This window comes from Parasteatoda tepidariorum, chromosome 1 (assembly GCF_982258835.1).
Source record: "Parasteatoda tepidariorum strain Cologne lab strain chromosome 1, Ptep-v5.0, whole genome shotgun sequence".
Taxonomy (NCBI): Eukaryota; Metazoa; Arthropoda; class Arachnida; order Araneae; family Theridiidae; genus Parasteatoda; species Parasteatoda tepidariorum.
The window spans coordinates 130913764-130985852 of record NC_141755.1 but is presented as its reverse complement, the minus strand read 5'-3'; the positions used below and the strand labels follow the sequence as shown (position 1 = coordinate 130985852).

General features: G+C 30.2%; 1 protein-coding gene across 1 annotated transcript; it reads left to right on the top strand.

Moving 5' to 3' along the window:
* The first annotated feature begins 20247 nt into the window (after positions 1-20247).
* LOC107442445 (serine protease 33) lies at positions 20248-66760 on the top strand. The gene is made up of 8 exons (XM_071178169.2): positions 20248-20267; positions 31743-31884; positions 42906-43190; positions 49183-49259; positions 54223-54308; positions 59183-59463; positions 65067-65224; positions 66167-66760. Exons 2-8 carry the CDS (start codon positions 31779-31781, stop codon positions 66320-66322), a joined length of 1149 nt encoding a protein of 382 aa, XP_071034270.1. The 5' UTR covers positions 20248-20267; positions 31743-31778; the 3' UTR covers positions 66323-66760.
* The last annotated feature ends 5329 nt before the right edge of the window (positions 66761-72089 follow it).

Genomic DNA, 72089 nt, shown 5'->3' with positions numbered 1-72089 from the left:
TAAATGTATGGCCCGATACTCCAAACACTGATGTTTCTTCTGATCTATCGTCAGTAAGTATTAAAATATCGAATAAATGTAATTATATCCACGAATAAATTCACATCAAATCGAATGTAATAAATATTTCGGACATACACCAAGCGACTGCGTGAATGTTGACATTCACCGATGAATGTCGACATTCTCCAGATTTCGGTGTTTCACCGTAACATATACATTTCATACGATTGTGACTGGAAATTTAGTATAACTATAACTGATCGCTTAACTCAAAAAATTTAATGTGCTGTACTATATTCTAAAACAAAAATTTTCAAAAGAAGATGATTCCAAAAACTCCGCTATTTCAGAAATATTTATTTAAAAAAGTTCTTTTTCCATATTGACTTAGTCGAGTGTTTTCTTTTTTTGACACAGCATATTTTTTTAAATATTCCTCAAAATATTTGCTCAAATTGTGTTTGGGACCAAAATAAAATTTAAAAAAAAAGCTGAATTATTCTTTGAAGAATTATGGCATAATAAATGTTTTTAATTATGTGCAACGAAAACAGTTTATAATGAGCCACACTTCAGTACCTTTTCTTTCTGCACTTCATGTAAGATATCTTAGTACAATTACAGGTGGCGCATAAAAAATTTATTCCCTATAAGTTGCTTTTTGAGGTTGCTAAATAATGGTGCTCCAAAATTTTAATTTGTATGTTAATTGCAACATACTGTTTAAACTACAGTAGTCATTTAAAATGCTTCTAAAAATAACACGAAGATAACAGATTGAAATGTTTAAAATTGTTATCTAAAGGTTGAGATAACATACTTTAAATACAGGGGTCTGTTAACGGACCCTTCACAAAATATCTTTTCATAAAAACGGAACCTTCACAAAATATTTAAACTGAAAAACGGACCCTTCACAAAATAATTTATCTTTTAATCGGACCCTTCAAAAAATTTTTTTACCTTCATTATTGTTCTGTTAATCGAAAAAATCCGTCCCGGGGGAGGGGGGCGGGAGAAAGACAGATGTAAACGAACTAAGTTTTGTCTTCGACAGACGCTTCTTCTTTTATTCGCCCGAAATGAATATTCTGTGTTGTGCAGTATAGGCTAAATACCAAATATTTGTATGTTGCATCTCTAATTTAGTAGCAGCAGAAGCTGTTTATTTTTGAAAATCTAATTTTTTTTAATTATAATTTTACAGTGTTGAGCATAATCTTGTATCAAAATGACTGATAACTAAAAAACTAATCCAAATTTTTGAAAAAGAAAAAAAGTACTTCTTCATTATGTCAAAACACAATTATGTGCCTGGGCGAGGCTGCTGGGGCGATATATTGTGATTACAGACACACACTATTATTATGCATAGATAATCGGATATTTTTGTTTGTTTATTCATTTTTTTACTGTCAAGTCAATCAACAAAGTACGAAAAGGATTTTCGTTTGAGAAAGGGTGCTCCATCCACCCTCTACAGAAAAGATTTTCTTTCATTTGTGACTCATGATCAGCTTTCAACATGAAGGAAATCAGATAGGAATCTGTGAGAGATAAGGGAGGCAATCTGTAAGAATCGAAGGTCTTGGGGGTGGTCAGCAGTGAGTCGTCTCTTGTCAGAAAAAATGACAAAAGATAATAAAATAAGATTTTTTTCATTATTTGAACACCGTTAATAAATGGAGAAAATAAGGTAGAAATTTGGGGGAAAAAATCGTTTTACTGGGGTTCATTGCGTCAGAGAATATCGTAATATTGAGAGGAGAGTAACATTAATTCATATGAAAGTGGGTCGGGACCACGAAACATTATCGTAATAGCGGGAGTTCTTGTTGTATCGGATATCGTAGTAGCGAGAGTTCACTGTATGACTTATTCATGTTCATTCGTTGCTCAATTAGTATGGCGATTTAATTCGTCCCATCGTGGTTCAGTCGGTCCAAAGAAGATAAGTTTCAAAATGTTCTCGAATATGTACAGGGCTTATGAAAACTTTTTTTGGAAAAGGTCCTTTTTTTGAAAACATAGTTTTTTTAAAAAAATCTAAAATTAGATTATGTTTCTAAGGTAAAATATTTGTGTCCGTTAACGGATCCCAAACAGACCCCTTTATTATTGGATTACATATTTTTGTGCCAATTCCACTTTTGTATAAAAGAAATTCTTTCAGATTTTATATCTTTCATTCAGAAGAAGAAAAAAATTTCTAACATAAATTAAAACATAATTGGCTCAATTCTTTTGATTATTTTTTTTAACATTTGTTAATTGTCATGGGAGCGAGTTAACTGGAAGAGGTCACACATGGTTGAAAGCAAACTATATTATTAGAAGCTTATTCAGAAAATGACTTTCTCTTTAGTAATCTTTCCATTGTCCTGAAAAGGCAGTAAAGCGGAGAAAATAACTCTTTTAGAATGACTCCATCCCCTACTCGCTAAACTCACCAACCCCCTTAACTGCTTCTCATTGTTTTTTATTCTTTCGCGGTCATTATTTTCCACAAAACGTTTTACAGTCAAACCCCGTTATAGCGAACTCCCGGATAGAGTGAACGAAATGCACGTATAATGTAATTTTTTTGTGTATAGAGTGAACCAAAAGAAGAGAGGAACTTTTTTCTGTATTCGACTGATTTTTTTTCTTTCTTCATTTTTTTTTTTAATTTTGAAATTTCTACATAAAATAGATATACCGATTTTTTAAGACCATCTATTGAGGGGAATGTAGCATTTTTTCTTGTTTGCTTCTTCTATCTCAGTTTTCCCATCCCTAAATTATTTGTATGCTAAACGAAGAGTCGTAAAAATTAACACGTTCTTTTTTGTTACTGCATATTGTTTTTAATCATTTTTGTGTTTCTTTTTAATGTGTCATAAAAGGGAACAGTTGGGAAAAATTGTTTGTAGAGTGAACTCCCGGTTATAGTGAACCGGCAGGGCCGTTTTATCCATTAGGCACTGTAGGCAACTGCCTAGGGGCCCCACCACGTTCAGGGACCCTGTGCTACAGAGAAAAAAATTGACAATGTTTCTTAAACAGTAAAAATTTAATTCGAAATTTCAATGACGATTGTCTTGCTCTGTACATTACATCGACGCTATTTTAGTACATTTCTGAACGCATTCTAAATTAGATATTTATATTACGGTGGTTAGTTCATATATAACGCAGTAATATAATCGCAAGCAATTTTATCGCGGCAATTTTAACGCCGACTCATCAGATGACTATACAGCAAGAGCAGCTTTTTTAACACAACACGCTTGAAAAACGAAACTTTTCCAAATTGAAATGAATTAAAAACTGTCTTCGTACGACTATGTCTCAAAACCGTTTAAATTCATTGGCCTTAATGGCAATTGAAAATGATGTATTGGAAAAGGTTAACTTTCAGGATGTCTTGAACGATTTTGTAACAAAAAAAGTTAATATTTAAGCTCATTGTATGATTTTTTTTAAATGCATATATTAATTAATATTCTTTTCGTTTGATTCAATATTTTGATTGAATAATGTGATAATATACCTATGTAGTAAAAAACAACTTAATTATGAATAAAGTGTTGTGTTAGCGAAAAAATATATTAGGAAGTTAGAAGACGATGGGGGGGGGGCGCCCGAGACGAGCATTGCCTAGGGGCCGCGACATGCATAAGCCGGCCCTGTGAACCGGTCCCTTGAAGGTTCGCTATAGCGGGCTGTATTAACATAATATACAATTATTGGAAATGAACTATCATACAAAGACTTAACTATTATCAGACTTAACTATTTAACTTTTTTCATTTGCCCGAAATAAGTCGGGATAGTAAACTGATTTTAAATTAAATGTTATTTACTCCTAAAAAAAATTCAAGTCTCAACTGAAAACTTGCGCATTATGCTTTGTTTCGGTTCCTTGTATTTGTGAATAAAATAAAAAAAATATATTGATTTTTTTTTTCAAAATAATTGATAAGGGTTTTAAACAGCAGTTTTTGACTTAAGGCAATTTTCGGTACACTTAAAATTGTTTTGATTGGTTTTATATTTAATGAACTCAAATTTTTTACCATTTATTGAATGTTTTGAAATTAATTCATTATAATTTACAAGGTTTTCCTTTGCATTTGGTTTTCTTCTTTTAAATATGAGCTTATGACTAATAAGTTCTTACAATATCATAAAATTGATTCTTAACTTTGAACTTAATCCAATTAATTTAAGTGAAATATACGAAAGGAGAAAAAATGTTACGAGATAGTAAACATATACTATAGCACAATCCAGAGAAGGCTGGATTTGAATCCTGATTAAAATCGCGATTTAAATCACTTGATTTTGTTTTTTAAAAAAAAATCATTGATTTAATTCAAGTGTGGTTGCTGTGGGGAGAGTAGGTATCAAAAATATCAACTTTCATCTATGAAAAGGTACCCCACCGTAGATTCGAGTTAATGTGTCTTATATACTAATTAATTAGAATAATAATTTTGTAGTGGTAGACACAGCTTTTAAAAGCCATTTCTTAAAACAAGCTGAATTTTTTTTAAAAAGTTATTAATAATTATAAAATATTATTTTCGAATATAATTAATAAATACATTCTTCAGTGTTTTAAAAGTCTTATTTCATTGATAATGATATCATTTTACTAAGAAATAATAAAAGGGATATGCATGTAAATTGTTTTATTTTCATGCATATCCCTTTATTAAAAAAAATGAATTTTTGAAAAGTCTTATTTCATTGATAATGATATAATTTTACTGAGAAATAATAAAAGGGATATGCATGTAAATTGTTTTATTTTCATGCATATCCCTTTATTAAAAAAAAAATGAATTTTTGAAAAGTCTTATTTCATTGATAATGATATAATTTTACTGAGAAATAATAAAAGGGATATGCATGTAAATTGTTTTATTTTCATGCATATCCCTTTATTAAAAAAAAAATGAATTTTTGAAAAGTCTTATTTCATTGATAATGATATAATTTTACTGAGAAATAATAAAAGGGATATGCATGTAAATTGTTTTATTTTCATGCATATCCCTTTATTAAAAAAAAAAATGAATTTTTGAAAAGTCTTATTTCATTGATAATGATATAATTTTACTGAGAAATAATAAAAGGGATATGCATGTAAATTGTTTTATTTTCATGCATATCCCTTTATAAAAAATAAAAAAAAATTTCGAAAAAAATCAAGAGTGATTTTTTTAAATAACCAATTATTTAAACGAACTGATTTTATTATCAATTTAAGTGTAACATATTTTTATGTAATATAATTAATAAAAAAATTATTTAGGGCATGATATTTGAAAGTCTTATTTCATAGATAATGAAGGTTATTTATTAAGAAATAATTTCAGAATGAACTCTACGTCAATATGTTTTCATTAAATTTTTATACTGCAGTTTTTTTAGTTTTTACAATTATTTAAATGCAGTTCGTATTCGTAGTTCGTGTACACTAATACACATTCTACTTAACTTAAAGTAACTTGAAATATTTTTTTTCCTTCAGTTTTCTGATCTGAACTAATTTACTCTTCATTAGAAATCTAATCGACAAATAATCTCTTAAACTTTAACATTCATTAGAAAGTATTGCTTGAAATATATAGCTATGATGTTCGATATTTAATGATTAGTTTTTAATAACTAAATAATAATTTTAACCATATTAGTAAAAAATATTGGCTATTTCATCAAAAATATTGGCTTAATATTGTTCTTAAACAATATTAAGTATTATTAAACCATTTTACCTAATATTTTAGCCTGATATTTAAATTAACCTGAAAATAAAGTTTCAAAATAATATGATTGTGTTTTCTTCAGGTTAACTTATCCCAGGAGTAGCCAAATGATTATTCCTCTTTTAGCTTATTTTCTTCATTTTTCCTGAATATCTTCTGCTGAAGGTTGTTACCTTGAAACGGCATTACGTAATGTCGTTTGTGTTTAGCGCAGTATAGCCACATCTGACTTTTACTCTCAAACAATATATTCTTCTCGAATAATTTTTTAAAAATACTTTTTCTTTTTTTAAAGTTTATAATATTCCAAATAATATCGTATTTTCAGTTACTTCAATTTATAAAAGGGAATTTTCCTTTGAAATGTTCTCCCAAACACTATTCGAAATTTTAGGAAAAATGCGCTTGCAGTAATATTTTCAATAATAAAATAAAATAAAAACCCGGTTTTATACAATGATTGTGGAATAAAATGGTCTTTTTATAATTAAAAATGAGACAGATATTTCTGTTTCAGATATTCCAAAACCGAATGAGACAGATATTTCTGTTCGGTGTTAAAAATGGGATAATTAGAAATGGGTTAATATTTCCAATAAAGCCATATGTAACAACAACAACAGAAATGGGAAAATTTCCATTTATAAATTGTCATACAATTTTTAGCATTCAATTCTTTAATTGAACAAAAATTAATTATTTAACGGTTGACATTGAAAAAGAAATGAATTGTGAGGGGTTGAACTTCATTAGTTGTAAGATAAGGGGTCTCAGTGCACGGAGGAAAAAGCTCCTGGACGGTAAATAATAACATTTGTGGTTAAAAAAGAAAATAAATAAATAAAAAAAAAACGTAATTCGGGTTAATAAAACTAAAATATATGATATTTAAACCATTCATTTGGCTATTTTTCCATTTATATAGTAAATATTTTCCGGGAATTCTGGTTTTCAAAATTACAGCTCCTATTACCACACATATAGTAAAAATACAAAACTGAAAAGAAATGGCTTTTATGCCATGCTCTAAAGTATTTTGATAAAATTAGGAAATTTTACCACAAATACAAGATTTTATCACATATTATAAAACTATATTCTACTGTTCATTTTAGAAGAATCATTACCTTAGCTTCGCTAAAAATTACCGAGCTTTTTGGTGTTTGCATAGAGCCAGAAACACGGTAAACTTTACCATATTCGGGCAATTTTTACACTACTTTTTTCTTCAGCATTTAAAACTGAAAGAAGAAAAGTCTTGATATTTATTCGTGTGTCATTTAATTGAAATCCGTGTAACAGTTTCCAAAGTATGAACATTTAAAAACCGATCGTCCATGTATGCAAACTCTGTGTTTAAACAATGAAAGAAATGTGTAATACTTTAGTTAATTGTGCCAAAAAGTTTGTAAAATGAGAAAAAAATAATACAACAAAATGCATTTTTGCCTTTATTAGATAAACTATTATTTTGTTTTTATTTTTAACACAGTTAGGTCAAAAAAAGTAAAGTATTGTGGTAAAGTACTGTGTTGAATTAGCATAATTCTCTAATCTATAACAGATTTTGATCTAATTGACTAATAGTCTGTTTAATTTAATAATTTTAAAGTCAATGAGCCCCTAAATTGGATGTATATCAACTTATTTGGAAATACATAAAAGTAAGTCACTTTAATGCATTCTAGTTGACAAATTTTTCGATACATGGCACATAACATTCTTCTTTATTATTGCTTGAGAACACCAGTTGAAAAATTTATATTGGGTATAAATTTAAACTCCATTTTTATATACACTTCAATTTTCTTCTGATAACAATTTAATTTTATTTCAAATGTTTATACAATCAAACCTCGCTATAGTGAACCTTCAAGGGACCTAAATTTTGGTTCACTGTAACCGGAACTTCACTTCATCAGTTCCGCAAGCAATTTTAACTAACGCTTCCAAACTCCCTTCTTTTATGACACATTATTTAAGTAAATGACCCATAAAATAAATCTAAAAATGAATGAAAAATAATACGTAGTAACAAAAATGTGTTAACTTTTATTTTTTATGACGTCCTGCGTACAAAAAAAAAATTAGTTATCTTTAGCTGATGCGAAATCCTCATCATCAGATATGGGAACATTTCCCGAGTCTCGGATAGTTTTTCCTGAATTTATGTTATTCCTCTTTTTAAACCCAGTCATTCGATCACATAAAAGAACCCCCGATCGCTTAGCAAATTCATCGGCTTTGACTTGAAGCATATTTGTCCACATACTGGTGACTGCTTTGACTGCTGAACCAATTCAATAATAGAGTAAGCAAGAAAAATGCTCATTCCACGCTATAAATGGTTTTAAAAAATCGGTGTATGTATTCAGGGGTCTGTTTAGAAGAAATTTGGGTCCCCTTCACAAAATATTTTAACTTAAAAACTCATTGAAAAAGTTTTTTGCATTAACCGGACCCTATTTGCACAAATTCATAAAGGCAGGACCCTGGTTGAAAGAATGTGACTTAACGTTTATTTTATTGTCAAGAATGACGAGTCATTTTTTCACAATTTTACAAAATCAGGACCTTTCACAAAATTGTCTAGACAGACCCCTGGTATTTATTTTGAAGGCACGGGAGCGAACATTTTGTTCACTATATTCGGGAGTTCACTATAAAGCGTGTTCGCTATAGCTGGATTTGACAGCATATAATAATCGTGTCTTCGACACCAACAAACGTTATTCAATAATCTTCTGTGGGTGGCTTCAATTTTGTTTCTTGACCTTATTCGGCAAAACAATTTTACTCTTTTGTGCTAACCGCAGAGTCATACGAGAACATGCATTATCCTCGATTGAAGAAAAAAAAAAGGGCTGACCAAAAAATCGAAGACGAATCAATGGAACCAGACATCTAGAAAAAGTACATTAAAATCTCACGCTAGGTTAGTCTGCTGAGTTTTGTTATAAAGTGTTTTATTTTAAGCCGACATCAATGGACCCATGAAATCATATTTACATTCTGCCATGCATGAATGAGTATGTGTGCGTTTGTTTTCTTATTAGAACAGATTTGAAATAAATTAAGAAATGCGATATATATATATATTCACTCTGATAATCTTGTTGTTGTAAGAGATGAATTTTTATTACAGGTTCAATTCTTTTATGTAAAAGATATTATAAGTTTCACGCTCATTAAAATGTGGTGTTTTAAATTTTGATTTAGTTTGTGAACCGATTTTAATAATTTTAGAACATTTGATGAACAATACAGTCTTACTACCAGCTCTGTTTCAATAAATTCCCGGGTGTAACTTAATTTTTTTTTAATAAACTGCTTAATTAAAGTGTGGTATTTTTAGTTTAAATTTCTTTTTTCTTGACGAAGGAATAATTTATAGTACTAAAACATTTAATAAACAATACAGTCAAGCTGTTATGCCCGCATTTAATAAACTGTTGATTCAACATTAAAACTCCTAGATAAAGTCCAGTTATGACGAGAATACAGTCAATTATTAATTATTAGCCAAATTATTAGACGCATTATAAGACTCAATGTGAAGTCTTAATTATCAGGTGATACTCTGTACAGCATTATTGTTTTTACGCGGCGGTTTGCATTTGTTTACGGTCGTGTCTCAACGTGTTAAATTAAACGATATATTGACGATAGGGTACATTAGACAATATATTATATAAATATAGAATATTTATCATAACAAGCATTATATTATTATATTGTAATAATTAGATCCAATGATGAGACGCACTGTAGTGTCTTAATAATGACATGATTTGCACGAGTTTATAGACAATACTTTTATATTTAAACACACATGTCATTGGTTTTTATTCGGGAGATACTTCTTATATACTTCCTATTTGTATTTATTTTTAACGTATAGCATTACAATGTTAACCCATTGATACAGGTGCGCAAACAAATGCAAGTCCCATAGAAACAGTAAAACTGTATAGTATCAACTGATAATTAAGATTTTACATACTACAAAATCGCAAACCGTCATACACCAGTGAGTGTAACCTGTGTACAACGTTAATAGCACCCTAGGTTCGACAACAAATTTTCACGCTACTAATCATTAAATATCGAACATCATAGTTATATTTTTCAAGCACTACTTCTCTAATGAATGTTAAAGATTGGGAGATTAGATTTCTAATGAGGAGTAAATTAGTTCAGATCAGAAGAAGAAAAATATTACTTTAAGTTAAGTAGCATGTGAATGTGTATCCTGAGTTCGAATCAACTGGCCGTCGGGTTAAGGTTTTCATCTCATTGTAACGTAAATGCGGTTTAATTCACTTAAAAGTCCTCCAAGACGGCTGGTTTGTTTCAATGCTTGATTCAGGAGCTTCCCCTCCCCAAAATTACAAGTCTACAACGTTGGACAATGATAGTGGTGAACCCAAAAACGTGTGTTTATGGTTAGTGATACAGGTGGTATATATATACTTGATGCTATATATATATATATATATACACTGGTGAACAAAATTAAGACAACATCAGAATTGGACACAAATTCAATGGGCTAATGTTCTCTTCACCGATGAGTCCAGATTCAGTCTACAACCTGATTCTGGACGGTTATTGATGTGGAGGGAACCTGGAACCCGATACCATCCCAGCAACATTATCGAAAGGGACCATTATGCTGGTGGAGGACTGTGGTTCAGGCAGGGATCATGCAAGATACCCGCACACCGCTCCATGTGTTTGATAATGCTTCCGTGAATGCCCAGAGGTACAGGCAGGAGGCCCTAGAGCCCAATGTGCGTCTTTAGGGGCGCTGTTGGCCCCGAGTTCATTTTTATAGACGTCAATGCCCGACTACATAGGGCTTTCATGGTTGATGAGTATCTGGAAGGCGAGGATATTCAACGAATGGATTGGCCAGCCAAATCCCCTGACCTGAATCTTATAGAACATGCTTGGGATGCTCTTGGGAGAGCTATTGCGATGCGCCAACTTCCCCCCAGAACCATTCTGGAGTTTCTGGTGGAAGAATGGGAGGGTCTTCCACAAGTCCTTCTTAACGCCCTTATTAACAGCATGCATACTCGTTGTGCATGCTGTCTGTCTGTCAGGGGTTATCTTTAAGTTTAGACTACATAGGATTAATTAGCAATAGGTCTTGCCAGTGAATGGCACTTTCATTTTTGTTTTGCACACTTTATTATCATGGAATAAGCTATATGCATACCAAATTTCAATCATTTATATTCAGTATTTTTTGAGATATTTGGGAAAATGTCTTCCATCTCCTAATTTTGTCCACCAGTGTATATATATAAATATATAAGTTCAAAATGAAGAATAAAAAAAAAAAAAAAAAAAAAAAAAAAAAAAAGATATATATATATATATATATATATATATATATATATATATATATATATATATATATATATATATATATATATATATATATATATATATATATATATATATATATATATATATACGATTTAGATAGATGATAAAGATGATAGATGATAGATATTTAAGTCAAATCAAATTCGAAAATCTTTTACAAGAAATTTTTTATTATCATGTGTTGATTCTCGTGTGTTATGAGTATAATTTGCTTAATTAAAGAATAATCTTGAGATAATTCTCGTCCTTAACCTTGCCGAACAGCTTATGGAAGAGTCCAAAAGAATTAACCTATTTATAGCTCTCAGTGTGTGAATGTTGTTATTGAAATCGGGTCGCTTCCCCCAACATCGGTTCAAAAAAAGTGAAACGAACATTCTTTTTTCTTATTTATGTATATAATCATCGCATGAGTTAAAAAGAAATTAGGTTGGAAGATATTAAAAAGGGTAGTTTTTTTTTAAGGGTTTTCCCTTCCTTAACGACTCAGCGGTTCACAGTTAAATTAATCTTCTCACAGGGAAAACGTTTTTGAAGATGTCTGATATTTATTCTATGACACACGCAATCTGTTTTTTTTTCTTTCTTAATGATGTTCATAGGTTGGAGTGAATCTGAAAGATATACAATCCATATTATTGGACCCACTCTAAGAGATTCTATGTAAAATCTTAATCATACAGGTGATACAGCTTTATTGATTTTTTGTGTTCGTGCATCAAGTAATTAATGAAACACGATAAAAATAAATACAAATAGGAAGTTTCTCCGTTACATGCATGTCTAAATATAAAAATATTGCATATAAACTCGTGAAATAAAAAACTACAGTTGCGTCTAATAATTGGGTCTAATTATTATAATATACTAATATAATATTGACGTAATAAATATTCTATATTTATGCAATATACAGTGAATTCGCGATAACTCGAATCTGATAGGACTGACGAAAAACTTCGACATATCGGAAGTTCGACTTACCGTTAGTTTCGGTTTTGGACTTTCAAAATATTGTCGGATTATTTAGTTAATGCTTATTAATTACAAATCTTCTAAATGCTTACAATATTTAAGATCATTTTTCTGACAAGCCATTTACGATAAGACTGTTTGAAGCACTTTATGATACCCTGGTCCATCGGCTGCAACTTTGCTATTGTGTTTGGCGGGAGAAACTGCAAGTTTACTGCTTTCAAATTTGGTAGATCACTATGCGCTGTGCATTTATCCATAAAGAGTATCAGTTTTCTTTTCTTAGCGAAGAATTTCTGATTCAATTTTCTTACATAGTCTTCATATAATACTGATGTCATCCAAAACTTTTTGTTAGACTTGTAATCCAAAGGATGCGTTTTTACATTCTTGAAACATCGGGGGATTTCGGTATTTTCGGATAGCAAGTAAGGGCAATTTCTCTGTCCCAGACGCATTTCCTCCAACTAGGACAGTCAAACGTTCCTTGCTCATTTTACCCCCAGAGCAGCTTTCATCCTTAAACATCATAGTCTTATTTGGAAGACATTTAAAAAATAAACCCATTTCATCAATATTGAAAACATCATTTTAACTGTATCCTTGAAGTAAATTTGGTAACGTTTCATTCAAAAACTGTTCACATACTTCAAGAGGGACAGCTTTAGCTTCTCCATGAAGAGTGCGAAAGACATTGTGTGTGTGTTGCAAAGGAAGGGACAAGATATCAGCTCCTAGGTTTTTTTTCTTGCTTCAAAAGATCCTAAAAAAATCGAGTTAAAGGGAGTAAAATTCGAGTAATCGAGAGTAATTAACATGAAATTGAAAATAAAACGGTCGGGACCTCATAAAAAAATAGAGTTATAGTAATATTCGAGTTATCGTACTTCGAGTTATAGCGAATTGACTGTATATCGTATCCTATAGTCAGATTAATATTATATAGCGTCGAATCTAACCAAATTATACGCGAACTTAAACAAATGCAGACGGGTCTCGTAAAAACAATAAAGCGTCATAGTATCACGATAATTAAGATTTTACATAGAATCTTCCAGTGCGTCTTGCCGCGGACTGTATTTTCGATAGAATAATATAATATGTAAACGCATCACAAAAGGGTGAACGTCAATAAATGTTATAGCACATATAACATTAGTTTTTTTCTCTTACTGCGTGACTCATAACAATCAATCTACAAAAAATTAAAACTACATTTAAGTGTTAACATAAAAAAAAAAATTATTTCTCTCGTGCGTGTGAACAACACAATTCAAAAACGAGCTTTCAGTATCGAAACAAACACATTTATTTGACATGCACCGGTGACAAAGTTGTTGAAAGTAACAGTTATCTCAATTTTTTTCTTTTCTTGAAACAAATTTTCCGCGTGATGTCCACACCCATTATGTTCGTTGCGTAAAATAAAAGTTTAAACAGAATTTCTTTCCTAAAGGAACGATTTTTTAGAGCATAAAAAAGCTATTTAAATATTACGTCAATTTTACATAAAGTGATTCGTTGAAAAAAGAACATCATTTTTGAATAAATTTTTAGAACGGCAGATCATTAATGATGAGCATTTCATATTACCGTTATACTTTTGAAAATCAAAAAGTAGATTTCATAATTCGTATCTGTTTATAGTTCTTATTTACTTTGAAATTTACAACTTTTGTGGTTGTTTACGATTATAAATTATGTATAAACAAGAAAATTTATAAAGTGAAAAATAATTAGCATTTTTTTTTATTAAGTTTCATAATTTTTAATGAAATCTAATGGAACTGAAATATAATAAGGACTATGGGTTCCTGTTTTCAGATTCTCAATTACTAAATATTTTTTAAAATTATTATTCAGAATTGAAAGCTTAAAACTAAAAGTGGTGTTCCTACATTGTATTATATCTAATCACATACTATTATATTTTATGATATTTAGCTCCAATTTAAAATTATGAAACAATAAAATGGTTATTTTTTGATCAGTTTTCTCTGTTTATTTATCTTATGTAGAAGTATGTTCAGACACCGTATCCACTTAAATGATGAATCAATATTTAAAGTTCTTTAGAAATGTTAAGTAGAGTTTCTGTATTTGTCCGGTTGTAGATTTGTTAGTTAATCTTAACATTAAGCTGCCTGACACCACTTCTCCCTCAAAAGAAATCTATTCCCCCCCCCCTATTCGTCACATCTTAATATGAGAAATTTAATTTTTGATATCACTTTATTGTTGTTTACAAACACGCTGATTTATTAATAAAAAAAGTGTTCTTTATCAATATTTTATGGATAATATCGTAAGGAAAAACAGAGCTACTAAAAATGGCCTGCCACCCAAACCCTTTTTTTTTGGTCGTTTAAAATGCACGCATATGTATTTTATTATTATTTAATATACATGGAATTATTATGAATATTTTATAATATTCTGAAAATTACTGTCCCTCAATCGGCTAAATTAGACGATATATAAAACAAATTTGACGATATTATCATCGTCGTTGTACAGCCGACCCAATTTTATTGGGTTTATGACAACTCAGGTTCAATTCCGTAGCTACAGAAGACAAGGGAACTCCTGAATCGAGCATTAAAAGAAATTTGCCTTCGAGGAAGACTTTTTCGTGGAACTAACCCTCATTTGCGTTACATGGAGAGGAAGACCACGACAACCTACCACGGTTAGCCTGACGGCAAGGAGACTCTAACTCACTATCCGTCTACCACTGAGGATATTTCACGTTAGCACTGTGATCGGTGCAAGCCGGAATTCGTATCGACGGGGATTCGAACCCGGTTCGCTGGATTGGAGGGCGAACGCTCTATCCCCTGAACCATCGAGGCTCAAATTTGACGATAGGATAAATGAGACGATATAATATATAAATATTGACTATTTATTATATCAAGCATTAGTTATAATAATTAGATTCAATTATGAGACCCACTGTACTGTTTTAATAATGGCATGATTTGTACGCGTTTACAGGCAGTACTTTTATATTTAAACATACATGTAATGGGTTTTTATAGAAGAGCTTTTTATAGACTTCCTATTTTTATTTATTTTTAGCGTATGGCATTATAATGTTAACCCATTGATACAGGAGTGCAAACAGTCTCATAAAAACAATAAAGCTGTATAGAGTATCACCTGATCATTGAGATTTTACATAGAATATTAAAGTGCGTCTTAAAATTTGATCAGGCACTGTAATACATTTAATCTAACATAATTAAGTTAAGGACTCATTATGCTATATGACTTACAATTTTTAAAAATAAAAAATCAAAGCTTCTTTGAAGCAAATTTAAAAATTGTTATACGTAGCAAAGTTTCTCATATGTAAGCCAAAGGTGTTCAAGAATGTTTGTTAATCCATTTGGTCTTGAATTTTTTAATGACGCATTGGAATATTATTATTTAAGCTTTCGAATCAGTTTATAAAAAAGGTAATGAAATTCTGAGATTGAAAAGTCAATCAGAGGTCGAAGATTCCTTCCTAAAGCGAGTAAAAGAGAATTATAAGAGAAAGGAAAAATGCATTTTTATGTATTCTTTACCGTCTGGTCAGTTGTGAAGTGATGCGTACCGACAAATAGAGGTTTTTGTGGAATGATATGCCGAAATTTAGCGAATACGGAAGGAGAACGGACCGTCACAGGAAGTTGGTTTGGAGAAAGAAAGTAGACTGGCACAAAGTTTTTTTCTCAAAGTATATTTCCTTGCATTGGGGCAGTGAACCAATTTATCCAACTCCTTCTGAACAATTTCCTGTCCCTTTTTTTTTCTTTGTATATTCAACAAGTAATTCTTGCGTGGTTTTGATAAAAATTTCAACGGATGTAAAACCATTGTTTGTTTGCTTTTTTAAATTTAATTTTTTTTAATGGTTGAAATGAACGTACTGAACACAATTATAGTCTGATAAGCATAAAATTGGTTAGTATTTGTAGGCAGTGGCTTAGTTTTGGGGGACAAAACCCCCTCCGAAATTAAACATTACTTGATTAATGAACTATTGTACGGTAAGTAGGATATAGATATAAAAAAGTTGTCATTATTCAATTTTTGTAATTTAAACGTTTAGAATATATATATATATATATATATATATATATATATATATATATATATATATATATATATATATATATATATATATATATATATATATATATATATATATATATATATATATATATGTAGGAGGTAACCAATACCCCCCCCCCTCCCGAACATACATTAAAGACAACGTTTGTTGGTAGTATTTGTTAGTTGGTAATGAAATCTGAACTATTGTGAACATAAATACCTTAACTGTCTTGCTATCTGCGACTTAATATGAGTGAATAAAATATATATTTTATCTATAAAAATTAAAAAATATATTTGACTATATATAAATTAAATATATATTTTATTTTATAAGCTTCGTTGAACAGCCGACCCAACTTTAGGTTTACGACTATTAATGTTCAGTTCCGTAACCTTGTCATTTTGAACCCAATCCGGTAGACAAGGGTACTCCTGGTTCAATTATTGGGAGTAATTTTCCTTCGTGGAGGACTTTTTGATGGAACTCACCTGCATTTGCGTTACATGGAGAGGAAGAGCACGAGAACCTCCCACGGTTAACCTGACGGCAAGGGGACTCATGATCCGTCTACCACTGAGGATATTTCACTTTATCACTGTGATGGGTGCAAGCCGGAATTCGTATCGACCAGCCCATCGCCGAACCTCATTGGAAGGTGAACGCTCTGTCCATCCTGAGAGAACCATCGTGGCTCAATAATAAAATATATGATCAGAAAACAGCTGTTTAACTTAACTATGAGTTGAGCTAAAGCGTTAAAATGAGTTCAGACTCATAAAATACATGAAATTATACGATGCACTAAGGGCCGGTTCATAACAGAGATCACACTCGGGGGGGGGGAGAGGTTGGGGAAATTGTGTCACGGAAGGCGTGGGGGGGGAGTAACAGGAAATGTGACGCTGCACATTTTGGTTAAAATAATATTTAAAAGCAGCAGATTAAGTATTTTATTTACATCGCTTACTTAATCACTAGCATTAAACTAAGTACGCATCTAATTAAATGTCATTAAAACGCATCATTTTTAAGGTTTTTCGATCCGGTATTGAACAGCAAACATATGTTTTTACAAGAAAGCGTAACAAAAGGGTGAAAAAAATATTGGAACAAAAAAAAAAAGCGTGGCATATCATTCCTCAACAAAAAATTAAAATCGAAATAAGATGATTTGGAATGGGCAATTTTGAAAAAATCTGGTAAACGCGGGTAAAAATCTGGAAACGATTCAGTGCCTCTATCATTTACAAAAGTTCAAAATCCCTTAAACTATTTTAACTTGAGAAAAGAAAATATTTTTTACATTGCCCCCCCGCCCCCTTTTTAAAATAGTTAAATTTTCCATGCTTCTGGAAATACGACATTATTTGCATGGGTTATAAGTAGACATGGATAAAATAGATTCACGTTCCGTTTGATAAAATAAAATTTTATTTTATAATCACTATAACTTAAAATTTCGAAAAACTGAAAGAGTAGAAAACGTTTATAGTTTGGTTTATTGTTGGTAAAGTGTGCAAAGATATCATCCTGAACAAATTTAGTTCTAATGATCGGATTTTAATATTCTAAGTCTCAATCTTAACGATTCCTAGGGGTGACCTCAAATAGGCAAATTATTTTGAGTTAACTATTAACTAGGTTCCGAAATCAGACACAAAAACGCACTATCTCTGAATAAACATCTATGCCACCATTTCAGTATCTTAGGGACCATACGAAAGGAGAGTATCATGTCAGATGTATGTAAAAGAAAACAAAGAAATCTTAGAAGGGGTATTCAGTAATAAATGTAGACTATCGTCATTGAAGAAACATGTTATGCGACATTTTAAGGTGAATTTGTGAAAATGAGTTTCAGAATGTATCGAAACAATATGTAAATCATCTTTATGCGAAGTAAACCTTATAACCTAAATATTTGGCAGAATGAAGCGATTTTTTAAACTATGAATCATACCAATATGCAACCTATTATTTCAATATGTTATTCCTAAACATAACATATTTCAATGTTTTTAAAATGCCATTTAACATTCAACAATTACTTTAGTCATAGAAAAAAGAAATATCGTAAATTATAGAAAACCTTGTGAATGTGCATTAGAATGACTATACAATCTACATTTCATTTTTCAGGCACTTTTTTCTTGTTTCTTCAAACTTTCTTGCCTAGAAGACTCGATTAAAGCTGTATAAATGATTATCCCTAAAATTTGGTATACACTAGTTATAATAAGTTATGTAAATTTGACTTTAGTATGGAATTCTTGTATAAATGAAGTAAAAACAACGTAAAACCCCAAATAATGTCCGTTAAAAAGTTCATGTATTCAAATTCCAAAAGCTTAGAAATTCATAAATAATTTATAAATCGATTCAAACTTTCTTTTAGAAGGAGATAAAAGAAGAAAAAAAAATCTTTGTTTTTTGGTCAGAAATCAGTTGAAAAATTCTATTGCCAAGAAATTGCGAGATATTTTCTATTAACTATTCATAAATAAACCTCTCCAAGTAATCACGGAACATTATTTCAATTTTTTTCTTATTGTCTGAAATTTTTATATCTGTTTGCTTAACGGTTAAATATTCCTCTCTTGAATTAGTCTATGGTTCGTCTTAAAGTATTCATTTGCGACTTTTTTTCACTGTTTTTTGGGGACTATAGCCAAATATATATAAGCCCCCCACCCCCAATTTATGATTCAATCTTTTCAGAATTTTGTTTACTCCCTAGTTTAAGGGTCAGGAATCCAAATACAGTGAACTTTCACTACTACGATATCCGATGCAACAATAACTCCCTATACCACACATGAAATAATGTAATCCATCTCTCAATATTACGATATTCTCTGAAGCAATAAACCCCTGTAAAACGATTCTTCCTTCAAATGTCAGCCTTATTTTCTCCATTTATTATTGGTTTTCAAATGATGTAAAAATCATATTTTGCCATTTTTTCCGGTCTTTTTCTGACAAGAGAAGTCTCACTGCTGATTATGTACTTATTTCTTTCACTGTACTTATTTCTTTCACTGAAGTCACTGATTTTATATTTAACCATAGTTAAAACTCTGCCAATTAAATTTTTATATAATATATAAGCACATTTATAGTTAATACATATCTAACATTAAAATTTGAAAAGAAATCTTATTGTGTCCTCGAAGTATGTAGACCCTCGGTATAATAATATATCCCTCTACAACACTAAATTTCTTAAGTTCCCAAACTATTGTTGTACCGGGGTTTTACTGTATGTAAAAAAAAACGTGTTTATTTAGAGAAAGTGCGTTTTTTTTGTCCGATTTCGTACTTAATTAATGGCTATCACTAATTAATTAGCATACTTGAAGTCACCCCCAGAAACTATTGAGACTGACACTTAGTTTATCAGTAGAACGAAAGTTATTCAGGGTGATATCTATTTTTGTGCACTGTGCACATATTGTGAAGAATGTGCTTATTTCATACATATTTATAAATAAATCGCCTCGAATTTCGTAGAGACAATTGTAGAGATCTGCCTCGAAATAAACTGTCATCAGCGGTTGATTTTAAATTTCGGACAATTTAGAATTTACTCTTAATTCTGTCTCGCTCTCCCAGGGTCACTTAAGTGCCATTTATGCACTTTTTTTCTTTCTATTTTAAACATATCATTGAATGCTAAATACATTGTTTCGACAAAGATTAAATGAACAGCTGCGCGTTAAGGTTAAAAGAATTTTCAACTGACTTTGAAAACCTCGCTCTTTTGATGTAAAACGACTTTTATATTTAAAAATATTATTATTATTGTGGAGAAGATCACAAAATTCGGTCACCTAACTGCGGTAAATGCTCTGCCATTGTTGCTGTCGCGAATGCCTGAAATCTTGTCATTAATTTTCGTGTCTACACCTGAAAATGTCTCGTCATTCAGAAGTGAATAAAATAGCTCGTTTGCAATACAGTACAGAACAGACTCTTAAAAATAGAAAATTGCTCACCAAATCTGGACATTCGCTACATTCGAATTCAAGGTAAGTAAAAAAAAACTTACATTAATCTATCCATTTTGCATATCTTTAATACATATTGCGACATTTTTTCCTATATATTTATATATATATAGAGAGATAGATATATATGGGTGATTCTCACGAAATATGACAATTCACTGTCTCTTCCTCCAAGATCTAATACTATAATACTAAAAGAATTTTTTTTTTAAAAAAAATTAATAAATTGCATTGCTGTTAGCATTTTAAAAAGACTTTGCACTAGCATTGAATGTTTTGTATAGTTAAAAAATTTATTTGAACTTCAAAATGTCATTTTCCTGGCATGTCCCAAACAATGTTTTCAATAATAACTAGCTTCAAAACTTATCATAAGTTTTTCAATATCTAATTTTTTTAATCTCAACCGGTGTAAGCATTTCTGGAATATACGCAGAGGGTATTATTTAGAATAACTTTGCTTAAAATAATTTTTTCTGTCAATCATTTGTTTGTCCCAAGAAAATCTGTCATTTTCCTGGCTACTTTTATTTAGTGGTTTATAACCAAAATAGGTAGAGCCAGCAATCAATATCTCATGTTAAAAGATTGATTAGATACCCTCCTATATGAACATGTCTTCTTGCATGAATAAAGAACCAATTTTCTGGTTCAGAATCTTCAAGATGAGTAGGTTTTTGTGTTGTCATTTTCCTGGCTTCTTGAAATCATTAATAACATAAACTACATAAATTTATCTGATTTTTTTATGAAATCCTGTTGTTTTCTGCAGAATGTAAACGTCTTAGGCCAAAATATTAAATTAAAGTCAAGTTATATGCTATGAAATGGCGAATTTGTCATTATCCTGGCTTATGAATTCCAGGACATTGAAATGTTACCAGAAATTTTTTTAACAGCTAATACTGTAAGGAGGAAAAGCAAATATTAACCTAATACCAAGTTTATGTATGATTGTAATATGTTTGGATGTAATCAAAGCTATTTATTTATTTAATGATTGATTATTATACACAATTTTATTCTGTTAATATCAGCAACAAAAAAAAATTTGATTCTTCCTACAGTGGAAAAAAAAAGAATTAATTGAAGCAATTTATGGTCCATCTAGCCTTAAGGCTTAAATTGAGTTACTTATTATTAACTTAAAATGACTGTTTTTTAAACTTGTCATTTTCCTGGCATTCAAGATTTGGTGAATTTCTATTTTATTTTCTTTCTCGAGCAAATGTCAATAAACTACACTGATGTCTGTAAAATATTAATAAATGTAACTAAAGAAGCATACAAAAAAATTTTAGATTATTTTGAAGACTTTAAATTTGAAGAAATTTTTTGGTCCGAAATGTCATGTGTAAAAAGAATCACCCATATATATATATATATATATATATATATATATATATATATATATATATATATATATATATATATATATATATATATATATATATATATATATATATATATATATATATAATATAAACAGTTTAGAAAATCTTTATAATAGGTTCTAAATGTCTGATTTAGAATTGTTTCCTATGCTTTATAATTTTTCTCATCCGAAATAATCTGCAGATTATGAGCTGCGCCTGCTGCAAGGTTTCTGCAATCAGGGAATCTTTCTTTTCCTCATATAGAAAAAGCATTCGATTGTAAAGGAACATATAATTTAAAAAGAAAAGTAAATATGTAAAGTGTATTCCTGAATCTTAATTTCTGGTGAAATATAGCGTTTGAATATTTAATATTTGACTACTAAAATATATATATGTAATAATATATAGGAATATTATTACAATAAATGTTTGAACATGGGAAACTATTCAATTAAATTTCCAAATTTCCTTAAATTTCATATAGAATTAAGAAAGCATTGATATTGAAAAGAAACTATAAAAAAAGGCATTCGAAAACTCCATCCATTCAAAGGAATTTTGAAATGTTCCAAAAATTAATGCTTACTTTTCACAATAAAAATTATTAGACGTTATATAAACAAAATAATAATGTTTCGTATATTCGTAAATTAAATAAATAATCCCAAGAACTTCGTAATTCTTTATTCGTATATTCTTGTTCTTATATTAAATAAATAATCCCAAGAGCTATGTTGATTCTTTATTCGCATATTCTTGTTCTTATATTAAATAAATAATCCGAAGAAACTGAATGAATAATCCCAAGAACTATGTTAATTCTTTATTCGTATATTCTTGTTCTTATATTAAATAAATAATCCGAAGAAACTGAATGAATAATCCCAAGAACTATGTTAATTCTTTATTCGTATATTCTTGTTCTTATATTAAATAAATAATCCGAAGAAACTGAATGAATAATCCCAAGAACTATGTTAATTCTTTATTCGTATATTCTTGTTCTTATATTAAATAAATAATCCGAAGAAACTGAATGAATAATCCCAAGAACCATGTTAATTCTTTATTCGTATATTCTTGTTCTTATATTAAATAAATAATCTCAAGAAACTGAAGCAGTTAGATATTACATTCGATTAATATTCGTTAATTACTTCATTAGTTAATTCTTATATTGATTCTATTTTCTTGTCTTATTCCTATATTCTTATATACTAAGTATATTCTTATTATTAATCATTATATATTTATTATAAATTATTTAATGAATTATTATTGAATTACTTTTATTCGCAAATAAACAACAAAAAGGTTATTTCTAGAGCTTTCTGATAACTCTTTTGTTCGCAAAAACTCAGTTTCGTTCTTTGAGAAGTAACGAGTCTCCAAAAGAGCATGCAAAATATGGGTCAACAGTTTAATAAGGACAGTCGGAACACCTTTTCGGTTTTCTTTGACCTTGACATTAAGGACGCGAAGCATTTCTTTTTTTAATGGCGTCTCCCTTTCAACTTCTTGTGCTGGATGATTTAAGAGTCAATTTTAACCTTGTTCTTCGACATAGTTCGCATGCTCTATTTTGATTTACACTTCGATTTTTCTTTTAAAGATTATTTAGGAAATTATTTTTTGGATATTAATAAATAATAATAATCTACCTTAGTATTTGGATTTTTTTTTTGTTGTCTCATAATCGTATTGTTTCTTAATTGAAGAAATACCAACAATAGTAGAAGAAACTGCGAATGTGTGTTCTTTGAACTCAGAGGTAGTTTAACTTTCAAGTAATTATGCAATGAAAAAGGATATTCTTTTTGGAGAAAATCCTTGAACTTTAACTTCGAGTAAAACGTTACAGATTTCTTTCTTCTTTTTTTAAAAAAAAGAAAAGAAAAATCCGTTAAACTTTAATTTCAAAATATAATGCGATGTGATTAAAAAAAAAAACATTTTATCGGAAAATTTTGTTATTTAATCTGAATAATTAAAAGAAAAATTTCAGAAAAGTAATGACAGATTTTTAAGAAAATAGTTTTGTTTTTATTGAAAAAAATATTCAAATCATATTTTTTTTTTCAAATTATTTTAGGTGATTATTTTTAAAAATATTATTTGGTATTCGTTTTTATATCAAGATTTAATCTCTTTGATCTTTCAAAAATCATTTAACTATAATATTTCTTATTTTATCCACGGAGTCTTAATATTTCTTATTTTATCCAATGTTGACTCATCCCTTCTGTGGGTCGATAAAATGAGCATGATTAGTGACTAAACACTGGGGATCTGTTACTGCACTCCAGATCAAGAAAACTGAGATAGGCACAGTAAGCCTTGGCCCTCCATGGGCTGTCGCGTCGCTGACTTTAGTTTATTTCTTGTTTCATGTGAGTTTCTGATGATGGTTTTAAAATTAAATTAAATTGTCACCTGAATTGGTGTCACTCTCTTGTATGAATCACTTTTTATTCTTTAATACGCATATAATATTTACGGAACTTAATTTATCAAATCCCTTCTATAATTCACCGAATCATAAATAGATTGTGTTTTGTATTTCTTCGCATTTTTGTATGACGTGTGGTCAAAAAAATCCTTAAGATTTTAAATTAAACAGTTTTTTTGTGTCTTTTTTTTCTGTTACTTACAGTTTTTAAGTAACTTTTTCAACTCTAAGGCAATAAATCTCATTGAAAGTGGAGTTGGCGTTTGTAAGCTCAACTTAACGTTACATTTTTAACTAAATAGAAAATTAATTTTGAATCAGCTTTACTCATAAAATATTTAACGCTCCAATAAAACTACTAAGCTAATAAAATATTTTACTAATGCCGATTTACATGTTTTAAACATGTTGTTGAAAGAGGTTAATTAAAATATAGTTTGTTATTTAAAATTAGAGTATGTATTTTCGCAACAGAAACTATTCAACGCATTTTTAAAAAAATTTTAAAATTTTGCAAATTTTCCGCAAGACATTATTATATAAATTGATATTAAAAACAATTACTATCAAAATGTAAGTATTATATAAGCATTGATTAAAGTAGAAATATTATTTTCGTTTTGCAATTATTGAATGCTTTGATTTTATTTTGAAGCTGGGTGCGTTGATTTTAATCATTATTATTAAAATCGTGATCAGCTGATTTTAGTACTTAGTTTGTAATACATTGTAGCACTTCTGAGCAATTACACAGTTTTCTTTAAAAAAAAATCTTTGAAATAGATTGATTTTGAGATTTGTTTATAATAGCCAATTTTTCCTGTTGTTAATAATTATATATTTCTATTTCATTTTTAATAACTTGAGCCTTACATTTTATCATATATTAATATTGAAAAAAATTTAATACAGTATTATAGTTTCAAATATATTGTTATGATTTTATTTAAGAATATTTTCCTTATAACTATTTTCTAAAGTTCAACCAATTTTAAAATAAAATTTCTCAATGTACTTGAAAAATTAATTTAAAAAAGCCATATAAATAAAATAATTTGATTTAATATCTAAATTAACCAGTTTTTTTTAACAAAAAGAATTATGAACACTGTGTTGAAATAAATCTTAGAAAAATCTAACTTCATAATCCTGTTACTTTTCTACTAAATATAGAGCTTAAAAAATGTTTAAGAATAATAACTACTTTCCGCATCGTTGTCCTAAATAAAAGCTGAAATTCCTTTAAATGCGAGAAACATGGATGAAATCTTCGAAATAGGATGTTTCATAAAAAGAAATGTACATAAATTTGATCGTAGAGTTATATTTTTAAATATTTCTTCTTGTCTAGAAAGTGGATTTAAGAATATATCAAAATTGTTTTCGATTTTTTTCTACTGCTTTTTACCGAAACAGATGAAAATTAAAAACAAGTAGGTTCGAGAGCTTTGTGTGTATAACCAAGATGTGAAGCTCGGGATTAAAATTAGGAGATATCATGTACAAAATAATAATAATGAAAAATAAAAAAATATTAAAAAAAAAACATGTGAGGGAATAAACGGATGATCGAACTTTTTTATATGAGGATAAAATATAAAGTTTTGAAGATAAAATTCTGTGTCACTTTTTCGCGTTAAATAATAGTTTTTTTTTTATTTTATTCGTAGTAACTATTTAGCAGATGCAAGATATTTGGGTTACAATTAGTTGGATAAAATCTTCGTAAATTAAAAATGTCTAAAAAGGAGCATAATAAGCTCACTCTTTTTGTGTTTGAATGCAAACTTAATGCACAGTTAGCTGAGATAAGATTATCTTAATAAATAATACTTGTCTTGATACTAATACTTGAATCTGAAATATACAGCTTAAACTTTTTCATTAGTGTAAGAAGCAATAAAACGTTAAAAATATATTAACGTCACTTTAGTTTATACTCATAAATTTATTACGATTATTTATTATTATTTTGAGCTAGAACTATGCAAATAAATTGATGGGTTAAAGAAGATTTTTCAATGAGAAGTGACGTAGTGTGGGTATCTTGATCCCGATTGGTTGTTGAAGCATGCTATTTGTTCACGTCAGCAACTGTTTTTTCATTCTATTTCGAGATAGCCAAGCCCGTCAAGTATAAATTTTCTCAAGTGTCACATTCCATGCTCTTTCACAAAGATTCTTTCAAAAAGATTTCGATTCTTTCATCATACAATGAAAGCTCGCTACTACGATATCCGATACAACAATAACTCCTACCACGATAATGTTTCAGGGTCCCGACGAGCTTGCATGTGAATTAATGATATCCTCCTGTCACTATTACGATATCCTCTTAAAGCAATAAACCCCTGTAAAACGATTTTTTTTCTCTCCAAATTTCAATCTTATTTTCTCCGTTTATAATTGGTTAATGTAAAATATCTTATTTTATCATCTTTTGCCATTTTTTCTGACAACTCACTGCTGACCACCTTTCTTAGAACTGCCTCCCTTACCTCTTAAGAAGTCACATCTGATTTCATTTCCTTCGTCCTGATCATGAGTCACAAATGAGCATAACACCTGAAAGAGAATTTCTTTCTGTAGAGAGTGGGTGTAGCACCCATCACAAAACCATTTTCGTACTTTTGAAACCAATGCGTACTTTGTGGGTTGACTTGACAGTAAAAAAAAATGAATAAGCAAACAAAAATATCAGATTATTTTTAATAAAACCGGTTTTCAGGTATGTTTGCGATTTTATTTTCTCAATGTATTTCAATTGTTTTTAATATTTAACCATAATTTACACTCAGCAAATAAATCTTTTACATAATATATAAATATATTTATAGTTAATACATAAATAACATTAAAATTAAAAAAATCTTATTGTGTCACCAAAGTATGCAGACTCTCCATATTATAATATATCCCTCTACAACACTCTCCCCAAAATATTGTTGTACCGAGGTTTTACTGAAAAAGAAATGTGTTTATTCAGAGAAAGTGCTCAATTTTAACACGTCATTTTGCTTATAGATTCTATCTGCTGACATCAAGTCACATGTGTCTGTGAACAACAAGCATCCAATGAAAAGGTTATTAGGGCCTGCTTTTCCGAGTTGTCGCTAACACCTTCCTACATAACTGATAAATGCCGAAGCTTAAGATATCGATATTCAGATATCGAATAAAATTATAGATATTTAACTATATGTATTCGAATTGAAATAATTTATGTAAATTTTTCCTTAATAAATATTTTTCTTATCTAAATAAAATTTACCGACACTCCCAGCATGTCAGCGCTCAATTATCATCCTTATGTACAGTATTCGCGATAGTATCTAAATCTTGAGTTATCGAAAATGATGGCAATATCCAACAATTATAACTATCAATAGCTATTGGGATATTTCCGTTTTGCACTGTTATCTATTACGATGGTGTCATTTTCCCTAGACTTATCCTATTATATCCCTAGTAGCTAGTGATTTATCTAGACCACACAGAATCCTAGACAAAATCTGGACAGAATGCTAGACAGAATTATCTAGACAAAAAATCGTCCTGACTATTCAATGCTCTCATACCTTTTTTGTATTTCCTCCAAATGTAATATTTTATTTTCCTTTATTTCTAAATGTTTTGCTAATTTAATGACACGTGTATTTCTGAAATAAAACAATGACAGAATAGAATAAGGGAATTGCTTCAGAATCATTCCCATTGTTCGAGAACGTGCCACCAACCCCTCTCTTCAAGTTCTTTCGGTTCAAATGAATGAACCTTCGGGTTCTATAAAAAGTGAAAAAGCCGACATTATGACACGACTTTCTTAGATTTCAATACCCTGCGTGACGCAATAAATGACATTTTTGACTTTTTTAAGTCCTATTGGCCATTCATGCTTGTCATACTTTTTGTTAGTTTAAACCAATCATTCCGTTTATGTACGTAATTTCTCACGACTTTATTCAAAAGGAAAAGTGTACCGTAATGTTAGGTGATCTTTTTTTACAAGGAATAAAAAATCGATTGAGCTACTTTCGGCCGCAACAAACAGAGCGAAAATAGATTTTAAACCATCGGAAATACAACGATTTTCGATACCATTTGCATTAAAATTGTTCAGTTTCAGTTTAAAATTTGTATTCAATATTGCATTAGCGAGATATCATCATTTAGCTTTACACATCGTTCGTAAAATAAAACAAGTTGCTTTTCATTGAATGATCGTGGGATGTAATGAAATAGTTATCATACAGTGAAAATTCATATTTTTCCCAAATACTCTAGTTTAAAAAGTTGAATGTAGTAAAAAAATGAAAAAACTCCTTCTGCAGAGATTCTTTTTTAAAAAAAAAATTAAAAAAAATCCGTCTTTGAACAGCCGACCCAATTTTGGGTTTACCACTACTCATGTTCAACTCCATAGCCATGTTATATTGAACCCAATCCAGAAGACAAGGAACCTCCTGGATCAGTACCCCGATAGGTATTGATTTGTTATGGGAGCATGGATTACTTTGTGACTGGACAGATTGAACGCGCATCAGTCACCATTTTACTAAGAGGGGATCGAACCCACGAACTCTTGCCCATCCGCAGAGATTCTGTAGAAGTGAAAAACAAGATATTGCTTGTACTAGTTTCATTGCTCAGATGCCTGTTATTTAAAGGTCATCTGCACACATCATTGAATCTTTGGAGAATCTTCCAGAGAACATCAAGTTAGGAACAGAATCAAAAATATGTTTACCAAAAGAGTTCGGTAGTCAATAATTATACAGTTTATTACACCAATTTTAATATATTTATCCAAAATGAAAACAAAGAGGTCACACACATTGCGTATGAATCAGGGAAAAGAACTCTTGAGAAACTACAGTACAAGAAAGGCTGGATGATATACATTCATTCGTACCATCTGCTATTACACTCGCTTTCCTTTACCCTGATTCGACACAGTTCTTCTGCTAATTAATCATTTACTTGTATGCATTTTTGTTTTCACTTAAAAATAAATATTAATGGTGGTGTTTCACGGTACATCTTGCATCCACCTCAGTAATAAAATTGAATTCTTTTCATCCACTCTCTGCCCTAAACACACACATTTTTTTCAGAGGGCTAATTAGAAAGTTACGTTGTGAATAATTGGATAACTACCAAAAAATGGATGCTTTGGATTTCAGATATTTTTTCCCCCCTAACATTTAACAATGTATCTAAACAACACATCAATGCTAGCAATAAATAATACATAGAAAAGTCCTACATGTGGCCAACTGTGTTCAGTACAGTTTGTCTAAAGTAAGAACTCCCCTAGACATATGTCTGGACACGTACTGGTGACTATAGCAACGAAGCATAACTATTTGAGGCAGGGTGTGGTATCACTGTTTAGGACAGGTTTTGGCTCGGTTCAGTGTGAGAAAGGGAATATTGTGTTAGCCATAGAGTGCAGAGGAGCTACTCTCCGTGAAATGCGCTATTCTTGTTGACATAGCAGCCTCAGACTTTGTGGCGGGGGGAGTTCTTACCATGGACAAACTATACACTCTGCAGTTTCGCATCTGTTCATTAAATTCTTGCAGTGTTTACAGCATTCATAAACAGTCACGTGATCCGGCTTGCACAGCATAAGGCTTGAACCGACCACAGTGCTGACGTGAAATATCCTCAGTGGTAGACGGATCATGGGTTAGTGTCCCCTTGCCGTCAGGCTAACCGTGGGAGGTTCTCGCGGTCTCCATGTAACGCTAATGCTGGTTAGCTCCATCAAAAAATCCTCCACGAAGGAAAATTTCCCCCGGGAGTTTCCTTGTCTTCTGGATTGGGTTCAAAATTACAAGGATACGGAGTTTAACATTAGTAGTCGTAAACCCATAAAATTGGGTCGGCAGTTCAACGACGGTTATAAAATATAAAACAGTCACGTGAGGAGCCAGGATAACCTGGTTGGTAGAGTTCTGGGCCCATGTCCAAGAGTTCGTGGGTTCGATCCCAGGCCGGCCGAAGACTTCCCGTTTAGTTAATGGTGACTGATGCACGTTCAATCTGTCGAGTTGCGAAATCCTCCATGTTTCCTTAACAAATCAATACCTCTGGAGGTACTGATCCAGGATCCTTGTCTTCTGGATTGGGTTCAAAATGACAAGGATATGGAGTTGAACACGAGTAGTCGTAAGACCAAAATTGGGTCGGATGTTCAACGACGGATATAAAAGAAACGAATGATTTATCCTTGATCATGAGACCTATGGAATTCCTAATTGGGGTTACCGATTTCTGAACATATTGCAAGAACTAAACGCATTTGTCACTTTGAAGCTACAAACATAAACTATTAGCTGTTTACAGTGTAACGAAAAGGCATATTTTCAACTAAAAAAATATTTATTATTTTTATAATTTACTGTAATAAGTGTAATAGTTTCTGAAATATAAATATTTCAAACCCGATCATCCCACTATACCACCTATGAAGGAATAATTGCACTTTAAGGCAATGATAACATGTTTAAGCGATCCAGTATCACCACTCGGCAAAGGTGGTTCGATCCTTGAATCAGACTAAACAATCGGGATTACAGCTTGTCTCCTCAAAGTCTGAGGCTATGGTAACAAGAGTCAGGAAGGGTAGCTCCTCTTCACTCTATGGCCAAGACAATATTCCCCTTCTCTCACCGACCCGAGACGTCACTACCCCCCACAACCCTACTTGAAATAGTTACTATAGTCAGTATCCAAAACCCTGACAAATGCTCAGTCTTTAGATCATGGCTATTGGAACTGCCCTTAATTATGCCCAGACAATTGATAATAATTGCATTTGGATATTGGCCGATAGTGGGAGTGCTATACAGTATTTCAAGAACTGGCCGGAAATATTTGATATTCCTGGCCAGGAGATTATGAAGCTTCTCTCTGAAGACACCAATAAGCCTCCAATGGATCCCATCGCATGTCCGGGTACATGGCAATGAGACAGCCAGTGTGGTATGGACGGTTTGAACCGTTTCTTGAGATCCACTCCCTGGGAAAACATCGCTTGCTTCCAGTGTGGCACCGTACTCCATCCCATCAGTGGTATGCTGGCGACCGCCCTGGCCTATCATTAACATGCTGTGGCCCTCGGCCTTCCCAATCGGCCATGACCAGAATTCGTAGTGGCCATCTTAAGTGTTTAGGGTTTCAAAATGGGGAGAAGACTTTCCAACCTTGTTCCAGCTAGTCCTGATCACCTTCTTTTTTGTCTTGGTGCTTCTTTTAAGCAGCTGCTGGTTGATCGGGACTTTCTTGCAGATATATGGGGAACTGACGCGACGGACCTGGTCTAGGCTTTCCTTCTCCAGGTGGATGTGTAACAACATAGTCACCACTAAGGGTCCAAACGAATGGTAAGGGGAGCTCTTATTTAGACAAACTATGTGTGCACTGTCGTAGGTGTGGAAAGTCCTTTCTTTGGTTGTGGCGTAGAAGAGAGGAGTATCATCTACATAGTCTGAAAAGAGTCAAATGAGCTACCATACCAGGGCTATTAAGAGCCCTGGAAAAAGGTCATGATTTAAAAATGTGTGTTTTAGAGTATTGTTTTTAGAGTGTAATATAAACGCTTTAACTGTTATTTCTTATACCAGACTGCAGATATTAAAGAAATTTTGTTCTTTTTGTTAGAGAGAGGAGCCCTCATGCAGAGACAACAGTATCGTGATGCTTCTCACTATCGTGGTCGGTATTCTGACTCTTCATTCGTCACCTGTTGTTCACTCTCACCCCCAGAACATCACCAGGAGGTATGACAGGAAGTTCCACGATGGTGAGCAATTTTATTTCTTCTTTAATTTGTGGCTTGCGGCAGTATCGGGGGCCTCCCTGGCCGAGCGGTATCGTCCGGCAGTGTCGAGGTGGCGGGTTCGAATCCCGTCGTAACCCTCGATGTTCTCTTTTTAATGTGCATCTCTATATTCTGTTGTTGTTATAGTTCATTTACGTCGCACTTGAGCTGCACAATGGGCTATTGGCGACGGTTTGGGAAACATTCATGAGGATGATCCGAAGACATGCCATCACCATTTTGATCCTCTGTAGAGGGGATGGCACCCCCGCTTCGGTAGCCCGACGACCTGCACGCGAAGTCGAGCACTTGACGGTAGAACAGTTTAACGAGGACCCATACCGTACACCCTTGGTCCCTACGCAGGCTGATCCAAGTGGTCACCCACCCGCACACTGACCGCAGACAGCGATGCTTGACTTCGGTGATCTGCTGGGATTCCAAATTGTTCTATCTGTTCTTCGATTTGAAAAAGGTTTATAAGCCTAAATTGAGCAAACCAGCCTGCAAATGAATGCAATTTCAATAAAGCATGCAACAGTATTGTCCGCTATTAAAGGATGAGCGTGGCTAAAAGCTAGACCTTTTGAGTAGTTAACTTCCCCTACTTTATCACAAATGCAGATACCTCAAACTACTGATTGCAAATGTAGTAGTCACTATTACTTAACTACATTTTAGATACGAACGCTAGAGGATTCAATTTCATCAAAGATTGGTTTTGTAAAATATTTGTTATTAACGATTATTATTTAAACATATGAAATTTTTTTGGCTTCATAATTATGAAATTTGTTTGTTCGAAAACCATAAATAAATTTAATATTTATTATTATTATTTTTTTATCTATAAATATAAATGAGGAAAAGCATTTTGAAATGTAAGTTATACACATGCATGCACTGTTTCAAACTATACAATTGTAAATTAAAAATCTCGAAACTGCTTGCAGAAAATGAATCGATCGAATAGCTCTTGAGAAATAAGTGGACAATCTATGTTTAAATTCTCTCTTTTATTTGTAAAAACAATGAGGAGAAAACAAAATGAAACTGTTGTAATGCAGGGTATTGTCAACTGAAGAACAAAATGAAAAAGTCATCGTGACCGAGAATAAAATGTCGAGAGAAAATAAAAAAGAACATTTTCTTAACCCAATTGTGAACGGGAATATCCGGGTCAGTTTCACCGCTAATTTCGTTTTTGTCATTACCGTTATTTCAATGGTAAAGATGACCGAAGAGAAATTAAAAAATCGACATTATTCATTTAAAGGTAAGAGTGTTTAGAGCAGATCCTATATTGAACAAATACAGTCAATATATTATTAGATTATACTCTATACAGGTTTTTATGTGACTGACTGCAATTGTTTACGTTAGTCTATCAATTGGTAAACATTATAATACAAAATTTTAAAAATATATACAAATTAGGAAGTATATAAAAAAATCTGAATAAAAACTCAATACTTGTATGCTTAAATATAAAAGTATTGCCCATAAACTCACGTCATTATTAAAACACAACAGTGCGTCTAATAATTTGAACTAATTATTACAATATAATAATATAATACCTGATATAGTAAATATTCTATATTTATATAATATATAGTCTTATTTATCCAAACGTAAAATTTATATTATATATCGTCTAATGCAGGGGTTGACAAACTTTATTGATCATCGACCCCTACATAATTTTTCGAAATCTCCATCGACCCCCATAAAAGTAATTTTCTGTTAATTAAAATAAAACTCTATTAGATACTGTGTTTGTACATCTGTTTTATGATTTTGAACATTCATTAAAGTAATAGTACATAGTGTAACAATAGTTTTATGAGAAATATATTAATGTTGAAATATAAATACTTAATATTTATGAAATAATAAGTAATTATAAGTAAGTAGAAATAATAAGTAAAGTAACTACGGATTTATTGCTTCTTAATCAATAACATAGCTGTACCTGGTTTTTTTTCTTTTTTTTTTTTTTTCAAGGTGATATTGGGTTCAAAATTGGTCAATTTTAATCTTAAATCCCCTCGAAACTCCACATTTAATTTATTTCTGTTCTTAGTTAAGATTGAATTTACGTGACTGAAACCGGCTTCAACCATATAGGAACTTGGAAATGCTATCATAAATGGCTGAGCTATTTCGTAAAGTTTTACATATTTTTGCATTATATTTATATTTGTCCAAAATTTGCGTATTGTTAAATTTTTAAAAAGCGTTTTTGCTTCAAATCCCCATAATAATTCAGCAAGCTCATCTTGCAGGTTGATGTCCACGTTTTCAATTTGAGCAGAAAATGGCACAATAATCCAATCAGGGATGTCAATGTTTTCCTAATCAACAAAACGCAGTTTAAAATCGTCGCTCAATTTTTGAAGATTACCTGTATATATTTCCAAGTCTTCTTCTTTTATTTCTAATTGTCACATATCTGTAAAATACTGATAATCCTTCGACCAATCGACCCCCATTCGACCCCCTAGCTCAGATCGACCCCCGCCTATGCTAAATAGACCCCTGGGGGTCTATATAGACCACTTTGGCGACCTCTGGTCTAATGTAACCAATTAATACACTAACGTAAACAAGTGCAAACCGGTTTCAGTCGCTTAAAAACTATAAAACTGTATTGTATCACCTGATAATTAAGATTTTGTAAAGAATATTATAGTGCGTCTAATAGGTCCAATGACCAGGGGCTTTAAATATTTCAAATGGCGATTTGAAATTGCTGGCGATGTTTCGTCAGAAATGAGTTGTTTATTAGTTTTTGAAAAGGGAGAAATTTTAAGAATATTCTATAATTTTCTGAGAATGATTTTATTTCTCACTAGTTTATTAAAATTTTTCTTCATTTTAAATATGGACCTCGTAGTATTTACTGTATTTTTTTAAACTAAAGTTAAAAAGAAATGTCTTACATTAATATTAACAATTTTTTTGAAAAATTGTTTAAGAATTTCCGTTTTTGAAGAAGTTTATACAAAATTTAAAAAACAACTAATGCTAAAAATGCTATAACCGCTGCAGGCCACTACCAAAATTTTCTCATTTGGCACTATATTATTTTATTTTATAACCGACGTTGAGCAGCCGACAAAATTTTGGGTTTATAACTATTAATGTTCAACCCCGTGGCCTTGTCATTTTGAACCCAATCCAGAAGACAAGGGAACGCCTGGATCAAGTTTTAGGAGAAAATGTGCCTTCGTAGAGGACTGTTTGATGAAAATATCTCTCATTTGCGTTATATGGAGAGGAAAACCACCCACGGTAAGACTGATGGCAAGGGGACTCTAACCCGTGATCCGTCTTACACAGAGGATATTTCGTGTCAGCACTGTGGTCGGTGCAAGCCGGGTGCAGATTTCGTATCGACCAGAGATCGCTGGGATTGGAACTCGGTTCACCTCATAGGAATGCTCTGTCATCTGAGCCATCACGGCTGGAATATATTAATAATAATTTTAAAAAAATTATTGTCTTTTTTTTTACTTTCGAAAAGAAACTATTATAATTTTTTTGGAAAGTAAAAAAAAAAAATTCGTAGGGCGCAGCCATCACTGGGATTTGAACCCAGGTCACCTCATTGAAAGTCAAACACCCTATCCATTGAGCCACCACGGCTCTGGTCCTATAATAAAACACGGACCATTGAAAATGAATCATTGAACGTGATCATTAGATAAAAAGTTATTCAGGGTGTTCTCTTCTTTTTGTGCACTGTGTATAATTTTTAAAGCAAATAGGAATTATTGTGCAGTTGTCAGAATTGTTGAAGACAGTGACGTATTCGTTTTGATGATCAGAACATGTCACGCATGGATCTAGTTTCAAATAAAGTTGTTTGTGATTTGATTGAGGCAAATAAATACTTTGCGTGATGTTGTTATGATCATCTCATTAACGCGTTATACGACAGTAAATTATAATATGAGATTAAATCCAGTGGTTGATAATGGACATTGATTAGTAACGTTATAATTGTAATAATGATGTCATTCTGCTGACATGCAGCAATGTATGTTCATTGTATTGTTAGTCATCATTTTATAAAATGTGTGATTGTGTATTGTTTCACAAACTCAGTAAAAGGTTCTACGATATATATATATATATATATATATATATATATATATATATATATATATATATATATATATATATATATATATATATATATATATATATATATATATATATATATATATATATATATATATATATATATATATATATATATATATATATATATATATATATATATATATATAACAACTGATTAAAAAAAAAAGAGGAAATTTTTTTTAAAAAGACCGGGGAAAAAAAAATTTTATCCTTTTTTTTTTTTTTTTAATCAGTTGTTTGTTATTTTCTTAATTATTTCCCCCCCCCCATTTTCATATGTCTATAATTTTCCTTTATTTTATTTTCATTTTGAACTTATCTAATGAGTTCTGTTTACTTGTAGCTCATGCGCAATAATTGAAACTTATTGTTTTTCCTAACTTTTTTCCTGTATTTATTTATTTTGTTATATATATATATATATATATATATATATATATATATATATTTATATATATATATATATATATATATATATATATATATATATATATATATATATATATATATATATATGTATATATATATATATATATATATATATATATATATATATATATATATATATATATATATATATATTTTTTTTTTTTTTTTTTCTTTTTTTTTTTTTTTTTTTCTTTTTTAAAACCTTGTCAAGATTTTTTTGCCGTCACGGTACATTTCTTTTAAATATTTTATATTACATTTGTTCTTACTCGCCAATATGACCTATTCAAAAAAAAAAAGAAGTTGAAACAAAAGTATTTAAAAAAAATTACGGCTTACGACGAAATTTTAGTGAAGAAGTACAAAGAATAAATACTTAATAGCTAGTTTTGAACAAAAAATTTAGTTTTTGTTATCAAAAATCAATAGAAATTTGTTTCTCATCATTCTTTCGTTTTTAATACATTTTTGGATCAAGTTTTTAAAAAAATGATATAATCTAAATTTCGCTCAAATTGTTATTTATTCTTCGAACTTAAGGGCTAATTTATCATTCAAAAAAAAATTTTTTTTTTCAATCAAATTAATTAGCGCAGCTGCTTTTGGAATAAAAAGAGGAAATTCAAAAATAGGTTCTTTATAAATTTTACATACTTAAATAAATTTTTCTCTTAAATTAAAATAAATTAAAAATAATAATTTTAATTAAATTTTTTTTTCTTAATTAATTATTTTTCTTTTAAACATATAACGGCTCGAGCTACCTGTTGCGGGAAACACTAATTATTTTAAAAAATAAATACTTTAAATGCAACAAAAAATATGTGATGGTTAAGTTATCGTATTTATAAATGTGTATACGAATTTTATATATAAAAAAAAATGTTTTTGGAATTTTAGGAAAATTGAAGAGAGAAAAAGTAAAAGCTACAACATCAACAAACTGTTATTATATCTGGAAGAATATTTGAAGAAAATATAAATTTATTATATATTTGTTTTTTCCGAAAATTAGCCACCCTACTTTTCTTATCTTTCCTTCTTTCTTTTTCTTTTTTGTTTGTTTGTTATTTTTTGTCAAAACTAACAGCATTGAAGCATTTAAATATGACTCCGACTAGTTAGGGTTGCTTTCTCTCTAACGGTTAATTAGAGCGTTTCTAATGAATTATCTACCTAAGAAAACGAATATCTTAAGATAAATGCCTATTTAACCAAGGATGAAACTGTCTTTAGAACACAGATTAAAATGCTTTTTTTTTTTAAAAAAAAATAAAGAAATATTTTGTTAAATAGGTCGGTTCATCTTCATGTCTGCTTCGGAAAATAGTGAGAACTATCCCATTAAATGTATCTTACACAATGATGAGGAATAAAATGGCTCATGTTTCACGTTGGTAACAAAGAACAGCAATATCAAGCGTGTGAGCAGTCATAAGCATGAAAGTGCAAGCGTACGTTGTTTATACATTTTTGAAAAACATCCGAAGCGAAAATCCTGAATAACTTTTTATCTAATGATCGGATTTTCACGTTCTATGATTCATTTTCAATGGTTCGTGTCATAATATAAGGCCAGAGCCTTATCAGAGCATAGAACTTTCGACATCCAATGAGGTGACACGGATTCAAATCCCAGTGATGGCTGATCGATACGAATCGCTAGTGTTGGCATTACGCGCACGGTTTGCACCAACCACAGTGCTGACGTAAAATATCCTCAGTGATAGACGGATCATGGGTTAGAGTCCCCTAGCCGTCAGGCTAACCGTGGAAGGTTATCGTGGTTTTTATCACCATGTAACGCAATTTCGGGGTAGTTTCATCAAAGAGGCCTTCACGAAAGCAAATTTCCCCCACTACTTGATTAGGGAGTTTTGTCTTCTGGATTGGGTTCAAAATGACAAGGCAGCGAAGTTGAACATAAGTAGTCGTAAATTTTAATTCTGTTCGGCTGTTCAACAACGGTTATAAAAAATAGTCTTTTATGGGCCGGGATGAGCCGGTAGGACGTAGAACTCTTGCTCGTGAGAACGGGAGTTCGAATCCAGTCGACTGAAGAATTCCCGTCTATTAAATCAGCGGTTCTTAACCTATGGGTCGCGACCCAAAATTGGGTCGCGAAGCATATTTCTTGGGTCGCACTAAGTCGAACCAAAAAAGTTAGTAATGCACCAAATAATAAGTAATACCAACACCTCCTAGAAGAAGTCATTGTGGCTTACTCAGCCACAATGACTTTTCTAGGAGGTGTTGGTAGTACTTATTATTTTATAATTTTGACTTTTTTTTGGGTCGCGACATGAACATATTTCTCAAATTTGGGTCGCGGCTTAAAAAGGTTAAGAACCACTGTATTAAATGATGACTCGTGCTCGTTAAATCTGTCGGGGTTACAAAGTCCTCCAAGTTTCCATAACAAGTCAATATTTCGAGGGGTACTGATCCAGGAGTTCTCTTGTCTTCTGGATTTGGTTCAAAATTTTAAAGCTGCGGAGTTGAATATTGTTAGTCGTTAATTCCCAGATGGATCAGCTGTTCAATGACAGTTTTAAAATAAAATAAAATACAGGCTTATTCCCCTAGTGGTACTCGTTCTCACCATCTGCCACTGCTTGATGTCCTTGTAAATGAAACACGCACGCACGCATATATATATATATATATATATATATATATATATATATATATATATATATATATATATATATATATATATATATATATATATATATATATATATATATATATATATATATATATATATATATATATATATATATATATATATATATATATATATATATATAGCATAATAAATAAAAACGAAAAAAATATTAAGAAAATTTAGAAAAACAAAAAGTTTTATTTATTGCGCATAAGCTGCAAGTAAATAGAACTCATAAAATAAGTTCAAAATGTGGAGAAAACAAGTGAAAATTTACAGAAATTTCTTTTCCCCTTTTTTCATTGTTATATATATATATACACACACACATTGCGACCTTCCTTTCCGGTAGATGAGCAGGGGCCCTGGTCACTTTGTTTGAAGTAGCATTAAATAATATGAAACATCAATATAATTTAGCTCATATAAAGAGCATTTTTCTGTTTTTTCTTTAACTTATTATAGCGTTGGTCCATGTAAATCAACTGAAAAAGGAATTTTGTTGATTCCTAAAGATCATTTCGTTATGCAAAGAATGACGTTAAAATTTTTATTCAATCTAAATTTGAAGCATTTAAAAAAAAAAATTAAAAGTAGTTAACTAACTGTCAAAGCTCAGTAATATGGACAGCCAAACCGAAACTAGATGATTGATCCTGTTTCTTTTTGAAAATAGGTTCAGAATTTAGTTTATTATTTTATTTTGCATGGCAACAATAAGTACTAAAAGTATTAAAGGAGTTTATTATTTTATTTTGTATGGCAACAATATAAGAATTTCACTAAAGGAATTAAAGTGAAATAAGTTTATTGATTTATTCACGAATTTCAAAATCTGGTTTTGTTAAAACTGCTATATATTATTAACTATATAGTTATAAGCCTGGTACGCGAACGAGTTTTCTAAAAAACAAGAAGTATTCGGAATAATGACAAGTGTAAAAGTTGACAGCAAGAGTAGCGTGCATTTTGTATTTTTTAAAATTTTGAAGAAAGCTTCCAGCTAGAGAGTCTAAAATTAAATGAGTGCATAAAATAAATAAAAAAAGTTTATATAGGTATTTTGTCTATCTATATTACATTGTCACAGAACGTTTCAGAGTTTTCAAAAAGCAGTTTAGCATTCTCTCCAAATGCGATAAAATCGTAAATTTGGAGAATAAAATTTGGTTTTGGCAAATGATTTTTTCCCCACTGGAACTGGAAAGAAAATTATTTATAGTTTTTTGTTTAATTTATTCTTTAAAATATTCCCCCTTGGTGAGATTTGAAGATGATTAAGCTACTTTTTGTATCACTAATCACTTGATTAGGTTTAATTCCCATTAATTGTAACATTAATTTAATATTTATGATTGTTATTATTTAAATAATATTAATTTTATATGTTAATACAAACTTTTAGAGTAATTCTGTTTTGTGTAAGCGCAAATTTTGAATGTTTTTCTTTCTGTAATATTCTGATTTTTTCTTCATAATAAAGGATCAGATGGACAGATATACTCCAGTGAAAGATATTTCCAGCAAGATATATCACTATAATTACAGTATTGAGTATAGTGATATATCTTTCTTTTTATTTGCTTTTTTTTAAACGAATTTCCTTTAATATCTTAATAAAAATACAAATAAGAAGGAAAAAATATTATTCATTGCCAAGATGACAATCAATCCCTTGCAGTTGTCTTTATGTATTTTGTTTTCATAAATAGTATTTTATTTAGTGTATTAAATTAGATTTTGTGAAATGATTTAGTATTTTTATTTTTTTTTAAATTTTTGAACCAATATTTAAATGCAGAACATCTGTGTATAGCAGAGATATTAATAATTTATTATTATCAAATCTGGGAGAAGCTTAGATAAATGAGGTTTTTGTTTTGTATTACATACAAATAGTAATGTAAGTTAATCTTCATTAATAATGAATTGAGGCTTCATTAAGAAAGTGAGATTATTTTTTAATTTTATATCTTCAGTATTTTTAATTATTTATAAAAAAAAATTTGTTTTTAATTTACATAAAGACTTGGGACACAACCTTTTTTATTCTAAAAATTTTATTCTTGTCCGTTTTTGCTTTGTTTGCTTCATGCAGGTGGCAATTTATAAAGTTAAACAGGTGTACAAAACTAAGCAAAAATTAATATGGGATATTTCTTCAAAAGTTGTTCAAATTGCAGAACTAAATCAAAAATTATAGTTTTCTGTGTTAGATAATACAAAATATTAAAGCATTTTTTTCATTTTTATGTGATATATTTCTATTGTCTTCAATGCCATTGTTTCTCTGTACTGTGGAGTTTCATAAAATAAAATGTACAATATAATGTATAAATTACAAATGATAATTTTTGTGTGGTTCATTGTATATTTTGTCCTCTACATTATCAGTACGTACTTCACTATTAGTCTGACATTTCTTAAATAGATGTATCTGAAAAAGTCGGGAATTTTTTTTTCTTGAGTGACAACCCTGATGGAAAAATTATTTCATTTCTTTAAATAACTAAGTGCAAATCATTGCTTGCATTTTTTCAATAAAAATTAGTGGACAGTAATTGCATTCAATAATGATTTCTAAATGTACAATTATTGACCCTAAAAGAAATGCTATTAAACTTCTTTGGAGAATGGTGTTCTGTCTAACCTGAATGTTATTCAACTATTTAAAGTGTTTTATTTACACTAATCATATACTTGTGACATTAAACTGGAGGTGTTGTGAGTGATGTGTAGAACAAAATATACAAACTATTTTAATAATATTGAAATAGACAGTCATATATTGTAATCATAATATGCATGCTCTGTAACCCTTTCAAACTATTGTAAATTACATAAGAAGTTACCGAAATGGGTTTCTATCTTCTACTGAAACAAACTGGTGTGGGAGAAAAAGTTTCTGAATACGATGAAAAGAGGGGAAAATATGAAGAGGTAGAAAATCTCGTAAATGCCTATTCCATTTAAAAAGAAGTATAATATGAACTATTATAAAGTGGTGGAACATTATATGTTCAGGATGTCTGTCCAGGGTATATTTACTACCCTTTCGCAGTAACTTCACAAATTCAACTTTAGGAAAAACGGTAGTTTCGCGAAACACTTTTAATAAAGCAAGTTCTTGTGCAAACCCTGTTCTCGTTTCAATCTATGGAAAAAGGAGCTTTTTTACGAAAAGGTAGCACATGTTTGGTCAGATAGAGCAATATGGTAAACCTAATCTGTCACTCACGCCATATTAAAGCGAGTTTTTTTTTTAGCTGAGATTTCTAAAATGAAACGATGAGGGTTTCCATCCGTAAACTTTGCATGAAGTCAAAATTCGAACACAATCTCAAACATTATTGTAAATTTATTCTAACAGACCTTTACTTTTTATGAAATTTTTTTTTTTTCACTGTGAAACTTTTCTGTATGACCTAGTCGAAAATGTTCTCTTAATGGAAAGAACTTTTAGTGCCAGTTCTGTTAAATGCATGTACTTAAATGCATTATCTTTTTAATATGGGGAAAAATATACAGAAATTTACCTGTCATAAATGATTTTTATTTGAAGTGACAATTTTTAAGAATATTTTCTTACTTTATTTTTGTGTTGATTTTTTAATATAATTTTTAATTTTCACAAAATGGGCACCTCTCAAAGAAAACCAGACAGACCCTTGATATTATACTATAAACAAAGCTTAAACATTAGAAATGTCGGCAAGTACAACCAAATGATTTATGATGCATATTTTATTTCCAGGTGCTATCTACGTCCACCATTCACCAGAGTCTGAGGTGTTCTTCCGTAGACCTAAGCATGAGGGTCGAGGTTTCAATTCCTTCAAACCTTTCTACCAAAGCCCTTCCAGACAGAATACTTACACTCAGTGTTCGAGTGGGGGCAAGTGCCAATTCTTTCTCTACTGCTGGTTGTCTGGGGGTTCACTGGGTCAATCATGTGGACCACTCTTCGCCTGTTGCAACACCCCCACGGAAAAGAAGTCGGTCAGTGCACAGAATTATGGACCGGTCAAAAATGATCCATGTAAGCAATTTTAACACTTCAAATCATATATTAAACTCTTTGTTAATATAATACATAGACATCTCAAGGCTTGTACCTAGTTTAATGAAATCTTCTTCGCAAGTATACTTCTATGATTAAAATTGCCAAATTTTAGCGTACCTTGCAGAAAGATTATTTTTTAGGAAGGGAAAAACTTTGGTTTTCCTTTCTGCAGAAATTTTGGAAAGATTTTATCTATTCTTCAGAATTATATTCAAAAGATGCTTTTCTCGTCCATCTGAGTGGAGAAAAAAATGCTTTTTCTATTCTCAGTTGAGAACAATGAAAAATAAAGATTGATGAAGTGGAAAATTAGGTTTTCTTTTCTGCAAAAAATTTCGCGTTCTAATTTTTTTAATGCAGTTATTACAAGTGATTTCTACATAGTTTTAAAATCCGATATCTTTAATACTATTGTATTTGTAATATTGTACTATATTACTATTGTACTGTATTGTTAATACTATTGTACTATATTATTTATGACAATAACTGATTCTTGAGCCGCGTTGGCTCAGGGGATAGAGGGCATCCGGCTTGCGCCGACTGCAGTACTGACATGAAATATCCTCAGTGGTAGACTGATCATGGGTTAGAGTCCCCTTGCCAACAGGCTAACCGTAGGAGGGTTTTGCGGTTTTCCTCTCCATGGGGCAAATGCGAGTTAGCTCCATCAAAAAGTCCTCCACGAAGGCAAATTTCTCCCAATACTCGATTCAGGAGTTCCCTTGTCTTCTGAATTGGGTTCAAAATGACAAGGCTACGAAGTTGAAAATTAGTAGTCATAAACCCATAAGATTGGGTCGGCTGTTCAACGATGGTTATAAAATAAAATAACTGAATCTCGCAATGAAAACGCGTATTTAGTAACCCTTTTTTGAAGAGTCCGTCGTGAATTTAAAATTTTTTTTTATTCCGATGATGATTTACAAAATGCGAAAAAGGATATAATTAGTGTGTTTTCCCCCTGCAAAATGCGAGAATATAGCCCATGATATTAGAATTAAAAATATATTGCACATTTGATTAAAAAATAGTTTAATTTAATCCAAAAAGTTTCTTTTTTTTTTTTTTTTTTTAGTTGATGCTTTTGTTACTTTAACTTAGTAACATGTATATTTGTTACTTTTAAAATATCTTGCAGAGAGATATTAGTGTTAGAAAGGTATGTTGCAGAAAGCCCAAAAAAATTTTGACACGGGGGTTACCATGATTTAACGAAAAGCAAGTATACTTCAATAATTAAGGTGGACAAATTTTAGCATAAATAATCATGTTTCCCTGATAACCTAATTAAAAGGTGAAGGAAAAGATCATCAAAACAGCCATTGTAACGGAGAGGGTAAAAGATTGTGGGGAAATCCTGAAAATGTCTGTTCTTGCAATTTGAAAAATAAAAAAAAAACCTATTACGAAACATGTCTTTTGATGTACAACTAGTGGTTTAATTTAAAGCTTTCTCCAAATTTGAGGGAGTCCCTATTTATTTTAACTTAAGATTACTGCAAAATTAACACTTATGGCAAACTGGGAAGAAAATCTTTAGATGCACTTAAAAATAAACATCAGTAACGAGATTTCGCAAAGCGTGACTGATTCCTTTTAACTCTATTGCATTACGAACGCTATTTTGTTTTATAACCGTCATTGTTATACGGCTACTGATGTTCAAATCCGTAGCTTTGTCATTTTGAACACGATTCAGAAGACAAGGGAATTCTGGAAGAAATTTGCCTTTATTGAGAACTTTTTGATGGAACTAACACACATTTGAGTTCCATGAAAAGGAAAACTATGAAAACCTCCCGTGGTTAGCTTGATGGCTAGGGGTCTCTAACCCGTGATACGTCTGCCACTGAGGCTATTTTACGTCATCACTGTGCTCGGTGCGAGCCATGTGCGGAATGCCGACACTACGTGAGTATCAGAGTGCATGAGCAAAATTTTCCATATGAATCACCGTTTTGCTAAGGTGATTAGCATTATAGTTCACATAAGATTAAATTTAAAAATCATGGTGATATGGCGAAATTCGCAAAAAATTAATCTAACATTAAAGGGCCAAAATCACTGTTGGCAATGGTCTCATTAAGCGTTTTCTGAAGGGCCCTTTGATCCCAATAAATGCATCCTCTTTGTAAAAGTAAGCTGCAATCCCTTAAAAACACTGCTGTTTTATTTAGATTCTACTTTGAAATAATTTATTCTTGGTTTTTAAGTAATAATTACACATTGCTAAAATTGTCTGTGATTATAGGTTTAATTCTGTTTTCTATCTGTTTTTGTCTGTTTTACATTGTTAGGAAGCCGACCGGCTTGTGTAGGGGGCAGAAAACTGTCCTTGCACCAGAAAGGTTCTGGGTTCGAATCCCTGGCAAGACATGGATGTTTTTTCCTTCTCTGTACTACCTGTCCTCACTGTGGGAGCGACGTTAGCCTACCTAATATGGTGCCCCTGAAAGAGAGGCCAACAAAATCGCCCTGTAAATGCCTATATTGACGGAGGTTAACACAGGTGGGCATTGGGGGGGGGAAACTTTGTTGGGATTATTCTCAACTGGTTTAATTTTTATGAGTATTCAGGGATCTGTTTAGAAGAAATTTGGGTTCGTTAATGGACCCTTCACAGAATATTTTAACTTAAAAGTGGACCCTTCACAAAATAATTTATCTTTTAATTGGACTCTTCACAAGAGACACTCGAAAGACATTTGCGTATTATTGTAAAAGGGCGGGGAAAATTGACTCATGCTAAGTGTTCAACTCTTATAGATGTTTTCAAATCTACTGGCAATCGACGTATATTGCTCTAATATTTTGTTAATCATGTTTTTCTGCTTAATTCCTGAGGCTTAGTTTGATCTCATTTCATTTATATTATGTACCTTAACCTCTTAGGAGTCAAAAATTATTTATAAATTCCAAATGTAGTATTTTAAGAAAATATTTCTACTTCTACAAACATCGTGTCTACATTCTGATTGATATTAAATTATATTTTTTTGTAAATAAATAATTGAGCAATATATTATTTATAAAATTAATTGATAAAATATGGTGTAAATAAAAATTAACTTATATCAATTTTTTTAAAAAAAAACTATTATAAATTTAAGAATTGTTTAAGTTTACTGAATGTGTAACACATTAGAAGTGATACATGATTAAGTTGTGTTATTTAAAATATGTCAATCGAAATTATTAAAAATGTGAGTGGTTTTGTTTCCATTATTCGTCCGAAATGAATATTCTGTGTTGTGTAGTATAGGCTAAATACTAAATATTTGTATGTTGCATCTCTAATTTAGTAGCAGCAATAGCTGTTTAGTTTTGAAAATTTGATTTTTTTTTTAATTATAATTTTACAGTGTTGAGCATAATCTTGTATCCATTTGCAATAACAGGACCCTATATGCACAAATTCACAAAACAGGACCCTGGTTGAAAGAATGTGACTTGACGCTTATTTTATATTCACTAATTACGAGTAATTTTTTCACTTTTACAAAAACTGGACCTTTCACAAAATGTCTGGACAGACCCCTGGTATTTTTTTCGGGGGAAGGAGAATTGTTAATACATTTCTTAGATTTTAAATTTTAAAACTATTTTTTTCCAGTAAATATTTATATATATATTTTTTAAATCTTTAAATGTTGATTTTCTTTATATGTCGTATCTGAATGTTCATTTCCTCATAAAATTTTTCTTTCATTTGGTTTAAATTATCGAAAACAGCTTTCAAGTTGTTTATCAATTAATCATTTTTACTGTTAGTTTATTTTTTTTAAGAAGAAAGAAAAAGAATTGCACAGAGATTGCCTTTAAATTACGTTTATAAACTATGAATGTTTCTCTTTTGATTATGAGGGAAAATTATCATTTTGAATATATTCATAAAATAGTATGAGAGGATAATTTAAAAATTGTGCCTAAAATTCAATTATTACATAATATTACACATTTTGATAAATATCCAGTGTTTTCATCATAGAAAGAAAATGGGTGAGAATTTCTCACCCTTTCTCAAAAACAGGGTGAGATTTCAGAAAGTTAAGTGAGATTTCTAAAAACTGAAAAAATACAAATAGACTTGGAAAAAAAATCATTTCTTTTATTATAATACATTTTTAACGTCTTCTATTTTTTAAAGCATTGAATATTTTTGCTGCATCATCATAGAAGATTTTGCCTTTACTAGGTATTTGTCCATCTTACATTAGTGCATAAAAAAATTTGAACGTCTTACATGAAAAACCATACCTACAGTAAACACGTGATTGCAGAGAAATGTGTTCTGAAAGGGGTTCTGTGGTTCGGAGGGGTTGTGTTCTGTTGTTCGAAAAGGTTCTGAACAATACCTACTGGTAAATAGGGAAGCTAGATAACGGGGCAAGTGTTGAAAATAATGAAGATCCAGGAAGAAAAGTGAAACGGATTTTATTCTAAATGACGTAATTCGAAACTTTTTCCAAAATGCGAGAATTTTGCGAATTTTGAAATTAATTTATAGAATACGCGAATTTCTCGCGGTAATCATTTTTTAATGCGAGAAGAGAAAAAAATATGCGAGATTCTCGCGTTCTCGCGCTGTAGTGAAAACACTGAATATCTGTGATATTTATTACATATATTACACATTTGCATTCATATTCCGCATTTTGATAAATATCTATGATAAGTTACAAAACTCAAAAGTGCTCTTTTCAGAGAGGAAACTCTTCTTTTTTTTTGTAGGGAGAACACAACTATTGGGCTAGGACTACTGCCTTCTGATATTTTAATGGTCAAAAATTCAAATCTGTCAAGAAATTAGAGTGTATGGGGCAATCCATACAAAATTTACACCTATGATGCAAAAATGATATAATTTTATTTTATTGTTCTTTATTGAAAATAAATCGACACATATTTTTGCGTTTTTGTTTAAATTGCATATTTTTGACTATACAAATTTTTGAAAATTTCGCTTTTTTGAGCACACGACTTTGCAAGTTATTTTTTAACGTAGTGCCAGCCAACAACAAAAATACTTAAATACACTTTCTTGAAGTGATTTTTCTCAAACTCTAAGAAAATCAACATTAAAATATAAAATGTTTTGTTTTTGACATAAAAAAATTCATTTTTTGAAAAAACAACTTTTTTTTGCAATTTGGACATCTTTGATTTTTTTAATATTTCGACAGTGTGAAGTATAATCAATAATGATATTAATTCCAAATTTTTGGAATGGTAAGACACTTTGTTCGAAAGATATAAACAAAACAGTGACGGTGCGCACGCCACGTATGTATGTAGAATATGGCTCGACTGTTCTCAAACTCATCCGCTACCTACTAAACTAGAGCGTGGCGTGCGCGCTGTCACTGTTTTGTAATTCATCATCACATTAAAAAAATTAAAAAATCATGAAATCCGTAGCAGTAACTACCATAAAGGAGATCAACAGCAAATTGGCTCTTCCAAAGGGGTTATTAAATGCATTTTGAGATATTCAGTTGTTGTAATAAATAATATCGTATTTAAAAAAAAATGGATTTTAAAAGCTTGTAATTCAGCAGTAATAACCGCAGGAAAAAATAAAGTGAAAATTTCTGCAGAAAGAAATACTGAATTTTTTACTTCATTGTACTTTATTCTTTGTTATTCTCAAATAATAATAGAAAAATCATTAGCTTTTTCCACTCTGATGCACGAGAAAGGCATCTTTTAAATGTAATTCTGTAGAAAACATAAAATCTTTTGAAAATTTCTGCAGAAAAGAAAGGCAAAAAAATTTTTATTTCCCAAATGAAAAATCTTTCTCCAAGAACTCTGTAACCTTCTGCGACAATGTCGCTGTGATTTTGCCACAGGGGATTGGAGTAGTTTTGCATTGCATTAAGGTCCAATGTTAAGAGTCTAATCTTATAAAGTTATGTTTGTTTTTTTTTAACGAAATTCAATTTGTTTCATTGTACTTTTGAAGATTGTGGAAGAAGTGCGACCAGAACGAGTAGAATAGTTGGCGGTAATGATGCATACTTTGGACAATTTCCTTGGCAGGTAATCTTATAACTTGTTTTCATTTCTAACATAATTATTTATTAAAGCTTGGTTTTACTTTAAGCTGGTTAACAACATTTTCTATAGTGAAATGGTTTACAAAACTAGATTATAAATTAAAATTTAAATACCCAAAAGCATTTACACAAAATGTTTTATATTCATTTTCTTTTCTCTTTTTTTTAAAGCGCACGTATAGTAGTAATGCTAGAATAATTTTTTTTTTTTTGCTGCTGTGTTTTTCTAAGGGCTCAGAAAGAATCAAAGGTAAAGATAATTTTAACTATTTGGTGTCCCAAAGTATTCAAATATTGATTTGTGAAGATTTTTCCATGTTCATTATTTTACTTGGAAGTAAATGTAATTTGCAGGACACTGTTTTAAAGCTATTGTTCTGTAGTTCACCTGCAATTTGTAGGTTTCTAATAAAGAATGCAATAGCAGGCTCTGCATTTGGCAATTTTTGAATCTAATAATGAAAGCGGCAGAGACAATAATAATTTCTCCCCGTGTTAATAATTTTTATTTTTTTAAAATCAAAAACATGTTTCAAATGTATTTGTATTTTTATACATTTTTAAAAAACAAATTCAATAATATATATATACACACAGTCAAACCCTGCATAGTGACAGGGTGCGTAGCGTTTGTAAAAAGTGCTTAAAGGTGCTTTTTTGGGGATTTCGTTTTTAAAAGCTTTTAAAGGTGCTTTTTTCAGCTGGCGTTTTTAAAAAGTGCTTTTTTTTCGAGTAATTGTTTTTCCCTTCAGTGATATCTGGTGGATCCCATGCATTTCACGAAAAAAGGAGAGTTTGCTACGTAATCATTCATGCGGACTTCATGTCGTACCCACGGTATGACTTGCGCATGCGCACACACTTGAAACTGAAACCCGAGTGCTCCAATTCGGATAAAGAATATCAGATCCTTATGAAATGTTTTTCTTTTTAATTTATTTTAATTTTGTTCTTGTTTATTTTATTTTACTTCTAACACTTTTTTTGACGTAGGGGGTAAGGGTACTTTTGTTCTGAGTGCAGGGTCAAGTTGAATTCACTCAGTGATGTGGGAAAGTACTGATTTTTTCAATTTACGCCCGTTTTTTTGGGGGGTTTTTTTTTTAACGCTAAAACTGTTTATAAAAAGTTTTTGTTTTTCAATAATATCATTGATTGAATATGAATTTTTTGAGTGCTTGAATATTTTTGTAAAGTGCTTAAAAAGTTTTTAAAAAGTGCTTATTTTTGATTCAAAGATTTGGCTACGCACCCTGTCTTATACATTTTTAAAAAACAAATTCAATAATATATATATACACACAGTCAAACCCTGCATAGTGAGCATGGTTTATAGTGAATGAAATGTTTGCTCCCGTGCCTTGCTGTACACATATAATATTATTTTTTGAGGATATAGTAAACCAAAGTAGAAGAGTAGAAATTGGATATTATGATCTGTCTTCGACTGCTTTTTTTCTTCATTTTCTAGTAATTTTGAAATTTCTACATGTGCCGATTTTTAAAACCATCTATTGAGGGAAATAAGCATTTTTCTTCTATCCCAATTTTCCATCCCTCAATAAAGGCCATCCCTACATTTTTTTGTACTCAAGATGAACAGTCATAAAAAATAAAATTTAACAATTTTTTTGTATTTCTTTTTATGGGTGATTTATTAAAATAATGTGTAATAAAAGGGGCATTTCAGAAAATTACATAAAATTATTTGCGGTAGATATATAGTGAACTTACGGTTATAGTGAGCCAAAATTTTGGTCAGTCGAAAGTTCACTATAGCAGGGTTTGACTGTGTGTGTATATATATATATATATATATATATATATATATATATATATATATATATATATATATATATATATATATATATATTGTGATAATGGTTAACTATGTTATGTATTTTAATGTATATTTTAAAATGTGTGATCCTGGTAGCATGGTAGAGGGTTTTACAGACTATTTTACTTCTCCGATTTAGGATAAAGGGGAGATGATACTGAAAAATTGTTCAGAAAAATTGAGAGAAGTGGGAAAAATTTTTTTCTTGGTGAAAAACAATTTTTCCCTTTTGAAATCTGTCAACAAAAAAGAATATGCCTTAAGAGCTATAAATTGGAATCACTCCCTTTGCATATGCAAAGATTTTCTGAACTGACCAGAAAATTTTATGATCGGAAACAAAAAAAAAAAAAAAGCAGTTCGTGGGTTAGTTAAAGAGAATTGATTTTCAAGTTTTAAAATCATTTCCTTTTAACTGAAAATTAATGACGGGAAAAAAAACTACAAAAAATCTATTAGAAATGTTTTAAAAAATTATTCTTCAATTTTTTAAATTTTTTTTTCTAAGGACGTATTGTAGATTATTATTATTTTTGGTAAAGTGTTGCGTAAAATTTCAATGTCAATTCTTGCCAACATAATATTTTGTGTGTTAAATTTTTATTAGCCTTGCTTTAAGCCCACCTATTACTATAATAGTGTTTTAGTAATCACAGACAAATATGAATTCACTAAAAAAGTATTGCAGATTGAGTTGGTCTTCCACCAGGTGTACAACTAATGAACTTGTATGTATAAATGTCCTGACAATGTACAGTGTGCTGAAAATGTTATTAGGGTGGCCACCCATCTTGAAAACCTGGAATTATCACGATATTTTTTTCTCCTATTTTCTCAATTTCACTAGTTTCAATTGTTTACTAATTTTCTTAATTCAAATTATTTGGCCATTCGTTTTATCCACTTTTTTTAGATAGAAATTTATCTCCAAACAGTTGAAATATCATCAACTTAGCAATGCTTTGCTTGTATCAAAATTTGCTCCATTATAACTCTGTTTAGCTAGAATACCTCTTGAAACTCTCTCATGCTTGTTAAACAGGGTTGGTGTTTTGGACGTCCTAAACTGGTTTTGGACATCCTAAACTGGTTTTGAATATGACACGTGGGTTCTACTGTCTTAAACTGCCCTAAACTGACTAAAACTGTCCAAAACCCAGAACATTGTTAAAAGGTAAAAATTCTATATGTTTAACCATTGTACACATGATAGTTACATATATTAATCAATATTTGATACTTTTTATACAATTTGTTTTAACTTATTAAGGGGAAAAGAAATATATATATTAGGAAAATAATAAAATATTTAACTTTCAAAGCTCCACAATTCATTGAACAACAAAAGTGAATACCTTAAACATGCTTTTTATACTAATAAATTATGTTTTTGCTTAAGGATAAATAATAATTAATTATAAATTTAATAATAAATATGTTTTTGCATAAGGATTGAAAATAATAATAAACTTTTTAAATTAAACAAAAACTTGTCTTCGTCCTGTTTCTTGTTCAAAAATTTACCTTTTATTATTATTATTATTATTTTTTTAAGAAAGACAAAGATTGTGGTGCAGGTGGAAAATCGGATATTTGCTTTTGTTTATAGATGTAGGATTTTTTTTCTTCTTCTAGTCCATGGGCAAATCCATTTATCAAAGTTTGTTCCGATGCTTGGGACGTATTTTTTTTCTCTTGACAAAATGTTTTAGTGTTTTTAACGTTATTAAATTCTCCAAAAGATAGTTGGTTATAATTTAATAAAAATAGATTTTATATTGCACTCTTTTTCTGAAAGCGTGTATGTACTCCCATCCAATGAAATCTGTGAATTTTTCTCAGCGAAGCTTATCAATCACACATTGCTTACAATTGCTAGTCTACAAGTCATTACAATTGTTTACCAATTTTCTCAATTTCATTTTAACCTTTTATGACACATATATTGTAATTTTTTTTTTTTTTGTTCCTTTAAGAACCAACTATGTGTTTACATTTAATTTTACTGTTTTGTTGGCAAAGCATTGATTTTTGATTCAAAATCCGAATTGTGCAGCAACCACAATGTCGAAAGTTCGTAAATGTTGCTTGCATTCCAGTGATGATATTTCCGAAATTGTTTCTCCTTTTACCTTAGAAAGCTGGTAAAAACTAAGGAATGTATGGGAAACATGTTAAATGATGTATAAACATATATAAAAATATTTTTATTCATATGTGTTTATTGGGAAGAAGGAAAACTAAGCTTTGTTTTTTCCGCACTGTCAAGGTTTCTAGTTGTAAAAGCAGTAATAAACTAATCTAAACTTAAAAAGCATGTAGTTAGATTGGAATTCTTTAGAGATTTTAATTTCAAATAAGAAAAAAATAAAATGCAAAGAATTTTATCTAGTTGTTTCCATAGAGTGTGCTACAAGAAATTGCATTTGCAAAATTCCTTTTTAAATGACGAATATCTCTTTAATAACAATGCTAATTCAAAACAAATAACATTATTTAAAAATTTTACTTAAGATATTGGTTTAAAGAAAACATGAACAATGAATTTTTTTAATATGAAATACAGTATAAAATGGCTTTATAGTGAAATGTAAATAAATATAAAAAATTTTTGTTGTCGAGTCATTTAGAATTATTTTCTTTCACTTAATGAAAATATATTAAACAAAATTATCCTTGGTTTTTTTTATGGTCACTCTGTATTTGCCATTTAGTACAAAAAGTACTTAAAGTAACACATTAAAACATTTTTTTCAACAGAAACAATATATTCTATGTAAGTTGTTAAAATAAATTTAGTCTAATTTTTCTTTCAAGATGCATATATTGAGAAAAATAACCTTTTAAATAAAATACTTTATAACATTAACACTTACCTTGTACCCATCCTATACTCTATGAGGGGAAAAAATACACAGACCTGGAAATTTTAAGATTCTTACCTAGAAAAATCAAGAAAATTTGAAATCTGATTTGAAGTGCCACCCTGTTTATGCATTAATAGTTCTCTTCATTTTAATTTCATAATTTATATAATACTATTGAAATACCTAATGATTAAATGTTTGTTTTTTAAATGCCTGTAAAATGAATGATTGTAATGTAGGCTGTCATTCAAGTTGGCGGTAGTCGATGCGGTGGGGCTCTCGTCGGGCGAAGATTTGTTGTTACTGCTGGACATTGTGTCGCTAGGTAAGTATGTATCAGTGTGTTATGATTTATAAGTTACCCCAAATAATTTAGAGCCACTTTTCAATAATATTTAAAATAATCATAACTAGTGTTGCTTTCAAACTTTAATCATTTTACGTCAAATTTAATTAGATTTATTTTAATTGAATATTAGATGCGAATCAAAGCCTTGCACAATATTACTGTACATACCAATTTTTTTTCTTCTTCAAATTACTATCAAATATAAAAATAGTTTTTTTTTAATCCTATTTTTTTGTTAGATTGCTGCTTTGCATGAACTGCTTTGAAGCTATGCTGCTTTGCTAAATTATGTAACATATTTTTATTTGCCGGCTGGTGACAGGGTATTTAGTTTTACATGTAAGTTTATATTATCGTAGATGCCAACTCTACTGGTTTAATTAAAATTCTCCTGGTTTTTGTACATTTTAGAAAATTAGAAATTCTGAATGAAATAGTATTTTTGTACAGATAATTGCTTGCTTCAATATTTAAATAACTATTACTAATACATAATGAAATGAACCTCATTTTTAGAAATCAGGTCAAGACTTTTTTTTCTTATAAAATGTTCAGTTTACCCAGAATTATCTTTTTAAATAAATTTAAAAAAATCTTTTACACGCGAATTTTAGAGGCATCTAAAAAAAAACACATTATATTTCAAGTATGCTTAATGTCAATCATAATTGGAAAATATTGCAGTTTTTCTATTTTGATGACTAGAAAAATCTCTAAAATTCCCTTTGTGTAAAATATTTAATGCAACAATTATCATGAAATCTATATTATTTAGTAAAATGTACTGGTTTTTTTTACTATCCATGTTGGCAACTATGTATTATATCTGAATCATTTAAAAATTGGAATTTTGGAAATTAATTTGGCGCACACAATATGAGTAATTTATTATGAAATTCAATGATTAAGAATTTGTTTTTTAAAATTGGCCGGTCACAGTCATTTGAAAACTAGTGGCAAAGTCGATCATAATATGACGTGTATGTGTGATTACTTTTATATTTTATATTATTCCACGATAAATGATGAACTTAAATGTTTTTTTAAAGGACTGAAACAACTTTCATTTTTCATATTTGTTTTGTTTCCTTTGTTCTGTTGCACTTTTTTTTCTGTAATTTGTAATTAAGAAAATTTGACTCTTAAAATTAAGGAAGATCTATTTGTTGATCAACTTTGAAAATGAATAAAAATACCTAAAACTAAAAAAAAAAGTAAAATAAAAAAAATTTTCAAACTGTACACCAACTAGCTTACCAAAACAAAATAAGTTCTAGAAAATTGATTTCCTGCTTTTTCCACACAAGTAACATGGTGCATAGTGTTTTTAAAAAGTACTTAAAGGTGATAATTTTCGATTTTTGTTATTTAAAAGCCCTTGAAGGTGCTTTTATTATTGGGTGTTTTGAAAAAGTGCTTAATTTTCAATTTTCGAAAATTAGGTTTTTTTTCTTCTTAACCATGTCGATTTTCGCCATGTATTATGCAAAAGCGGGGTTTTCACATTATTCTTTTCAACGTTTTCTCTATTCATTCAACAACAATCCTTTTTGGCTTCCATGGCGTATGAAAACCCAAATCATTTTCATTGGAAGAAATACTTGTGAGTCTATTTAACTGGATTCAATGAGATTATTGCACTCTCATCTACAACTCTACTACATTTTGCAAGAGATTCTACATTTCAGACTTCCTTTTCCACCCTCTGATATCGAACTGAAAAATCTTTCGATCATTTTGTAATCATAAACTAGTTATTTTATCATGATCATGTAAAGTCTTTGAAAATTATTTTGTTAATGTGCTTAAAAATATTTGATTGAATGACTTTTCAGGACACCCTACTGTTCGTGGACATTTGATTCATCTAATTTCATGTTTTTGAATGCATTTAAATTATCTTAATTTTCTGATAATGATTGTTGTATATGTATATATATTTATGTATATATACAGTCGAACCCGCTATAGTGAACCATCTGTGGACTTAGTAATGTGTCCACTATAACCGATGGTTCACTATATCAAATTTTTTAAAGAATATTTTTTGCATAAGACAGTTGAATGATTGAAAATTGGGTTTGCAATTTTATATAATTTATTTAAAAAATCATTAACTAATAAACTGATAGTAAATCAAAAATTAATGAAAAAAGGACTTACTTCGCTAAATATTAGTTTTAATTTCACTTTTTATGAAAAAAATTTGTGATTTTTGATTGAACACAATTTGATTTTTAATAGAGTTCATCAATTTTCTTATCTACAATGTGCAAAGAATGCAAGATTTTTTTTTTGATCAACATTTTCTGTAGAAAAAAACATATTAATGACATTTATGGCTGATTTTGCTTCAGCTATAGATGGTGCTGAAAGTTCATTTTTTCCTTCAACATTTAAGTCTTCTCTACCTTTGTTCATTTGTTTTATTTCACTGACAATGTCATCATCGGTAGGAGTACCAGAAGTGCATACTTCATCATTGCAACATTCATATTGCTCAATAACGTCCTTGGGAAAATGTCCATTCCATGTCTTTTTAGCCATAGAGAGATAGGTAAATTTTCTTCCTCCACATTGGAATCTTTTTTCTTCTAAATCCTTTGAAAAACCTAATGTCGGAAACAGTTGCGGATTGTAGCTGATGTTACTTGCCTCCATGATTTTTCTAGCAAAACTATTGCTTCTAGAAGAGAGATGTTGCATTCTGAGTTCATGTTGTTTTAATCATAGTTATCTAAAATACCCATAACTAATTGTCTCTTATAGTGAGACTGCGAATAACACCCTGGTCCGTGGGTTGCAACACAGAAGTTGTATTTTGTGGTAAAAATGCAAGCTTAATACACTTTAGACTTTTTAAATGGGGGTGAGCTGTGCAATTGTCTAGAAGAAAAACAATTTTACGATTTACTTTTAATAAATCACTGTCCCACTGTCGAAGCTCTTCTTCAAGAAAATGGGAGGACATCCATGCTTTTTGATTGGCTTTGTAGTTTATGGGCAGTTTTTTAAAATTTTTAAAGCACCTTGGTTTTTTAGATTTACCTATGACAGTTAGTCTTCGCTTTTCCGAGCCGTTCATGTTAGCACAAGCAAGAACTGTTATTCTCACTTTGGAAAGTTTCCCACTGGTGCACTTTTCTCCTTTAAATTTTAACGTCTGATTGGGAATCAATTTGTAAAATAGTCCATCTTTCATCAGCATTAAAAATGTCTTTCTCTTCATAATTCTGTATAATATTCGACCACACTTCAATTTTCCACATCCCTTGCATCAACACTCGTTTCTTCTCCAATAATCTTTCCTGAAGAAATATTATTCCGTTTTTTGAATCTATCCAGCCATCCATTGGAGCACACAAAATCCTTTTCCTCTAATTTTTCAGCAAACTCATTAGCTTTAATTTGAAGCATAGGTCCTGTCACAGGAAGATTTCTATCCCGCTGAGTGGTAAACCATTTTAAGCCCAACCCAACAAAGCTTCCTCTACGTTTTCTCTTTCAGCTCCACCCAGTTTTTTTGAGGAAACCATATTTTTGTCGTATGCGGCAAGAATTGCACTTCGATTTTGAAACTGTAGATTTTGACAAGGAAGATTCCTTACAGAGTGCCGATTGATTAGTTCCATCTTCAATACGCTTTATAATTTTAACTTTGTCTTCTATCGAAAACGCTTTTAGAGAATTCGCCATTTTCACTGCTTTCGTAATAAAAATCTTGTCTCAAATAGATAATGTAAGAATATGAAGAGAGCAGCTGTAGAATGAGTTAAATTGTTCACCTTCTTGGTTGTCAAGGGGTGATTTGTAAAGAATATGGTTTGAACAGATAAGAAAATTCCAAAAATTCAGCAGGTGGCCAAGTTAACTAGTTGTACAGCAAGCTGGGGGAAAAGCGACAAAGAGAGACTTATCAGGGAGGGGGGAGTATAAGATAAATGTTTGACATTTATTACAGTATAGTTAAAAGTGATAAGCATAAAGGAGTGAAATATGACTCATTGTATAGGAATGCATTCATTTTCAGTCCCAACACCTGCAAGTTTAAAGATGGAGGACTGAAAAAGATATTTAAAGAAATGAAATTTGAGTCCACTATAACCGAGTTTCCAAGTTCTAAGCTGTTCACTATAAGCTTTAAAAATAATGTTATTTAAATAGGAGTACGGACGGGACCGCTAAAAAAATTCACTATATCCCAGGTTCACTACAGCGGGGTTCGACTGTATATATTTATGTATATGTATATATATATATATATATAATACATATATATATGTATAATATATGTATTATATATGTGTGTGTGTGTGTAGCTGGTGTCGTGTCATGGACAGAAAATAATTTTAAATGTGATCAAAGGTCCGATATAAAACATCTGCAATTTGAAGGCAATTTTCTTCACATAAGTCCGCCCACGGATTGTCACTTATTTGCTGCAATTGTGCTAGTATAGCAGGACAGTTGAAAAGATGTTTGGAGGTTAGTTCTATGTCTGGGCAATTTTTGCAGATCCGGAAATCCGAGGTCTAGAAGTTTCGAGAAATCATCGATCGCATTTATGTATAAGGATTCTTGTATATTTTATTTAAAAATATCAGAACTAGAATTTATACTTGGCATCTCTTTCATTTGTAAATATTTTTTCTGGAAGAATAATACATGTGATTAGAGATTAAAGTTAACTTATACATAATTATTCATTTAAATTATGCTGCGTATAATTTATTTAAAATTTCATGTTGTGAAAATATCAATGATTTAGATTTATAAGGACATAAATTTATTGGAATGCGTCATTAATGTTCACTCAAGTAAGTGTTACTTAATGTTCTATTTGTTTTCAGATCACAGCACAAGCCTGGAAATATTCGGGTGACCCTCGGAGATTATGTGTTGCATTCTAATGTGGAAAGCTTGCCGGCCGAAATATTTGGTGTCTCGGAAGTCCGGCTTCACCCGAATTTCAGGTTCACTCCTCAAGCTGACAGGTACGATGTGGCGGTGGTGGTACTCGATCGACCGGCACCTTATAGGGAAAACATCAGACCCATATGCATACCCAGAAAAGGAACTGACTTCTTGGGAAAAACTGCATATGCAGCCGGGTGGGGTGCTTTGGAACCAGGTTTGTTTTCTTTCACATAAATATCTTATTTCACTAAGAAAGTTTTCTTAACTCAAGATAAGTGCTTAGTTAAAATATACAAGTATTTCTAATTTCATTTTAATACATGGTGTGTAGCGTTTTTAAAAAGTGCTTAACGGTGCTTCTTTTCCATTTGCGTTTTTTAAAAGCCTTTAAAGGTACTTTTTCCATTGGGTGTTTTTAAAAAGTGCTTACATTTTCCATTTTCGAAAAAAAAATTTTTTTTTACCATTTTGATTTTTGCCACGTATTATGCAAAAGCGTGCTTTTCACATTGTTCTATTCAACATTTTCACAATTCATTCGACCACATTCCATTTCAACGTACTGTCGGTCCATAGCATATGAAAGCGCCAATCATTTTTCATGTTTGATGAAATATTTGCGAGTCTGCATGTGTGTCTACTGAGCTGGGTTCAGTGAGATTATTGCACTTTTATGTGCAACTCTTTTGTGTTCTCAATTTCAGTCTTCTTTTTCCACCCTCAGATATCGAACCAAAAAATCTCCTGAACATTTTATAATGGCTAATATAATCAAGAAAGGAGTTCTCTGTCAGAAACTAGTTATTTTATTGTGATTATGAAAATTCTTTGAAAATTATTTTGCATTTTGTTAATGTGTATAGTGCTTAGAAATATTTTTGAGTGCTTAAAAGGTACTTAAAGGTTGTTGAATTCCATGCCAACTGAAACCAGTAGTGAATTTTTAAAGTTTAAGCAATATCCTTATATTTGGTATCATTTTAAAGGAAATTTGTTGTAATTCGTGAATTCAAAAGTTATTTTTTAGAGTTATACATGATTATAGTAAAATTTATTATAACTAACATGATTTTGACTTATTTTACCAAAATAACTGTATTTTAAACAGGGTTCCCACGGTACTTGAAAGTCCTTGAATTTTGTTGAAAAAAATCAGGGCCCTGAAAAGTAAATGAATTCTGCCATAGGTAAAAGTACTTGATTTTTTAGGATTCAAAATAATACTAATCTTTCTTACAAATAAGGGGTAAAAAGTAATTAATAAATTCAAAGGAAGGTTATTGAAATTCTAATCAATGCAATTTTTAATGCTTGAAGTGAAAAGGAGTTAAAGAAGATGCAAAACTTTTCTCTCCTAGATTTTTCACACCAGATTATTGTTCATCTCTGATGTTTTGAAAGCTGAAATTTCTAGCAAATTTTAAGTTTTGTTTTGTAGTCAGAGTTTTTGAATGATATATAATGTTTAATTAATTTAGAAATATGTTCAGTGTGTTAATTTCATTATTACGACTGGTTAATATTTATATCCTATTTGTTCTTTTAATTTATATACGAAGGATAATTAATTTTTTATCATTTATAATCAAATTTTTACATTTAGTTTTTACTGCTAATAAATGAAATTTAACTACAGGTTTCATTGATTATGAATAAATATTGTGATTCACATTAAACTGATTCTTGATTTACGGATTGGAACTCATATAAAATGTTCTACGAATTGCGATTTAAATGAAAGTGATTAATGGATCACATATCGAATATTACCTAAAAGTAGTTTGCAAATTACTCATCATAATTCGTATTCAGGTATTTTATAAATCACACATCATGATTCACATTAAAGTTATTTCTAAATCATATAACGTGATGCGTATTTAAGTAATTTCAGAATCATGCTTCACAATTCTAATTCTAGTGGTTTACAAATCACGCATTGCGATTCACAAAAGAGAGATTTAAGAATTACCACTAACAATTCTCATCAAAATGATTTAAGAATCACACATAGCTGCTCTATATTAAGCACCTTTCGAATTGCAAATTGCATCATAATGATCACTATTCACATTAAATTGATTTATGTATCACATATTGTGATTTACATCTTGTTAGTTCGTGTGTTTTGTTTCATTTGCTATTCATATTGTTCTGATTTAAGAAACATACACAGCAATTCAATTTCAATTTACTAATCACACATTGTGATACGTAATCTTCGAGACTTACTTCACCTTTTTTATAATTTTGATTTACATATAGTATATCTAGATTCGTATAAATGCGATTTAAAAATTATGCTTAGTGAAAATTATGCATAATCACAAAATATTAAAGATCACGCTTCACATTTTATGGATATATTTTAAAGAAAATAAAGCTTGATAAGTCTTAGTCATCTGTAAAATATTATTCTGCAATAGATTTTTTTATGTTCAAAATACATTACTGATATTCTGAAGTAACAAAATAGATCATTTGTTATTAAAATTGAAGCAGATATGTTAAATGGATATATTTTGATATTTTATCTAATTATATACATTTTCCGTAACCTAAAATTTGATCTAACATATTAAAAAAAATATTTATATTTTAATAACCGTACAATCACACAAACTTTATCAATTATTTACTGTACTTGTTTAATGTAATATGCATTATTCTTTCACTCAATTTCATTAATTCACTTCATTAAATTTTTCATGAAGTTTCGCTGGTGCTAGTTTTTAAATGTTGGCTAGTATCATTCGTATGTGAATTGGATTTTTTTTTTTTTTTTTTTGTCAATTGGAATTTTTTAAGGTGATTTGAAGCAGGAATGTAACTATCAACCATTTGTATTATTAGCTGATAAATTTAATAAATCTTTTTTTGTTGTCAAATAAGTATTGTACTTTAAAAATATACAATTTCTGCTTCTACGTAATTGTAAAATTTGGTTGACATGTACTATGTTTTAGTATATAACTGTAATACGGTCCTTGAAAAAGATGCTTAAAAGTCATTGAATTTTTTTAAAAAAATTGAGTGGGGAAACCCTGTTAAAGAAGTTATTAAAAATATTGCGATTTTACATATAGTTTGATTTATATTATAATTGTTCCTAAATCTAATTATGCAGCGATGTTTTTTAGTCAAAAATTATCTTAAATATATATTTGTCTCTGTTATAATTATTCTTTTAAGTTCATTTTATTCATTGCACAAGAAAGCTTTTCACTTAATGTTTGGTTTTTACAATAAAGTCTATTATATATTTTTCTAATATCTAATTCTATATCTAAAGTTATGTTATATTTTTGTAATAAAATTCTCATATATCAGGGGGGACAAAACTAAATGTCCCCTCAGTTCCTCAAAATTGATAGGTTGACCATTAAAAAGGAACTCTAGGATTGTAAACAAGTGCTAATGCATCCTGACTCAACTAGCTTAAACCAGTTCTACAACTATTAAAGCACACTTTTTATACAAAGCTGTGCCATTTTTATTTAATAGCGTGTTTTGTTTATAGTTAAAAGTTTTTTAAGTGAGTACTTAATATGGTGAAAACAGCAGAAGAAAGAATGAGAGAATATAGATTTAGAATACTCCAAAAAAAAAAAAAAAAAAGAGACATTTGTAAGAAGAAAGATAAAAGATATAAAATGAAAATCTATGATAACTGAAGTATTTTGAAGGGGGAAAAAACCTTAACAGAGAAATAGACAAATTGAAAAAAAAGAAGACAAAGGAAAAATAAAAAGGCACGGATACAAGCAGTAGAAATTCAGAAAGGATATTCTCTGTATAATATTCCTTAGACATTGGGGAAAGCTATTAAAAAGGCAAACCATGCATTACCTGTATCTGCAAGAAAACGTTGTGCTATTCTACGCATACTCTGTAACCTTACTACCAAAACAAAAGAAATAGCCTAATAACAAAGTTTCTGATGAAACAACAAAAAAAAAAAACATGTAAAAAATTTCAACTCATCTGATAAACTTTCTTACCAGACTTCTGATAGAACTAAGTGCGTGGTTGTCAAAGAAAATGGAAAATCCATAAAGCCAAATGTACACCTTGACTGAAGCATATCAAATATCAAAGCAGATTCATCCAAAGCAGATTCAAATCTATGTTTGCTATACTACGACCTATCCATATTTTATGCGTAGGTAAAACACCATATGATGTGTGTATGTGCTATTCATTAAAATGTGAATTTAATATTAAAATCAATTGCTTGCCTAATAATTACATAGAATTGCTAAATACATGTGACAATCACTCAAGTGACTTTTTATTTTATAACCATCATTAAACAGCCGTCCCAAATTAAAGTTTACGGCTACCAATGTTCAACTCTGTAGCCTTGTCATTTTGAACCCAATCCAAAAGACAAGGGAACTCCTCAATCAGTACCCCCAGCGGTATTGATTTGTTTTGGGAACTTGGAGGACTTTCTGACCCAGCATATTTAAATGCACACCAGTGTCACCATTTAAAAAAACTGAGATTTTTTTTTGATGTTGCAATAGATAGTTTTGAAAGTGTAAAAAGTTCTAGAAAAAAATTGGGTTAATTAATTTTGTTACCAAATAACTGAAATTGAGAAAGAAACAAGCAATGCAAAATTTTTCAACATGGTCTGGTAAAATAAAAACTTTAAAACATCAGTAGAAAGAGGCAGCACTGGTATAGCAGTGCTGCCAACTCCAACTTTAAATAACCGGAGAGTCACTTTTAACAGTGATATTTCCCTTTAACTTTTTGACAAATTTGTAAGATATCCCCTCCTGTTACATTCCATGTCCTATATGTTACGATGCATTATTTGGACTTTAAAAATTGCAATTCTTTTTTTTTTAAAAGTCTTATAATAATTTATTTTACCTTGAAATGTTGTGATTTTGAAAAAAAATTGCAGATAATGTTTAAGGATGGTCCAAATCACAGAATTTAGCATAAATAACAGTACATGTCGAAAATGTGGGATTTTATTTGTCCCCTCTGTTACAAATACTTTTAATTAACTTGCAATTTAATAATGGAGCTCTTTTATTATTTTATGCCAATTAATAACAGGGGTCTGTCCAGGCCGAATTTACTACCGTTTAGCGGTACCTTCACAAATTCAACTTTACGAAAAACGGTAGTTTCACAAATTCAATTTAAGGAAAAACGGTAGTTTCACAAATTCAATTTAAGGAAAAACGGTAGTTTCACAAAATACTTGTTCTTAAAATTTTATTTTTGTATCCCTTAAGAAACGATAAATCCATATTTTTGTGTTGATTTTTTAATATAATTTTTAATCTTTCACAAATTATGTCTAAATTTTCACAAAATAGGTACCTCTCAGAAAAACCTAGACAGACCCCTGAATAAGACAATGCACCCTAAAGTAACATTTCTTTATAGAGAGTCTTCACTCTCTATAAAGTTATGAAATTAAAATTTGGATAATGTTTTCTTTATGAGTTGAATAAAAAAAAATACAATTTTTTGTATTTATCTGTGTAATTAGGCTAATTTGACAGGAATTCTAATTAACAAGTTCTTACTATAATAAAGAGTTTTGCATTTTTGACTATGTTACTGTATATAAGAAGAAAGTAACTGTCAGAGCAATTCGCTATGCTAAATAAAAATTTGCCTCATAGGTAGATATTGTGGATGTTTCTTTCTATCCTTTGCAGGGGCATTGCTTATGTTCACTTAACTCATTTCATTTACATCACCTCACATATGGATTTCTGAAGTTTCATTAAAAATTATGGATCTTTAGTACACCATTATTTGCTAATTATGTTCTCTGAATTGTAGGTTCTAAACTACGTCCCAAAGTGCTGCAGTACGTGGGGGTGCCCGTGATTGAGAATAAAGTGTGTGAGACGTGGCATAGAAAGCAGGGTATAAACATCCGGATCCATGATGAGATGATGTGCGCAGGATATGAATTTGGCGGAAGAGATGCTTGCCAGGTAAACATTCTTTTAAGCAATATGGCTACTCTATAAAAACAGGGTGCCCACCCACCAGGAATTATCAGGGAATTTTTTATGCTGGAAAAAACCTGGAAAAGTCAGGGAAATTTGGATAAAAACCTGGACAAATCAAGGAATTTCAAAGAAAAGCTGGAATTTTTCTTTTAATTTAAATTATTTTACCATCCGTTATATCCACTTTTATTTAAATGTAAATTTATTGTAAAAAAGTTGAAATATCAGCTCAGCAATACTTATCTTGCATTGAAATTCCCTTCATTATTGCCCTGCAACACTAGAATGCCATTTCAAACTCTTTTAGGTTGAACTTGCTAGTACTATCCTTTCTGCTGTAAAAATAGAACAAAATCAACATCTTTGTTGTAGTGTATCTACCACTACAGTGTATGTATCTACCGCCGATTCTATAGTGGGGTACCTTTTCATAGATTAAGGTTGACATTGTCACATCTATTCTCCCCACGTTGGTGACCTCGACAGAAACTCCCACTTCGATTTGAACACACGTTCTTCATTGGATGGTCCGCATTGAACAGTTGACTTGCTGTTTGTGACTGCTACATTATCCACTTTCTCGCGCTATTGCTACTCGGTCTCGATCACACAGAACGTCGGCCTGTACATACTCGACTGCTGACGGCAACATGGGAGAAACCACGACCCTGAACTTATTACAGCTCTCACAATCAGCACTCAAAAGTACAGTGATCTTAATACAGCTCTCCCGGCTTCTCACAAAACAGCGATGAATCAACGAGTCGTATCCAGTTCATTGAATTCTATCACAGCGATAATTCTGGTGGGCAAGTACTGTAGATTATAAATAAAGCAAATATAAGTAGTAAAAGATTGTAAATAAAGCCCATAAATATAATTTATTTTCTCGCAATGACTGTAAAACTGAATGTTCTATTTTAGGGTGACTCTGGTGGTCCGCTCATGATGGAAGATAACAACGTCTGGTATTTGATCGGCATTGTTTCGGCCGGTTACTCCTGCGCCAAGAGTTATCAGCCGGGCATCTATCACAAAGTCTCCAGTTCTTCCGATTGGGTATCTGCAGCCATGCAATAGATTTTATTTCACTTCCCTAAAATTATTTCATTAAACTGCTTCTCCGATCAAAACGGAATTTTTATTTTAAGTCAAAAAGGAAAATGTAGCTTTTGGCTATTTAATGTGAACTCATCTGAAATGAGAAAGAAAAAATAATTAGCAAGGACTCCATTGCTTATGAGTGTCATGAAATCATTACGAATGTTGCATAACTAGTCAAAGCTTTAGTCAAATATAATGACTATTCTAATCTGGACTCTTCTTGTGATTTACAGATAATAGCTAGTTATCCATTGTAATAAAAGTACCCATGATCACTTGCATGTTTCATTTATGTTTATTGCTGATGTTTCAAAGATGGATATATTTTTGTGGAACAATTTTTTTCTTTCAAGAAAAAAAAAAAAAAATCTGCATTACTCAGTGTAAAGCGTATATAAAATACAAAAAAAAAAATCATATTTTTTAAAATTTTATTTATTTTTGTATGCAGATTAAAAATGTTACTGTTGTTCACACTGTTTTGAAGTGTTTTTCTAATATTAATAGAGTTTACTTCACATATCAATGTAACCGTACCTATAAATTACAAGAAAAAAAATTTATGTTTTTTAAAATTTTATTTATTTTTGTACACAGATTGAAAATTTTATTGTTGTTCAAATTATTTTGATATGTTTTTCTAATATTAATAGAGTTTACTTCACCTAAAATGAGTTTATAATTACTTTTAAACACTTGCGTACTGCAGAACTTGTGGAGGGAGTAGCGTAACTTGGGGAAATTGCATAAAACATTTTTAAACTTTTTTTCTTCTTGGATTTATGGAAAGAGCGTTAAAGAATTTTATATATTGTTTTACACTGCCTATAAATATCTAGAGTTTCTTAAATTACAAATATTTTCCTCACTGACATTTGAAACAGTAAAAGATATTTCTTTATTATATAATATTTCCAAAGAGTATTTTTTAAATTTTAATCTATAATTAAATTTAATCGATTAACATTTAATAGATTACATTTAATCGAAGCAATTAAAAAAAGACACTAAAAATTACTAGCGCAAAATTAGATTAAAAGTTAAACAGCATTAATAGCTAAAATTTAAATAGTAAAGGATTCTTTCTACTTTTTAAATTATCTGATTATAAATGGCTTTTACATTTTATGTTGAAACAAGAGAAGAAAAATATTTTCTTACGCTTTATAAATGATACCAATAATGTTTATTACAAATTCCCTGTTTTAAGAATATATATATTTTTTGATACTTGGTTTTGTCACTTAACATTTAGTTGCATCATTTCGTAAGTTTAAATAGGGAAGCAGTTTTGTTTTTCATTGAATCTTAAATCATATTTATTTTAGAATAGAGGTTGGGCAACCAGAGGTACTCTAAATGAGCAAAAACCCTTTGTAGCTGAAACAAAGTTCAGCTTGTAGGACCCTAAATACCTTTTGAGCAGAATAGACTCTCACAAAGTCCTCCTCTAGATGACGTCAGAGAGAACCCATAATGTGTCTCTTGAGGGTGCAGTGAGAAGATCTTCCTCAAACTGTTCCGATTTAGCTTAAGAAGCTCTTTTTGACGCACACTGGACCAGTCACGATTCAGCTTGTCTCTGACCCTGCGCCATTACATTTTTATTTTACTGCTACCTCTATGCATAGCTGCCAACTCTACTGGATTTTACCAGTTTCTCATAATTTACTGGTTTAATAAAAACTCTGGTTTTTGTACTTTTTTTAGAAAATTCCCTGAAATTGAGTAAGTTTCCTTAAAAAAAATCCTTATTGAAGTAGAATTTTAGTGCTAAACCAGGCTACAATTATTGCTAGCTTGAATATTTTAATAAGTGTCACTAATACACTTATTTTATTTTTCTAAAATTCAATCATAAAATTATAATCCTCAATTCAATCAAATCCTGATTTATAAAATTCAGTTAACTATCTTTGATGAATTAAATGCCTATTATTATTAAATGCAGGGCTGATTGTGCTCCGGAAAAAATCCGGATTTTTCGTTAACAGTGATCTGGAAGTTTCCAAAGATGGAAGGTCCAGACGTTTTGAAAAATCATTGATCACAGAAGTTTCCGGAAATCAAATTTTCAAAGGTGGAACTTAAAAACACAGTTTATTTTATTTGTTTGTAAGGGAGAGCCAGAGAGATAAGCTTATATTCATAATAAATATTCATTTTTTATCAGTAAATAGTTGTTATTATCATAAACTCAAAAAAGAAAGACATATTTGTAAATTTTAATTACTTCTCCAGGTCATGATAGGTATGTGTAAAATTTTAAATATATTTTAAGTAAACTAAGAACTATTGAGAAAAAGGAAAAAAAAGTTGTTTAAATTTTTTTCAATTTAAACTGTTTTTTTTTTTTAATCTCAGGAAATTTTTTGGAATTTTGACTTGGGCTCACAATCACCCCTGTAAATGCCTATTATTAATTAAATGCCTATTAATCATTATATTATGAATAAACAAAATATATAACATTTCAAGATCATTTAATGTGAAATCATAACTGGAAAATATTGCAGTTTTTCTATTTGATGACTATAAAAAATCCCTAAAATTCCCTATGCTTTCCCCTAAAATTCCCTATCTTTAGTATATTTTGTTACAATTATCATGAAATTTATATTTCGTAAAATCTACCGGATTTTTTCCTATTCGTGTTGGCAGCTTTTTTATTTTACCACTAAAAATTTTTATTTAATCTAACTTTCTAAAAATTCAATATATAGGAACTTCATCAACCACTCTATGAATTATAAACGATGGGTTATATTGCGATTCTCTTGCACAATTGCTTCAATATGAATAGTGAATTATACTAAAACTTAATGAAAAAAAAAAATTATCAGTTCCACATTTTGTCTCACTAAATAGTACCAAAATGATGTACTATCTTGGGCTACCATGCAGCAAAATTTGGATAGAAAATTTTAAATATCCTTTTTTTATATTGCAGAAGAACTACATAAGAAAGCAGACCAAAATTTTTACATGCTTAAAATTGGAGTAATAAAGGAAATTGATATCAGGGGCTCAAATTTTTCATAATGAGAAGCAAAATAAAAGAATTATTAGAAGGAAATTATTTTTTACACTGATCGCCAGTTTAAATTTTCATCATCCATACAAAATTTTAAACTAGCATTTGTCTAACTTATTTTACATTCTGTTGTATTTTCTTTATTTAAATGTTGAATTATTTTTAGAGTTTAAAATGTTATTTTTATGTACAATTATTATTAAAAATAGAATTTTTCGTTTAGAATCATATATGTTTGTTATTTTGTTCAATTATGTGTCTTGGAAAATTTATTGCACTAAAATCTGTAGAAAAATTTCTCTTTTCATTGAGTGATTGTCTAATTGTGTGTCTGTAACTAGGTATGCAAAAACAAACAGGTATATAAAATTATTTGTTAAAAAAATTTGATTTCGAGTATCTCTTATTTTAATTTCATTTAAGCATTATGTAAGGTTGTTGTAAGTTTTTGCTGTTAAAGGGAGATGCTTACTTAAAGTACCAAATTTCCTTTTTCTGAAGAAAAAATCCAGGAAGGAGAGAAAATGATTAAAATTTTGGGATAAAAGTTACATTATGAAGGAAAAAATAAATCTGACATTAGTACATGGGGATATGGCTTATGATTCATCATCTCAAAAAAAAAAAAATGCTTACACTACAGCTTTACGGATTAAGTCCTTTTTCAGATTGTACAAATTTAAGTATGGTAAATCGTTTCTGTCAAGCGCATTTTTTTAAAAATTAAATTTATTTAATGTTTGACCAATGGTGCCTATCCAATATATATTTAATGGCAAGAAGACTTGACTTACTAACTTTTAAAAAGCTAAACTTATGTGTTGAATATTACTCAATTTGTTAAATAACGGGTACATAACTTTTTATAGTGAAGGGCCACTTGTCCAGCAGGTAGAATAACAAAGGGCCGCACAAGTATTTAGACATGTTAACGGTAAATAACAGTTTTTATATTAACATAAGCACTCATTTTTTTTATCCGTAAACCTGAAATTTATCAGTAATATTTTCAGAAAATAAAATATTTTTAATTTCTAAAAATACTTATAATTATTAAAATTCATTCAAAAAGGAAAAAACTCTTTTCTTTTTTTTCTTCCTTTTTATCAAAAATTGATATACTTAAAAAAAAATAAAAGAAATGTTTGTTTGTTTTTTTGTCCTATCACAATCTTTTTAAAATAAATTCAAACTTTTTTTTAAAAAAAAAAAGTAATCTTCACAAAATGACAGTACAAAAAATATATCAATAAATACATATTCTGATGAGTAATATAAATTTAATATTTTAATTGAAGAAAATTTATAGGGTTTAAACAAAAACCAAAGATTTAAATAAAACCATTGTAGTATGAAATGAGAGTATAGGAAACTTTCTTTTTTGTTTGCTTTTTTTCCTGAAAAAATCACCCAAGTTACAAAAAAAAAATTTTTTTTTTTAAATTTCACGCAGTGAGCAGCTTAACACATGGCTTTAGCCCCCTGGTGGGAAAGACTTTAAAACAAAATTTACAACAGTTACTTTTCTCAACAACTGAAATTTAGAATAGTGTGATTAAACAAAATATGTGAACTGTTTGCAATTTCAAATTAATATTCAAATGTACAGGTTTAGAATTTTCTACAGTGAAAAGTTTTCGGAACTTCAGTATTCAAAAAAGTATACAGAAGCTAGACATTAAGAACGTATCCAATGAGCGAGCATTGGATTGCGAAGCAATCCGAAATGAACTGCGAAACGCCAGCGAGCAGGGGGCGAAGCCTCCTAGTACACGATTATTTTTGTATTTGAATAAATATCTTCTCGGATGCAAAACCTGAGAAATAAATTCTTTTGCACCGTTGGAATGTTAAATTTCACAGAAACGAAGAAATTAGGTTCTTTTTTTTAACGAAAGAAACGTATTTTAAACCCATATAGATTTTTCACGAAAATTGCCCGCAAAAAATGACAACTAATATATTTTAGTTCGCTGGTCACAAAAAAAGGCTTCGCGGGCCGGACGTGGCCCTCGGGCCGACTGTTGGTAATCACTGGCTTAGAAATTGATCTTTAAAAATAGAAGGTCCTGTTTCTAAACCTATTGGTTTGATTAAATTTGGTTTAGATAGGTTTATTATGTAAGGGAAGATTTTCAGTCTTCCTACTATGTGCGATTTTGGAGAAATAAGAAGGAAGTAAATTGGAGACATCACGACATTTAATATACAGAGTTATTTACAAGTTAATATAAACAATCATTAATACTTTTGCATCCCAATCTATGGAAAGTCAAGATTGTAATTATTATTGAGTTGTCTTAGCAACGCGTTGTTTTTATTTTTTATAAAACTAAATTTAAATACTTGTTATTTTATTGCTCTTACAATTGGGTATAATATGAAAAAAGCACAACTACTTCCACTTACTAGGAATAACATTTACCTTTTAGTCTAATTAATAAACTGAGTTTTAAATATGCTTACTAAATTCATAAACTTCGGTAAAACAACAATATAAATTATTTCCAAGGGAACTAGACTAATACAATTCCAACCTGGCGAGTAGCGACTTATAACAAGACACTTCGTTTGATTATTATTTATTTTATTGAAATTACATACATTTGCTGACTTGTGTGCTCAATATAGGCTTATAAGTCATTGTCAAGTAGAAAATACAGATAGAACAATTCAGAGAAAGACATCACAAAGAATACATCCAGGGTT

Excerpts from the sequence above, each read along its gene's own strand:
- LOC107442445 (XM_071178169.2), top strand. The coding sequence starts at position 31,779 with ATGCTTCTCACTATCGTGGTCGGTATTCTGACTCTTCATTCGTCACCT. Across the intron at positions 43,191-49,182 it reads ACCGGTCAAAAATGATCCAT|ATTGTGGAAGAAGTGCGACC; the intron begins GTAAGCAATTTT and ends GTACTTTTGAAG. Across the intron at positions 59,464-65,066 it reads GTGGGGTGCTTTGGAACCAG|GTTCTAAACTACGTCCCAAA; the intron begins GTTTGTTTTCTT and ends TCTGAATTGTAG.